The sequence below is a fragment of the Vigna unguiculata genome, chromosome 10 (assembly GCF_037176805.1).
Source record: "Vigna unguiculata cultivar grain cowpea cultivar isolate G323 ecotype 2 chromosome 10, ASM3717680v1, whole genome shotgun sequence".
Taxonomy (NCBI): Eukaryota; Viridiplantae; Streptophyta; class Magnoliopsida; order Fabales; family Fabaceae; genus Vigna; species Vigna unguiculata.
In genome coordinates, this window is record NC_140801.1 from 40,353,674 (window position 1) to 40,425,762 (window position 72,089).

Consider the following 72,089-nt stretch of genomic DNA (forward strand, 5'->3'; position numbering starts at 1 on the left):
AAGAGTAGGATTGATTTTACTTTGTTCTGGGTGCTTAAATAAAACCAGTACTACGCAAGTACTTGTGTAGCGCCTAGCGGTGGTGTTTGACCGCCAGGTGATAACTATAAAACCAATAGAGAATTGAAGCGTGTGGCGCTTGGCGATAAGGGTTGTCCCACAAGACGATACTTGCTGAAACAGTAGCATCAGAGGCGCTTGGCGCTTGGCGCTTGGCGGCACGTGTCCCCCACTGGGCAGTGTGGAAGCATGGTGCGCTTGGCGACTCGTGAGTAGCGCCAGGCGATGTTGCTAAGGCAAAAATGTTTGGCTTCCTTTGGTGTGCATGATCTACAAGGCTTCTAGGATATCTTAAAGGTCGGCTTGTTGGTGTTCCTTGAGTTGTGGCTCGAAACGTATCCCTTGAGTTGTGGCTCGGGATAGGGGTTAAGCACGTGGTACTCCTTGAGTTCTGGCTCGGAATAACATCTCTTGAGTTATGGCTCGGGATGGCGAATGAACGCGAGGAACTCTTGAGTGTTGGCTCGGATTGGCGAGTGTTACCGGTGTGAGTGTGCTGATTGTGGCCTGCACGGATGGGTCCAGATAGATTGCCCTCCTCAGTATTTAGCTGACGAGTTTGGTAGTCTTGGGACATTACGAACTATATTCCTATTGGAAACTTCACCTGACGTTACGGTGTGTGATACGTAACATGGTTTTCGGCACGTGCTCTATCGGTTGTTGCCGATAGATATGGCAGTAAGACATCTTGAGGCATTCACTAGAAGTTGTAGAACACGATTAACATGGTTGTGGCCATGTGGTATGAAATCAAAGGATAAAATTCCTTTGTTGTGATTGTGTCATATATATATATATATATATATATATATATATATATATATATATATATATATATATATATATATATATATAAATGTGTTGTATATATGTTTTATTCTATTGGTGTGATTGTGTCATATATATATATATATATATATATATATATATATATATATATATATATATATATATATATATATGTATATATATATATATATGTATATATGTATATATATATATATACACATATATATGTATATATACATATATATGTATATGATATACATATATAAGCATATACATATATAAGCATATGCATATATATATGTATATGCATATATATGTATATATACATATATGCATATACATATATAAGCATATGCATATATATGTATATGCATATATATGTATATATACATATATGCATATACATATATATGCATATGCTTATATATGTATATACATATATATACATATATATACATATATATATACATATATATGTAAATTCCTTTTTACATCGTTCTTGGTTTTTACACAAAAAATAATCACAAGCAATACGGTAAAATAAATAGAACTTACCACCACACACCTTTCGAAGAAGCGGCCCTGATTAGATTTTACCATAAAGACGAAACCCACAAATTTACACCACTACAATGATGACAACACTACAAACAACAATAAAAATCCCTCCTTTCCATCCCAATGGATACGAACGTCAAACCATCGAAGCTTTCGTCCAATGGGTAAACCCACAATATTGCGACGAAGAAGAAGATGGGTTTTTAGAAAAATAAGGGTTGAAGATGAAGAATGGCAGTTGAAGACGAACATCAATGGTTGAAGATGGCTAAAAAGATGCTTTTTAGTTCAACCATTTTCACTTCCACTTTCTATATTTTTCTCCTCCAATTTCCACTCTGGTTTTTTACTTTTTCTCCTCTTGCTTTCTTCTAAAAAAACCAACGTGAAAATTGAAAAAAAATTGAAAAACATATGACATGTCACGTTGTGAGAGAAGTTGTCAAAAAATGGATATTACTATATCATTTTCCTATATTTATATATTTACTAAAGCTATATAAGAAAGTACACATAGTTAAACCCTTAACCCTAAAGGGAATATGGTTTGATAGCATTCAAATAAAAAATTTATGGATATGATTTGCTAGAAAAATTGCTTGTTTAATTTACATTGTTTATTAATCACTCGATTAATTATTCTAATTTAATTCTAAAGTTTTAGAATTAATAAGATAACATAACTTATTAATTGGGTTTTAAAGTTTTAAAATAAGTCATCCAACATACAAAAATTATGGATATAATTTGCTAGTAAATTCGCTTGTTTAATTTACATTATTTATTAGTCACTCGATTAATTGTTCTAATTTAATTCTAAAATTTTAGAATTAATAAGATAGCATAACTTATTAAGAGTGGGTTGAACATATTTAGAAATTTGTTGAGTATAATATAGTCTCTGTGTTTGAAATTTTGACTCAATTGAGTCCCAATCTTTTTTATTTTTAAATGTAGAATCTTTGTCTCTTTCCAAAGTGAGACCAAATCAATAATTAAGCTTAATAGCAACTTATATATACATGTGAAAATATTTTTTCAAAATTTATACATCAAATCACTCCATCTAAATATTCAAATTAATTATATTTTTTACATTTTAAATTTCAATAAAAAATCCCTATTAAAATCACTCCAATAAAATATTAAAAATGTAAATTTAAAGTGACACTTCACATATTAAAAATATTAAAATTTAAAACCTACAAATGTTATTTTACATTTTCATTTTTTAAAATATGTATTTTTTAATTTAAATTGAAAAATAAAATTGGAACTCAATTAAGTCAAAATTTTAAACTATAAGGATTCAATTGAGTCAACATTTTATATGCAATGACTAAATTGAATACAAGATATTCTCATGTGACAATGACGCTAACACATGGTACTCACACTAATATGTGACACTCACACTAATATTAACACGTGAAATTACTATGAACTGACACATAACTTGTACGAACATGTTGTTAACGTCAATCTAAGCGAAAAAGACTTAATTGGATCATTTTTACAACTACAAGGACTTAATTGAACCCAAAAAAAAAATAGAGGACCGAATTGGATCACATAGAGAAATATGAGGACCAAAAGACCAATTAAGCCTAATAAATCATAAGTTAAACATGTATCACTAAGTTCTGTACATAGAGTCATACCCAACAATTATTTTTACTATGGTTGTCTTCATTTACACTACAACATTTTTTATTTTAGGCCATGCCAAACTTGCCCACATGTATAACACTGTAGCCTTAACACAAACAAGATGGATTGGATTGGAGTACTGGTTTCGATCTATGGATTGTATGAGATTCAACAATTTGTTTATCATGAGGGGTTCAACCTTGGTTGTCTTGTTCAGACAATGAGTAGTCTTCTTTTGGTTGAATACTACCAATTGTTATAGGAAAGTCCGCAACTTGTTTTGATATTAACTTAATTCGTTCCAATATTGAATCAATTTGACTCTATATTTATTCTCTTAAAGCTCCAAATCTTTATCAATTTTATTATACATTTTGGTGATTTTCTTCATTTTTTCTAAAGAATGACATCAATATGAGTTGTCAAGGTTCCATTGTGTGATGAATTCATCTCAAGAACTGTCGATAACGACATGACAATTCTACTTTTGGTAAGGATCATGAGAGAAAAAAATTTGCCTCTCCCACATTGAATACCAAATGCGTTTATTGAAAAAGAGTATAAATCTCCCAAGGTGAAAAAGAGATTCTAACGAAGTCGAACTACACCTAATTATAAGAGTTTATCGTCGTGTTACTGGTGAAGATCGACGAAAACGCTTAAGTCAGTATAATCATATAAAAAAACTCTATAATGTAAGAGTGAGTATGAGAATTGAATGAATACTCCATAAAAATGTTTTTTTGTAAACCTTTTTAATTCTAGACTAAGTGTATAAGAGGTGTTCAAAATAAATAAATAATTAATATTATTTTGCTGATTATTTATTATTTAATCAATTAAAATTATATATATATATATATATATATATATATATATATATATATATAAAGAAAATATCCAAATTATATTGATATAATTCATGTAGTTTGGATTCTATTATATTTAATTAGATATTATATTATAACTGCATATTCTTATATAGTTCGGATATGAGTTGGTAAAAGATTGAATTTATTCATTTCAAATTTGGTTTGTTAATGAACTCATGGTAGGCTTAAAATAAATTTAATTTACGAGAGAGTACAGTAGTACAAGTTATCCAAAATATAAATTTAATTTTTTTCATTTTTTCTCATATGTGTCCTGAGGTTGGACTACCAGGGAATGTCCTTGGTGTTTGCCTCAGAAAATTAGTTAACTGTATTAAAATATAAAGAAGAGTTTTAAGTAAATAATATTTAATAAATTAAAAAAATATAAAATGAAAACAATTAATGACAAAAATGTCAAAAATGGGATTTGAACCCACACCCTCTTTCGAGGACTAAAACTTAAGTTTGGCACCTTAGACCACTCGGCCATCCTGACACTAGACATAAATTTGCTAACCCTAAAATGAACATGATTTGATGGTATTCAAATACAAAAAATTATGGATATGATATGCTATTTTAAAATCGCCTACTTAATTTAATTTAATTATAGTTTTAGAATTTATAACATAGCATAAATTCTTAATCGATTTTAAAGTTTTAAAATAATTCATATAAAATAAATTAGATGACTTGAAAATTTAGGAAATTAGATTTATGTTTACCATTTATTATTTTAGTCATTAAAATAAAGTTAAAGAAATATAAATATTCATCACTATAAATTATAAATATATAAATACGTTATTAGTAATATCATATGACAATAATTAAATTGTTGCCATAGTTTTGTCAACCATTTGTGACAATAATTTTATGTTATTATGTTGGATGTTAGAATTGTATTTGGTTTAATATATTATAATTTTTATGTATATGATTAATTATTTATGGACGACGCAACTTGATTAACCAATTTTTGATGAGGTTGATTATAACTAAAGGGATATAACTTTTAACAATCTTAGTTAGAGATGTAAAAAAAATTCGTACCCGCAGGTATTTGTGAATAAAATTCGCAACGGGTAGGAAATGAATATTGTAAATGGATATCCACAGGTGATGGGTACGAGTATCTTTTATACCCGCATGTTAACAGGACAGGTACGAGTATCATAGTATCTCTACCCACAGATACTAGTACCTGCTATATTCTAATTTAAATTAAAAAAATTTTAAAAAATGATTAAAACATTAATACATTGATTTTGAATGAGTTATTTTTTATCAATTAGTTTTAAAAAAGTTTCATTTCTTTGTATTTAAATGACTTGTTTGCACTATGTTTGAAATTTATAAATGTTATGCATTGTATTTTTATTTGAATTTATGGTTAAAATATGTTATTAAATATTAATTTTTTTTGTAAATATCCGCAGGTACTCGTCGATATTCGCGGATATTAAAAAAATATGTGGGTACTCGCATAATGGATATCCACACGGATATGAGTACGGGTACGAGACAAATATTTTTTCAGCGGGTAGGGTACATGGGAACTACTACCCGTACCCTATCCGCCCCGTTGACATCCCTAATCTTAGTATCTCGAGTTTTAACAAGAACATTATTTATAGAAAGACCTTAATAGTAAATTAGTATCTATTTTTGATGAATTTGTTCAATTTAGTACTATTTTTTTCTTATTTAATCAAGTTTCAATTTTTGTCAAGTTTTGTCAATTTAGTTCTATTTTGCCGTTTAAATAGTTAACATCAAAGGAGGGTGGAACACTTCGTTTGAGGTGGCCTCTGACATATTCTGTTTTATCACTGACATGTGTCTTCCTTCTCATTTTCATAAAACACACTTCATGTTCTCCAGTGATCCAACTTCACACTCAATTTTCTTCCTTCAAACAAAAATAACCATCTTTACATATTCATCTTTTCTCAACACTAAACCATCCATCATCAACACAAAACACACATAAACTTTCTCTACATTATCTTCCTTTCCATAAAATCAACACACTACTCTCAACCGCAATCAACTTCATCTTCTTCCTTAATCAATTTCCAATTCAGAATCGACCAACACATAATCACACACAAACAACTTCCTTTTCTCCTTTAACAAAACCCCCTTTACTCCTATCTCAAAACAAGTAGATTAAACTCCCTTTTTCTATCTCTCCTCATCCCCATAGCCTAACTACAGAGCATGTAACTACACATTCCCTCATCTCATTCACCTTATATCCAATCAAACACAGCATCATCAGAAATCAAAGGGCAAAGCTAGAACAAGAACAACATTCCAATGAAGCACCGGCTGTGGCAAATGACAACCTCGGCATGGTCGAAGCATCAACTCTGAATGGTGAGTTTTGTCTGACCGCTAGAGGTGCTGTGGAGACGAGCTCGATTCTCAAAAAGTGCAAAGGAGCTCTTGTGCAGGAATAAGAATGAGAGGAGAAGATGCACACAATTGGTTGTCGCCGATGGCTACTCTAGTAATAATAGGAGGTGATGGAGGTTGTGGGTTCAGGAAGCAATTGTGTCTACTTGTGAAGGGGGAGAATATGGTGGCATTGACATTCGTTGGCAACGTCTCTAACGGTGATGGCGGGGCAAACAAAAGATTTGAGCGATAAGGTGAGGAGGAGGCTAGGTGGAAGTTGCATGAGATCATTGGTTGGTGATTGGGGTTTCTTGAATTTCAAATGGAGGTATGTGATTGGGGTTTCTTGAATTTAGAAGGGAGGAGATGATTTGTGATAGTGTTATGTTTGGAATGAAGGTATGTAGGGATGGGTGATTAATGATGAATGTTGGAGGCCATGGAGAACGATGAGAAAGATAGACTAGACATGTTAAGCCACGTCTGGTGTCACATCAAACGAACTGTTCCACCCTGTCACTATGTTGTTAACTATTTAATTGACATTACAAAAAAATTGAATTGACAAAAATTGATAAAAATTAGTACTTAATTAAATAAGAAAGAAAAATTAGTATTAAATTAAACAAACTTAACAAAAATAAATAACAAATTAGTATTGAAGTCTATATAAAAATAATTGAAATTATGGAAAGCATAAAATCATTTAACAAACACTTATCTAACCTAAAAAGTTACGTGCCTTCTAAAAAAATACATGTAACTTCCAAACATTTTACATAATTATTCCTAGAAGCAAAAGAACTTTACTCGATACTTTTGAAATTTAAACAGTGAAACTATACACTTTATCCACCCCTCTAGCTATAGAAAGAAGTTTTATATGTATAAATGAAGTCATTTTCTATCTAGGAGTGCTTTGTAACACTAAAATCTCCATATCTTATTTTCGAGAAACGTAATTGTAATTCAATATTAATTTAAAAAAATTATTTCAACTAATTAATTTAAAAATGACAATAACTTATTTAAATTAATGTGTTGAAAATTAATATTATTTTTTAAATGGAAAATGGTATTTGAAGTTCTATTAAATTAGACTTTCAACTTTTTTTTAAAGTGATTTTTAAATTTTACATAAAGTGATTTTTAAAATTTTTTTAGGCTAAATATTTGAAATTACTTCTCATATCTTAAATCAAAAACTTGAACTCCAAGTTCTATTATATTAAACTTCCATCTTTTGAATTATAAAATAGATAGTTCATTCAAATTTAAGTAAAGTGATTTTTAGTTTTTTTTTTTATGTTAAATATTTGTTGTCTATTATTATAGTCGGTCATTCTGAAGAAAAACAACCTATCATCTAATACTTTAACTAAAATATGTAAAATTAATTAAGGATCTTTAAGAGTTATGATTCTCACTCGATAAAACATAATAGAGCACTAACCTTGATCCATGGGAGATCCTATGAATATGCGTTCTTCAAATTTGTAATCTTGTGTGCTCTTCAATCACCGTTTTCCAATCTATCTCTATGCCTTTCTTTCTCTTCTCACACATTCTTGATGGGTTACTGTGAAAAGAACCTTATGGCCATAGACAGAACCCCAATTCCTTTTATAAACCAACGCCATCAAGTTGGTTTTTATTTTATCTTTATCTTTATCTTTATTTTATTATTACTTCCCATAATAATAACCAATAAATCTTTATATTTTATTAAATCATAATTGGGTCCATCATAATATTTCAAATGAGTCACTAATAGAATTAATTCATCAATTAATTCTAACATTCTCCCACTTGACTCATATGATGTTATAACATTATGTGATTTAATACATAAACATAATGCGCAATAAAAGACCTTGCATAAATTGGTTCCATCATTATTCATAATTAAAGATACAGAAATAATAAGATTCATGGCGGTCACACATCATTTGATCGACATGATTCCTTCCATGTACTACTATATCATCCCTTTCTCCTTAATATGACCTTAAAAACGAGAAGTCCATAATGGGTTCAAACATAATGTCATTTTACAAACATATATGCATTCTGAGACAAACCTAACAGTCCTTGTGATCTGTCACGGAATATTTCTACTCCTATCACATAGTATGCCTCACCCATATCTTTCATCTCAAAGTTATTAGAGAGAAACCTCTTAGTCTCAATTAATAGACCAAGATCATTAGTCGCAAGCAAGATATCATCAACATATAAAATAAAAAATATAAACTTACTCCCACTGACCTTCAGATATATACACCGATCAACAGTGTTTTCCTTAAATCCAAAGGACACAATAGTATCATTGAACTTAAGATACCATTGTCGAGAATCTTGTTTAAGTCCATATATCGATCTCTTAAGTTTACACACCATGTGCTCCTTTCCTTCTTCAGTGAACCCCACCGGTTGGTCCATATAGACATCCTCTTCTAAATCCCCATTCAGAAAAGCAGTTTTAACATCCATTTGATGCAACTCAAGATCATAATGAGCTACTAATGCCATGATAATTCTAAAAGAATCTTTCTTAGAAACAGGCGAAAATGTTTCCTTATAGTCAATGTCATCCTTCTGAGTAAAACTTTTGGCAACAAGACGGGCCTTGTAACGTTCAATATTGCCTTGAGAGTCACGCTTAGTCTTAAAGACCCATTTACACCCAACTTTCTTGCATCCTTCTGGCAATTCCACAATGTCCTATACGTCATTATATGCCATTGATTTAAGCTCATCTTTCATGGCATCTAACCACTTATCGGAATTATCACCATTAATGGCTTCTGAAAAAGAAATTGGATCATTATCAATACTTAAGTCATTTTCTGACTCTTGTAGATAAACCACATAGTCATTCGAAATATCAGACTTTCTATCTCTGTGAAATCTTCTTAATACTATTTCTTGTGGTTGTTCTACTATTGGTTCATTGTCAACCTCGGGATCATTAATTTGTTGTTGTTCTTGATTGTTGTGAGTTTCTACAACATGTGGAACAACTCTTGATGGAGAAGTACTAGTTATAGGAACTTGTACTCTAACTTCCTTAATCTCCACATTTCGTGAAGTTTCACTCCCACTGGTTTCACCATTTTCAATGAACCGAGCATTTCCAGTTTCAACGATTCTTGTACTATGGGTAGGACAGTAAAACATATACCCTTTTGATTTTTCTGGATAACCAATGAAAAATCCATTGATTGTTCTTTCATCCAGTTTCTTTTCTTGCGGATTGTATATTCTTACTTCTGCCTGACAACCCCAAACATGCAGGTATCTCAAACTGGGTTTCCTATTCGTCCATAACTCAAAAGGAGTCTTTTGAACAGCTTTACTAGGAACCCTGTTCAACAAATACATGGCAGTCTTTAAAGCATACATCCACAATGATACAGGTAAACATGAATTACTTAACATACTCCTAACCATATCCATTAAGGTTCGATTACGCCTTTTTGATAGACCATTTTGTTGTGGTGTGCCTAACATTGAGTATTGAGCACAAATACCACGTTTCTCAAGGAACTTAGCGAACGGACCAGGGTGTTGTCCACTTTCATCATATCTTTCATAATACTCACCACCTCTATCAGACCTTACGATTTTCACCTTTCTGTCTAATTGCCTTTCCACTTCATTTATATAAACTTCAAAGGCATTTACTGACTGAGATTTCTCATGCAGTAGATAGACATGTCCGTAACGCGAAAAATCATCAATAAAGGTGATGAAGTACTTCTCTTTATTGAAAGAATTTACATCAAACGGACCACATATATTGGTGTGTATGATTTCAAGAAGCTGAGTGCTTCTCGTGGCTCCTTTCTTTGTGTGTTTAGTTTGTTTGCCTTTAATACAATCCACACACACATTCAGATCAGTAAAATCTAAATCAGGAAGGATTTCATTCTTTACTAATCTTTGCATTATTTCTTTGGAAATATGTCCCAAACGTTTATGCCACAAGTAAGCAGATTGTTCATCCACTAAACTACGTTTAGTGCCAACATTGTGATGCAAAGTCATAAGAGTTTCAGTATATAAATTATCCAAATTCAATTTATATAAACCATCATAAAGTGTACCAGATCCAATCATAAAAGTACGCTTAAACAAACTGAAACAACCATTCCCAAACTTGAAAGAGTATCCAGCAACATCAAGCTTAGACAAAGAAATTAAATTCCTAGTGATACTAGGTACATAAAAAGTATCCATAAGGTCTAAGTGATATCTAGTGTCGAGGATTAGACGATAAGTCCCGACCGCTTCCACTGGAACTTTATCTTTATTGCCCATGAAGACAAACTTCTCATTTGGGTTTATGGTTCGGGTTGTAAGAAATTCCTACATCACATTAGAAACATGAGTCGTACATCCAGAATCAATCCACCACGTATTATGGGGAACTTCAGTTAAGTTTGATTCAAAACATACGTAAGTATTATGCTCACCTTTCTTTTCGAACCAAGCCTTACGCTTTATGCAGTCCTTCTGGAAATGTCCAGACTTCCCACAGAAATGACATTTGTCATTTTTTTTCTGGATTTTGGTTGAGGACTCGTCAATCTTTAGTGGTCCTTTACCCTTTCCATGTTTCTTAGCAACTTTCTTTCCAACAGCTCCTTAATTCTTCACATATTGAATAGAGTGACTTCCTAAGTTCTTCAGTCGGGTCTCCTTCTGAACTAGCATACTGTGCAATTCATGCACATTCCACTTGTCTTTCATGGTGTTGTAGTTCATTTGGAACAGACCATACTCATACGGTAATGAGTTCAGAATAAACTACACAAGAAAACCTTCATCCACTGCCATTCCTAAAGACTTAAGTCTTGCTGCGATATTTGTCATCTCGATCACATGCTCATGCATAGTACGTGAACCGTCAAACTTCATAGTGGTTAACGTACTCATCAGTGTCCCAGCGAGAGACTTATCAGCAGTTTGGGAGCGCTCTTCCACAAATTTCATAAATTCTTTTGCGTCATCAGTTTTGGGAAGAGCTGACTTTATATTGTTTGCTATGCTCATTCTCATAAACATTAAGCTAAGTCTGTTTGATCTTGCCCAAGCTTTGTAATGGGCTTTCTCTTCATTGCTACTAGCATCCGTGATAGCAGTCGGCTTTTCAACTTGAAAAGCTAGATCAAGATCCAACACACCTAAGTGAAATTGGACTTGCTCACTCCAGTCAGGAAAATTCAACCCATTAAAGACTAGAACAAACGAAGCATGCGAGTGTAAAGATACCGGAATAGAGACTGCAATTAACACATGCCTAACATCAATGCTTTGAGTCATAAAACTAAACGTAAAAACAGATTCAGATATAAACAATCATTCTATGCATACTAATGTTCTCCTTTGGGAGATCCAATAATATACAAACATAAACATAATGATGCTAATCATATTATAATATGCATCAACTAGAATCACCTACTACCTTTGGGTATATAAATAAAACTAGTGACACATACAAAATTATCTACAATCATATTCATTAATTATGAGAAAAATTAATCAACCTTTGGGCGAACCTTAAATGTCTTATAATTAATTAATTTCAATTAACCCATAAATTTAATTATTCATAATTTAGCATCCATACTATGGGTAATTAGAATAAAACATTAATAATTTGAAATCACAAAAACTTTAAAATTTTGGCCACTTTGGTGACTAACAAAATTTATCATACTTGATTTCAAATAAATAAATAAATATACATTTAATTGCTATAAACTTTATATAGCATCCTCATTAATTTTAATTTAACAATAACAAACATAAATATTATTGCAAATTAAAATAAAATTATTAATTATTTATATATAAATAATTAATAATAATTTATTGGTGGCGTAAACCCATAAACACTACCCATTTTCCTGATGCACATTCATACATTAACAGCACACGTTCACACTTCATTATGTCATTCATACAGTAACGGTTTTTTTTTTAAGCCATTCACACATTGTTGCATTAATTACTTTATACCAAATTAAAAAAAAAAATTCATACTACAAACGTGATAGCGGAAGACATGATTCTTTTAAAAGCACGCATACAATTCCAAGCAGCAGCGGATGCAATATTTTAATGACAGCATCATCGTTGTTAAAATTAAATTAGGGTTTATAACATTAGGGGAAAATATCATAAGGGAGAAACATCACATAATAGGAGAATCATAAATTCTACAATCTTGCTCTAATACCACATGTAAAACTAATTAAGAATCTTTAAGAGTTATGATTCTCACTCGATAAAACATAATAGAGCACTAACATTGATCCATGAGAGATCCTATGAATATGCGTTCTTCAAATTTGTAATCTTGTGTGCTCTTCAATAACCGTTTCTCAATCTATCTCTTTGCCTTTCTTTCTCTTCTCACACATTCTTGATGGGTTACTGTGAAAAGAACCTTATGGCCAGAGACAGAACCCCAATTCCTTTTATAAACCAACGTCCATCAAGTTGATTTTTATTTTATCTTTATCTTTATTTTATTTTATTATCACTTCCCATAATAATAACCAATAAGTCTTTATATTTTATTAAATCACAATTGGTCCATCATAATATTTCAAATGAGTGACTAATAGAATTAATTCTAACTAAAATAATATACTAATAATCGATTATTTGAAATAAATATAAACTTAAAAATACTGATTCAATCATACTAAATTTAAGAAGAAAATGTTGTTAAATCTATCAACCTTTATATTCCAAAATAATTTACATGATGTATAAAAGTAAACTTTTTGGTGATTAAATAAATTGTTACATTTGTTTTATATTAGTTTTAAATTTTTTGGATAAGATTTTTCTCAAAATTTTGTTTCCAGTTTTATATTCTCGCTGCAACTAACCTTTCTTCTGGTTGCTTTTTTTCAGCCTCGGAGAAGAAATTTTCTGGAAGGGGTCTTCTGCTTTTAATCCAATAAGCTTGCAACAAAGCATTCCCAATTCATCCAATGTATGAATGATGAAACTGACCACTCTCCACATCTTCGCTGAACCCAATTCAAATATTAAAAAGGTGAAGGTTCAATATCAAATCAATCACTATATATATTTCAGACCCTGGATGATGCGATCAAGTGCTGCTAATTGCTTCAATTCCCCCTACACCTTATGGGTTGCTTATTAGGGACATGACTTCGTTTGAAGTAGAAGAAAGCAGTCAATGACCACACCACACACAGTCTAATATTATGTTCCAGCACCTTAACGCCCCCGTTTGGGTTACAAGCCACCACGACCTGGCTCGGCAATACCTCTTGTGAGTCAAAGGCTTATAAGTCCTTTATCTTCGGTTAACTGTGCGATGTGGGACTTCAAAAGAAAAGAAGAGGTATGCTACTTGGCTACGTTTTCGATAACTTTGAGTCTTTTGGTACACTAAATCTAAATCAACACGAGTTCTCCTGCTGAAATTTTTAGGTTTAGAAGCAGTAGTGGTGGCATTTGATGAGGAAATTGACTCATTAGAATTAGATATTATTGGCTCAGGGTGTTTGTCTCCAAGTGAAAACTTCTTCGCTTTCTTCGCTTTCTTTTTGGACAGCACGACTGGAATACTACCAAACATGATACAATTCTCGATGTCATGATCAGCCACAACCTGCTATCAAATCATGAAAATTAAAAACAACAGATCTGTAATCGCAAAATGCAGCAGAGAAAGCCTAATACTACAATTTTTATTTAATCCTACAAGCCAACAAAGCCAAATTAAGGTACAGGTTTCGTTCATTATTTCTGTTTTGTGAAACAAAAATAATGGTTCATTCATCAAGTCACTGAACAATGACATAAGACTATTGAATCATACATGGTTTTTGCGGACAGCAGAGACTGCAACAGATGGTGAAGAGTTGGTGGTAGAATTCACAATTTTTCCCATCTTGTTGGAACCCATGAATGGAATTTGGAGAAAGATGCGGTTGCAGATTGGTGACTGAGGAGATTGAAAGTGAAATAGTAACTTAAGAGAAATGGGGAGTGAAACAAGCATGGATGCTATTAAAAACAACCAGTCATCAAACACCTTTGGTTTGATTCCTATGAGATGTTACTTGATACATCCAATGATATGTAACTGTGACTTAGTTAAGATTGTAAATATCAATAGTTTTTTGGGAAAATATTAGGTTTGTAACTGTAACATACACCAGACATAAATTTTATTGTAATCAATAGTGTTTCCTCACAGGATTTAAGGAAGTGGCCACTTATATTGAAATTGAAGCAAGCAACTTATGGACTTTGGTTTGATGGTGATGATTCGTATGCAATTTACAGCTCTATTACACTTCCACACAACCTTTCAATCTAAAAGAACTTTTAAAACTAAAAACAGTTTAAAATTTTGATTTGATTTAATTTATTTTTGTAATTCTTTTCAAATAATTTATTGGGTTTATATACCAAGAGAGAGTGAAATTTATAGGATAATTTCATTTATCAAAGTTATGTTTTTCGAAAAATATTTTATTAAAGTTAGATATTGTAATGAAAGAGTTTGAATATTAAGTGACACTATCTATATCCAAAAAAGTCTTACCTGGTATTTACTTAGAATTCTAGGAGTTTGGAAGAACAAATAATATATTTTTCCTAGAAGTACACTTATTATCAATTTATGTTCAACACATTTATTACCAATTTATGTTCATTAAAGTCTATTAAAGTTTAATCTTCAGTAGTTTTATGTTTCCCTGCCTTTCAGTCTTGGCATAGTTAAAACAAAACTATCAACATGTAAATTCAAAGTCAAAGATGGAATGTTGAAGGTTCCTTTTTAAGGATGAGTTAAATTTTACAACCCGTAAAATATTTACACAATTTCCAAATATTTTAAATTATTCTTCACATATCTGGGTATGATGTTAGTTTATATGTTATAATAAAATGATAGTTTTCCTTATTGTATTAGACTTAGGAATTAAAATATTAAAGAGGTATAAGTTAATAATAACTATATGTTGTTTTATCGGAATAATTAGCCAATGATTTAGATTGCCCCTAAAGTTAATATAATCATTTTTTTAAATATTAATTTTTATCTCTTATTTTTAAAATTTCAAATAACATTATTTTCAAATAAATTACTTAAGAAAATAAATAATGTGTTTAGTTTTAGTGAAAGAATCTTAAACAATTATTATTATCTATGGATAGAGGAAGTATGAGTAAACTATTCGACAGAAGTATTAGAATAGAGTTCTTGAAAAACATTTAAACTCAACCAAGTTGATATTGGACTGAATATTGAATTGTTTATAATAAGAGTCGTACTGAATTGTTCTACTAATTTAGTTTTAAAATATATAATTACTCTTAAATAGAATTAGTTAAATTAAATTAAACTATATGCTATGATATTAAAAAATGGAATGTTTACTTGTAATAAACTAAACATCCATATACTTCGTACAATTTAACAATGTAGAGTAGTTCAATTTAAGTTAGTTCACTCTGCCCTAATTAAATTCAATTTATTTAAATTATTATACAATTTAACTCAATTCTTTTATAACACTTATATGATTTGGTTCAATTTTATGATTGTTCAAATTGGTGCATTTTGTCCACTCCGATGAGCATCGGTTGAAAGAAAATTATTATTTATTATTTCATACTAATATATACATCTCATATTTAATATAATAATCAGTATTATTAAATTGTAATTAGCTTTCTTTCGAGAAGGAACCTGTAAGTTTAAGAACTCTGATATAACGTTATCCTATCTTAGGGGATCACGCCAAAATGACATTAAGTCATGGTTAAGTGAAAAAATATTTAATTAGTTCAGCTTAATGTTAGATAGATTGACCTAAATAATATGAAATTTATATATAAATTAAAATATAACATGGATCATATTGACACTAGTATGACAAAAATTTAATTTCTTGTCTTAATCCGATGATTCATAAACATTATTGGTAAGTTTGATCAATCAATTCTTAATCATCTTTTGTAGCTTGATTGGATGATACATGATCATCTTAATTGTAGTTTGATAGTTTGATCAAATGATACTTGATCATCATTACCTTTATTAGATGATATGTGTTCATCTTTAGTTTGATTAGATTATACTTGATCATCTCTAACATGATCGGACGATACTTGATCATCTTTAACCGGATCGAATGATGCATGATTATCTTAATTGTACCTTAATAGCTTGATTAAATGATATTTGATCATTTTTAGTTTTATCAAATTATACTTGAGCATCTTTAGCTTGATCGAATGATAGTTGGATCATCTTAATTGTAGCTTGATAGTCTGATGGATGATACTTGATCATCCTTAGATTGATCTATGATACTTGATCGTCCTTAGTTTGATCGATGATACTTGATCATCTTTAACTTGATGTGATAATATTTGATCATATTTAGCTTGATTGGATGATATTTTATCATATTTAATAGTCGTGATCTTGTGCTATAATCATCTCTTGGAAAATTTCAAAAGTACCCAAAATCTGCAATTTCTTATTTATTCTTGTGCTATCGGTTAACCCATTCGTTTCTTACATTTTCTGACCTATTTTATCATTTTTAAAGGTTTTATGTAGGGATGGCAAAATGGGCCGGGCCCGACGGACCGGCCTGCTAGCCCGTCAGTAAATATATGGGCCGGGTCCAGAAATTCAGCCCGTCAACCCGAGACAGCCCGGCCCGTCAAGCCCGCTGGCCCGTCGGGCCAACCCGCGGGCCAAAACGGACCGGCCCGCGGGCCGTATCACTTAATAAAAAAAACAGCACGTGCACATTTTTTTAGTATCCCTCCCTCACACACACTCTGCGCCGAGACACCTCACACACTCTGCAATTGCGTCTCTTCTTCTCGACTCTTCTCTGCGCTCACTTCTCCTCCACCCACGGTGTTCTGGTTCCATTTCAACTTCGTAACGTTCTGGTTCCATTGCAGGGCTGTTTGTGTTGTGATAATTTTCTTGTTTAATAGATCATTGTTGTTGTATTCTTAATTGCAGGAGAATTTCTTTTGGTAATATAAAATTGGGACATTATTCAGTCAACTAAATTTGAAATGAAAAAAATTAAAATCTGATTGAGCCAAAAATTATACAGATGAGAAAAAACTGGCGGACCGGCCCGCCAGCCCGTCAGCCCGCCAGCCCGTGGGCCGGGCTCAGAAACACAACCCGTTTTACCATGTCGGGCCAGCCCGGCCCGACCCATTTAATACGGGCCAAAAACGGGCCGGGCCAAAATGGGTCGGGCTGGCCCGTTTTGACACCCCTAGTTTTATGTTCAATTAAACAAAATAACATCTAAGCATTTATTTTCCAACTACTATACCTTTTCGTCTTTTATTGGTATCGATTCAATTCAATTTGTGAACAATGAGGTTGATACCTAATTGAGGTTTTAAAAGTCTATAGTGATATTTCTTGAATAAAAACCTTATATTAAAAAATAGTATTAGATGTGAATATTAAAAAATGTCAAACTTTAGATACGAAGATTTTTGTTATGTATAATAAAAAGAATAAAAATAGAAATATTATTCTTTTTGAGAGTCACGACTCTAGTTTGTTTTAAAAAACGTTAATTATAATATTTATAATTAAGTTTTTTAAGTACGAATCATTATTATTACACTATTTGATCTTTTAAAATGAATTTTTTCCTCAATTTAAAATAATCAATTCCTAACTATATTTTATTCTTAATTGATATACGGACCCATCAACTTTTACTTTAATTCTCCAATAACTATTAAAATTTGAAAACAACAATTCAAGATATAAAGTGCAAACAAGTACTACCAATCTGAAACACAAGCATAAATAATCATTTTGCATTCCAGAACATTAAATATTAATTTAAAGAGAATTAGATGAAATTTTATTAAGTGAATAGTAAACCAGAATGGATGGGATATTCATTTAGTTTGCCGAACTTTAAAGTAACACTTTATTGGTTCAAAGAAAAATATTATAAAATACATGTGTAAATATTAATTTTGAAAAACTACTAAAAGAGTTATAAAACTTATAAAATACATATTTTTCCTCTAAAATATGGCTATATTTATTTTGAATCGATTTTGCTTAAAAGGACAAAAGGCGGAAAAAAATTGTTTCACAAAAATCATAACAAGATAAAATATGAAATTATTTTTCATAAGAAACGAAAATCAAACAGATATTTCTTTTAAAGATAAAATAACTTCCATATTGAAAATACCATTTTTTTTTCATTTGGAAAGAATTCTCAAATGCAATGTTTGTGTCGCGGTACGAGAAGTTTATTATTGTGTCAGAACAATCCAAATTAAGAATCTTTAAAAGTAAAGAGTTGAATCATACGTCAACTTTGTGAAGAACATAGTTTATATATAACAAATTGTGAAGACTCAGTGATTGAATCAATCCACGATTTTACTTTTATTCCAAGATCTAATTTGGTAAACTCAATGATATCATAATGAATTAATTTAATTGAGATTGTAAATATGAATGTTTTTTAGAAAAGAAAAAGGTTTGTTTTGAGATAAATCTTATAATCAGTCACTACATTTCAATCTAAAAACCCTTTCAAATCTTGAAAGGATTGAGATTTTTATTTTATTTGACTTTTGAATTACTTATCAATTAAATGATAGAAATAAAATAATATAATATATTCATGCAAAAGTTTAAAGAGGATTGTGTACTCGAAATTAATGAAGGATCCATAAAAACACGTAGCATGAGATACTTCTTTCACTTTCTGATAGGTATTCTTAAACGAAGTGACAGATCTTGACGAGAATTGTTGGGGGAGCCAAAATAATACATCAAAAATTTATATATTTAATTATTGTCACTAATAAAATAAAATTAAATACATATTTTAGTATAACAACAACTAAAAAAGAAATCACACATATCTAAAAAATTGTCAAAAGAAAATTCAATAATAATCAAACCACACTTAAAATCCAGTTATAAAAAACACAAAGTACAATATTTTTTTTCTATTTTCATAAAATAAAAAAACTAATATACAAGAAGCTGATTAAACTAATATTTTACTATCAAGTGAGACAAAAGAGAACTACCTTCTTTATTTCTTCAAGAATGGAAGAAAACCGCTGAAAGATGAGAGCAAAAATAATAGATCTTTTTCTCTTCAGAAACAAAAGAAGATAGGTAAGAACAATTTGTGAGAAACTCAAGACATATAATGGAACTACAACTAAAATTCAGTTATAAAAAAAACACACAGTATAATATTTTTTCTTCCATGTTCATAAAATAAAAAATTAATATAAAACATACTCATTAATTAAATTATTAAACTAATATTTCACTATCAATTGAGACCAAAGAATTACCTTCTTTTTTTCCCCTTGAGTATGGAAGAGAACATAGGAGATATAATAGCAAAAATGATAGATCTTTTTCTCTTCAAAAACAAAAGAAAATAGTTGAAAATGAGATATGAGAACAATTTGTGAGAAACTCAAGACATATAATGGAACCACAATTAAGATTCGGTTATAAAAAAAACACACAGTACAATATTTTTTTTCTATATTCATGAAATAAACAATTAATATAAAAGAGGATCATTAAATAAATTATTAAACTAATATTTCACTATCATTTGAGACCAAAGAATTACCTTCTTCTTTACTTCCATGAGAATGGAAGGAAGAGGACAGAGGATAAATAAGAGCAAAAATAATAGATATTTTTCTCTTCAAAAACAAGAAAAAACATGTGAGAATGAAATATGAGAACAATTTGTGAGAAACTCAAACTATAATAAATAAAAAAAATAAAAAATATCTTGATAAATCTTTTTATTCTTTATTTTTTATTATGTTTAATTTTATATTTTATTATTTATTAACATTAATTATTATGTTTACAAAAGAAATAAAATATTTGATTTAATTATAATATATTTTTTAATACCTATAATATAAAAAAATTAAAATATATATAATATAAAAAAAAATTAAAACTTTGGGGGGGCCATGGCCCCTCCCTGCACCAACAGTGCTCCGCCACTGCTTAAACGTAAGAGTGTTTTAAGTTGTTACTCTTAAAACTGACTAATGGGGTATCAGTTTTATATCATATCAGCAAAGACCAGAAACCTCGCAAATAAGTATTTGATTATTCAAGCCCATCAGACATTAGAGACCGTTTACTAAACAATCCAACCCATCACGGATCGTTCATCAGAAACCCAAAATTATATATCACCCATACAATAATAAATTATGTGCAATATAATTAATATAAACAAATAATTTAATTTATTAATTAATGTTAATCCATAATAATAACAAAATAGAGAATAATAATTTTATATAATAAAATTATATAAAATATAACATTCTCCCACTTAACATTAATAAATAAGGGTTAAAATGTTTTTGGTCCCTTAACTTTCAATGAAAATTGAATTTAGTCCATCTTCGAAACTTTGGCCTAATTTAGTCCTTTTAACCAATTTTTTTAAAGTTTATTTAACGTTTTAAACACATTTCATGAGAGCATTTGAGTTGTTTACCCCGCTCGACACATTTCCGCTTCAATGTTAGCTAAGAAACTGTCTTGCAAAACGTTTAAATATCAAATAAACTTAACAAAATTTTGTTAAAAGGACTAAATCCAAACATTTGTAAAGTTGGAGGACTAAATTGGGTCAAGGTTTCCGAGAGGGACTAATTCCAATTTTCACTGAAAGTTAAGGGACCAAAAACATATTTAACCCATAAATTAATTATATCAATTGCAACATAAGTACAAATACCAATTAAGAAATATAAACATGAATCACAAAGATAATATTCGATAGAGATACTTACAATATGCTTAGATTTCTTAAATAATGGATAATATATAAAATAAAAATAAACATAATAAATATGTGATCCCAAAATGGTTCATAAATTCTATATGCAGAAAGAGAAAGAGACGTAACGAAATTGACAAATTTACATCTCATGAAAACCATAATAATAATATAAAGTGTAAATGTCAAACTCCCACTAACCCAATACATCAAAAGAATTAACCACACCCATATGAGTTACATGATTTTGAAAAACTCCAACAGATAAGCCCTTAGTTAGTGAGTCTGCTAACATATTTTCTGTAGCAGTATGCCCAATCCGAGTTTGATAATCCAAAACTTTCTCTCCAACAAACAAAAATTTTATATCAAAATGTTTTGAGCGAGTAGAACTTCTGTTGTTTTGAGATAAATGTACGATAGCAATGTTGTCACAACATATCACAAGTGGCCTAGAAATACTTTCAATAATTTGAAAGCCATAAATCAAATTTTTAAGGTACATAGCTTGACAAGTAGCTTCATAACAAGCAACATACTCTGCCTTCATAGTGGAAGTAGCTGTAAGAGTTTTTTTTAACACTCTTCCAAGAAATGGCTCATCCTGCCATCATAAAAATAAAGTCGGATGTAGATTTCCAGTCATCAGGACAACCAGCAAAATCAGAATCAGAATAACCAATGACTTGAAGTTGATCAGACTTCTCAAAGGTCAACATATGATCCTTAGTTCCCTGCAAATATCTAAAGACCTTTTTAACATCTTTCCAATGATCCAAACCTGGATCACTTAAGTATCTCCCTAAAGCATTAACAGCAAAAGCAATATCGGGATGAGTACAAACTTGAGCATACATTAAACTACCAACAATGGAAGCATATGGGATTTTTTTCATTTCAACTCTGTCATTATCATTTTGAGGACACTGAGATTTAGAGAGTTTGTCACCTTTTTGAACAGGTGTTGCACATGAGGAGCAAGAATGCATGTTAAACCTCTTGAGGACTTTATCAATGATTTCTCTTTGAGACTATCCAAGAATGCCACGTGACCTGTCATAAGAGATCTGAATGCCTAGAACAACAGAAGCATCACCAAGATCCTTCATATCAAAGTGGCTATTTAACATAAATTTTGTCTCAGTCAAAAGTTCAACAATGCTACTAGCAAGAAGAATATCATCAACATATAAGACAAGAATGATGAAAAGGCTCCCATTTTTCTTCAAGTAAATGCATTGATCTGAGGCATTTTCCTTGAAGCCAAAAGAAGTGACCACCTGATCAAATTTCAAATACCATTTCCTAGAAGCTTGTCTTAGTCCATACATAGACTTTTTCAACCTGCAAACCAAATGGTCATTACCTTTTTTAGCAAATCAGGTTGAATGATATACACTTCTTCAAATAAATCTCCGTTGAGAAAAGTTATTTTGACATCCATTTGATGAAGCTCCAAATCAAAATGAGCTACTAAAGCCATAACAACACGAAAAACATCCTTAGTAGAGACCGGTGAGAAAGTATCCTTATAATCAATGTCATCCCTCTGAGTATAGCATTTTGCTACAAGTCTGACTTTATATCTCTCAACTTTTCCATCTGGACTACGCTTAGTGTTGAAGACCCATTTACACTCAACTGGTTTACAACCTAGTGGCAAATCCACAAGATCCCAAACATCATTATGAGCCATAGAAGCTAACTCATCATGCATAGCATTTAACCAATCATCACCATGAGAACTAGAGATAACCTCTTCAAAAGAAGTAGGATCATCAACATTATTTAGATCATATTCATGCTCTTGAAGATACACAAGATAATCATCAAGGATAGAAGACCTGCGTACTCTTTGAGATCACCTCAAAGAAACTTCAAGTGATGTGGCATCCACAAGATCTGGAACAAATTCATTTTCATCACGGACAACTGGAATCACATTATCTACAAAAAGATAAATGGATGGCACAAGAATAACAACACGATCTTCTCTAAGAGTGATTGGTTGAGGTGTATTGCTCCCATTGTCCAAAACATCCTCAAAGAATACCGCACAATCAAACTCAATAACCTGCATTGAGTGAGAAGGACTGCAACATCTAAAAATTTATACCACAATGTTTTCAGTATGCTAACACCTAAAAAAAAATTTAATACATTTTTTTATGTATGTTGTATCTAATCGAATATACTATAGATATATAAATATAAGATTATAAAAATTTATAGGATAAAAAATGGTTAAATAATTATAATAATTTTATTAAATATAAAATATAAAAATTTCATATATATATATATATATATATATATATATATATATATATATAAATGACTATGCGTTATGATACATATATGGGGTTAGTTAATCATTAAATAAAATAATAATAATAATAATAATAATAATAATAATAATATAAAATAACTATAAAACATATATATATATATATATATATATAATAAATAATATTAATGGTGAAATCTTAACGGATAACTATATTAATTATAACAATATGGATGGTGTACTTAGATACATCTAAACCATCATTATTCAAAATAATAATAATAAAAAAAAATGATAAACATAACATATGATGTCAGAGATAAACTAGTGAGGTGATGAGAAGATCTTCTAAAAATAATCTATAAGTAACTTAACGAGGAACTATACCATTAATAATTAGTGTAATTGAAACTAATAGCCATCATGACTCCACCACTATAAATAGCCAAAATAAAAGACGTTGGAAGGCAGGAAGTGGAGAAGAGACAGGGGTCGAGGTGCAGTGAAAAAAAGAAAGAAAGAGAAGAGAAGAAGATAAAAGAGAGTGACAGCGTTGTAGCAAAGGAAAAAAAAATACATATCACCTTGGTGCATTCACCACGGTTCATTTTCCATAATAACTAAGGTAAGGGGATGAGACATTTATCATTCTATCTTTTGACTTTTATTTTTCCCATCTCTTCATAATTATTCTTATTTCTATATTTACCTTTAAGTGAGGTGTCCCTAACCTCATTCTAATTTATATTTAGTTTCCGTTCCTATTTATTTATATTCATCTCCAATTATGCAATAGTCCTATTTATTCAATTTATATTTACTCTCATTTACTTATTTATATTTATCTCTAGTTACGTACTGCTCCTTTTTATTTATTTATACTTATTTTAATTGTTGATTGATCCTATTTATTTATTTATTTATATAATTATATGGTTTAATATTGAAATAAATTTATGATAAATAAAGATTTAATTATTGTAGTTGGAGGTATGACCTTGGGGATTTAAACGAGTTAGTATTACTCAAGATGAGATGTTCTTGAGTTACTTTGTTGGCCATGAGCTCATTTATCCTGACTAGTCACTACAAAATTAATCAATATCTATATAAAGTATGAAAAAATTCAATTAAATGGATTTTGGAGAATTTTCATTTCATTTTATATTATTATGATATGTTGTATATTTTTTTATGTGATATTTGTCTCACTTCCCTACTTTATGATTGTGTGTGAAAAACAAAATTTTATAACCATATCATAGATGACTGCTCCCAACATGCTTGATCCCTTCTTCACCGATATTGTGGTTGTTTTTCAGGGGAATGCATGGCAAACCAATGCAGTGAATAATTATGTGACATTTCAGGGAACATGAAATTCTACTATTACTTTTCTCTCTGCTCCCAATGCTCCGATTGTCATAGAAGGACAAATCGGATTTACCTTCTATTTACCCCCAACAGTCCAAGTGAACCCTATCCATAACCTTTTCCCTCCACATGTTTGAAAGCCAATACATGAGGGGGAACTATAAATAAATAACACTCCTCCCTCTTCTAGTGTAGGAAATATAAGATGTACTCAATGGTGTGGATATAAGATGCATACAATATTGTAAATAGATGTATATGTGAATATTTTAGTTATGTGATATGTTATTGTAGAATTATGTTTCAAATCTTTTTAGTATAATATAGAAAATAATATAAATAAATAAATAATAGTTAAAAAGAAAAAAAAATTTGTCGTCTCAAGGACAGTAAAACCAGCTACCACGAGAAGCCACACAATAACCAATGAAGAACTTGCTGACAGTCTGAAGATCAAGTTTTTTTAAGTAAGGATTATAAGGCCTCACCTCCGCCTTACAACCCCACACATAGAAATGTCTCAAACTTGGCTTCTTCCCAGACATGAGTTCATAAGGAGTCTTTGAAACAGACTTGCTAGGTACTTTATTAAGAATATACATAGCAGTCCTTAAAGCGTCTCCCCAAAGGAAATCCGATAAAGAGGAATGACTCAACATGCATCTCACCATCTCTAAAAGAGTGTGATTCCTCTTTTCTGCAACTCCAGTTTGCTGAGGAGTACCATGTATAGTATACTGAGCTTTAATACTACATTGATCAAGAAATCTAGCGAAAGGTCCAGGATTTCTTCCAGTCTCATCATATCTGTCATAATACTCTCCACCTTTGTCAGACCTTACACATTTTATCTTCTTTCTTGTTTTCAACTCAATAGTAGCTTTGGAAGACTTAAAAGCATCCAAGGAACTTGATTTTTTCTTGTAGGAGATCTATCAACCAAATCGGGAATAATCGTCTACAAACGTGATAAAGTACCTATATCCCCACATGGAAGTGGGTGTGATAGCTCCCCATATATAAGTATGAATAAGCTCCAACACATTGTCACTCTTGTTTGTTCTTGTATTTCTTACTTTTGCGGTAAGCTTGCCCTTAATACAATCAACACAAGTATGAAAATCAGAAAAATCTAGATCATGCAGAAACCCTCTTTAATAAGCCTCTTAATCTGAGGTCTAGAAATATGTCCTAGATGTCTATGCCACAACATAGAGGAATTTTCATCAACTCTACTACGCTTATGTCCAATAACAGAATTAACAGACATGTCATTCAGATTCAGCATGTAAAGCCCATCATATAAAACTCCTAAGCTAACAGTAATTGAATTGAAATAAACAACAAGTTTACCATTACCAAATTCATTCTCATAGAAGGTACATAAAAAACGTATTTCAAGAAACTACTCTTATGTCTTCAACTGGTGCTCTAGCTCCATCTCCCATGATAATCTTAGACTCGACATCACTTGGTTTTCTCAGGCTTGAGAACCCTTGTAAAGAATTCACAACATGAATAGTGGCACCCACGTCTAACCACCAAGAATTGGGAGGAACATCAATAACATTAGATTCAAAACAAGCTAGAGCATATAGGAGTATACCTTCCTTATCAACATTCTTCTTTTCAAGAATATAACAGTCAACTAGCTTGTGCCCAAATTTCTTACAATGGGCATAATTTGCCTTGAAGTACTTCTTCTTAGGCTCCAAAACCACTGATGCTTTCACTACAAAAAAAATAGATATTACCGACGGTCTAGATCCGTCGGTACCAACATATATCCGTCGGTAAACTACTTTTTCCGACGGATATCCGACGAGCCAAAATCCGTCGGTAAAAGGGTCGTAGCTAACACTTACCGACGGATACTGCCCGTCGGTAATTACCGACCGCGGTATCCGTCGGTAATTACCGATCGCAGTATCCGTCGGTAATTACCGACCGCGGTATCCGTCGGTAATTACCGACCGCATAATCCGTCGGTAATTACCGTCTGCAGGATCCGTCTGAAATTACCGACGGCCATATCCGTCGGTATTTACATGCATTTGACGCAGCATTTTCCGACGGATTGTCGACGGAATAATCCGTCGGTAATTTGAAAACTGTTTTCCAGTGCAGTTTGTATTCGCACTGTCCACAAAATTTATCAAACCTGCAATCTCACAAATACAATCAGACCTGCCCATTTTATAGTTATCCATAGCCAATCCAGACAGGTATCTTATACATACATCACACGCATAAATATTTTCAGAGTCTGCATATAAAAGTCAAATAAACATACATCACACACATCTTTCAATCACAATCTCATAGGTTATATATGTTTAACTAATGTAAAAGCAGACATAAATAACAAACTCAGTATAGAAAAATGTCCTAATAATCTACATAATCATCTGAATGATTTTCTTCTGTAGGGTCTTCTTGTTGCTTAATCTGTGGCTGGACTGGAGTGGGCTGGACTGGAGTGGGTTGGACTGGTGTGGGTTGGACTGGTGTGGGTTGGACTGGAGTGGGTTGTTGCTGGGGCGGTGTTGGGTTGGACTGCTGTTGTTGAAGACGGGTCTGGGCATCAGGAGGTAGAAAGGCCATGACTAGATTTTGGAAGTTTTGAAACTGCCTTGTCAAATTTTCATAAGCTTGATCACGTTCTTCTAGTCGTTGCGTGAGTCGGTTCACGGCCTCCTCAGCATTGCTGGAAGAAGATGCTTGTTGTTTGTGGATACCTCTTCCAGCAGTGTAACCTTTGCCAAGTTCTCCAGTGCCATAAAGTCTTCCTTTATTTTTTCCGCCGACAACATCAACCCAACACTGTGTCCTAATGACGTCTTCCTCATCATTATGCTCTGACGCCTCAGCACAGGACCCTTGCTCAGATCTAACCTGTGACAGTCTAGTTGAAAATTCTTCCTGTTAAAGAAAACAATGACAAATTAGTTACATAAGGTACAACATTTAAGTTTAAAGGAAATAATAAATAGTAAAAGGATTTCCTTACATGTGTTCTTCGAGACCTTTCATCAACAAACTGGCCAGATCCCTTGCGAAGATGAGTTTGGTAAAATACCTCATCAATATATGCCTCTCGCCCCAACTCTTTTTCCTTTAACAAATTAAATGGTTATATGTATACATCGATTTTAAAAGAAGTAAATTATATCATAATATGAAAATAAAAAAGATTAAGGTTTATACCATACGAAGGGCATGCTCATGAGTGGTAATGGAACCACCTGTGTGTAGGGTGCCACCCTTTTCTGAAGCTCTATTCCTCTGGGCTGTAATTTGCTTGTTGCGATAAGAAAGAGAATTCCAATGTTCTAGCAATCGATTCCAGATATGGTCCCCAATCCAATAAGGGCGCTCTCCAGCAATCCGGGCATCTCTAAACATCTCAGATAGCCTATGAGATGCTTTAGAGTGGAAATTTTTTTTGATTTGACCTTCGTGCTCAGGTCTCCACTGAACCGATCTCTGTAACAATAAATCAAGTACATATGATGTTGACAACACACATGGTATTTAAAGTCTAATAGCAGTGACAATCTACTTTTCCTTTGAAATACATACATAAATATAGAATGAAAATAAGTTTCATGACGTTTTACCTTAAATCGTTGCCAAAAAGGTTCTTTCTCTTCTGGAGGTATGGCTCCCCATGATGGCCAAGGCGAAAGGAACTGTTGCTTAATAGATCTTGTGATTGCCTGAGAAGCAACTCTAGAAGGAACAAACCTAAATATAAATGCATAAAAGTCATCAAAAAGAAGGCAAGGCAAATAACAAGTCATGGCATACAAATTAGTATTTAAGATCTAAATAGATATTACCCCCGATTAAAAGGCTCAATCATCGGTCGCTCATGGAGAGGAGGGTCAACATCATCAGCAGCTGAATCAGGAGCATCTGCTGTAGGAGCAACATCAGGAGAGGGATTAGTGGATGAGGAAGGTCTAGAAGAAGTGTGAACCACAACAGGGGAGGGTCCTTGATGGGAAGGTTGTGGTGTGTAGGTAGGTGGTGCAGGAGCCACAGTAGGGTTTGGTGTGAAGGTAGCTGGTGCGGGAACCACAGTAGGGTGTGCTGTGAAGGTAGGTGGTGCGGAAACCACAGTAGGGTGTGGTGTGGAGGTAGGTGGTGTGAGTACCATGGTGGGATCTAGTGTGGGTACCACAATAGGGTGTGGTGACGGAATGGATGTAGATGGTGTGGAAACCCCGGCAAGGTGTGGTGTGGGTACCCTAGCAAGTGATGGTGCCTGAATGGGCGCACTCTGTGGTATTTGGCCAGGAACCCTTATGATATACCGTGCTGGCTGTCTTCTTGGCTTTGTCTTCTTCCCTTTATCGGAAGTAGATGGACGTCTAGGTGACATTGCAGCAGTCAAACTATATAAAACAACAAAATTGAACATCAAATATTAACAAGATAGTTATTTTACTGTTTAAAATGACAAGTGTAGTTCACATTACCAACCACAAAATAATACTTTTATAAGTGAAATATTTAAAGTTTGCCAAAACATAGTTAATGAATCTTTTACATAAATTTAACAATTACAACAACCACAACAACATATAACAACAACTAAATAATTCAATCATCATCGTCATCCTCCTCATCATCATTTTTTTCATGATCGTCATACTCGTCGTCGTCGTCATCATCATCATCATCATCATATTCTTCTTCTTCTTCTTCTTCTTGGTCGTCTTCATCTTCTTCATCTTCTTCTTCTTCTTCTTCTCCATCTTCTTCTTGTATTTCTCCTTCCAATTCTTCAGGAGCACCATCAAAGTCATGCAATGTAGATACACTTTCAACATCGATTATCTCATGGGCATGTGACATTTCATCAACTTGATATGGAATATCCTCTTCCACCTCATTTGACTCAATGCGACCCCTAGGCTTAGTTTGTATCGCAACACACCAACCACTTTTGTCGATGCTCCGAAATGCTGGATATGGGACATAGTAAACTTGTCTAACATTATTAGCTAGAATGAATGGATCAAAAGGTCGGTATCTTTTACTCATTTCAAGTTCAACAATATTATACCTAGGATTCACCCTTGTACCATCTCTAGAAGGATCAAACCATTCACAATAAAAAACAACTACTTTCTTTGGAGAAGTACAACTGTTGTACTCTAGCTCAAATATTTTATGAATTATTCCATAAAAATCATCATAACCTCCCTCTGTAATGCCCTTCACGTACACACCACAGTTAATTGTCTTCTTTCCTTTGGACCATTCATTAGTGTGAAACTTATACCCATTAACAAAGTATGTGTGCCATTCTTTTACGCATCTCATGGGCCAATTTGCCAAATCTCTTAAATCTTGATTTTTGAGACTTAATGGCGCATTACAAACCTACAAATATGCAACAATAAATTGTTACATGAATTTGGATAACAACAATTTGTTTAAGAAATAGGAGCATACATACTTGATGTTTGAACCAGTAAGGAAACTCTGAGTATATTCGAGCAGAAGCAGTTCCCTCATGTACTTGATTAGCCACAACGAATGAGCTATTACATAAGAATACAATTAATAATAAGTATATAAACTTCCTGATTAAGGTGCTGAGATTGAGATTAGAACATACTCAAGGTACGATTTTACTTCAGCGCAATTGATTAACACATGGACATGAGCAGAGTTGAATTCAGCATCAGTTAACCAATAAGTCAGCTCCTTGCCTGCGTGACGACCAACTTGTCGAAACACTGATAATGTTGAGTCACATGTTTCATTTTGCCAGTGTGTTTCATTCCTAACATTGCTAGGCGACAAGATGAAGTTCTTGAAATAATGAGAACAAAAATATGTTGTTTCACGATGCAAGTAGGCTGCACAAATTGATCCTTCCACTTTGGCTTTGTTTTTTACAGAACGTTTTGATTCCCCCATAAATCTATAAAAAGAAATGAATAGATTGTGATTTGAAACGAGAATAAAAGTCTAAAACATACAAAGATATAGTAATCATGGTTTATCACCTTTCAAATGGATACATCCACCTATATTGCACTGGCCCACCAAGCCATGCTTCATATGGCAAATGAACAGGGAGATGCTCCATTGAATCAAAGAACCCGGGAGGGAATATTCTTTCCAATTTGCAAAGAATAATTGGAATATTTTCCTCTAACATTTTCAGTGAATGCTCCTTTAGTGTCGTTGAGCATAAGTCTTTGAAAAAATGACTAATTTCTATTAGAGGATTTAACACGTGCATTGGCAATGAGCTGAACGCAACAGGGAGTAATGTCTCCATGAAGACATGACAATCATGACTTTTCATACCGTGAATACTACCCTTTTCGATATTAGCACATCTTGCCAAGTTTGAAGAATAGCCATCTGGCATTCTTAGTTCCTTGATCCAACGACAAACTATTTTAGATTCATCTTTTGTGAAGGTGTAATTTGCTTTTGGTTTGAGCAACCGCCCGTTAGATTGTGGCTTCAACTGCAAGTCTTTTCGGCCACAATATAAAGATAAATCTTTTCTTGCCTTGTCATTATCTTTAGTCTTGCCACTAACATTCATCACGGTGTTGAAGATGTTGTCAAAGAAATTTTTTTCTATATGCATGATATCGAGATTATGTCTTAGCAAGTTATCTTTCCAATATGGAAGATCCCAAAATATGCTTCTTTTGGTCCAATTATGCCACTCTCCATACCCATCTATCCTTGTCACACCAGTTTCAGTCACTTTTGGATAATCTTTGACCCTTCTCCAAACTTGTGATGGGGTTAACCTAGGAGGTGGCCTATCCGTTTCAACTTCCCCTTTGCGAAATGCCTTTTTGTTTCTCCTAAATGGATGGTCAATGGCCAAGAACCTCCGATGGCAGTCAAACCAACAACTTTTCCGACCATAATTCAATGTGAATGTCTTAGTGTGCTCCATGCAATGTGGACAAGCTAATTTACCATGTGTGCTCCAACCAGATAACATTCCATATGCAGGGAAGTCATTAATTGTCCACATCAAAGCCGCCCTCATAAGGAAATTTTGCTTCCTTGAAACATCATACGTCCAAATACCATTCCACAACTTATTCAAATCATCAATCAAAGGCTCCAAATAAACATCTATGGATGCCTTTGGATTACATGGACCTGGTATTAGACATGTTAAAAACATGAAAGGCTTTGTCATACACATCTCAGGTGGAAGATTGTATGGAGTAACAATCACAGGCCAACAAGAATATGGTGAAGACGATGCCTGGATGTATGGATTAAATCCATCCGAACATAGACCAAGTCGAACGTTACGAGGATCACTGGCGAAGGATTCATGTTTTCAATCGAAGTGCTTCCAGGCTTCACCGTCAGATGGATGACGTAGCACTCCTTGAGTTTTGTTCTCATAATGCCATGTCATGTGTTGTGCTGTTTCCATTGAAGCAAACATTCTTTGTAATCTTGGAATTATAGACAAGTAGAACATAGACTTCAATGGAATTGGTTTTTTTTGCCTTCTTCCTGCATGGATTGTGTGATATCGAGCTTGTCCACAAAATTTGCATTCAAGTAATGATGCATCATTTTTGCCATTATCGTTGTCATAAAAAAGCATACACCCATTAACACAACAATCAATCTTCTTAGACTCTAATCCCAACTTTGAAACTAATCTCTTGGCTTCATAATAATTCTTTGGTAAAGAATTATTTGGTGGTGTTAGATCTAAATAGATTTTTGCCATATTGTCTAATGCTTGGTTAGGAATGTTCCAATTAGATTTGCAAGCCAAAAGTCTAACGCATACTGATAGTTTCGACTCTGTTACCCCTTCAAATACAGGTTGATTTGCCTCTGCCAATAAATTGTAAAACCTCTGAGTGGCTTCGTTTGGAGACTCTTCTAAACGGCTATTGTCTTGTTCTTCAAATGAAGGATGTCGATTAAGAGCATCATTCACCATTTCTTGCATATACATAAATTGATCCATCTCAGAGGTGTGTGCAACAGTACTTGAACTATGAAGGCAATTTTCTTGTGCAGTCAAATCAACAGAGGGCATTTCTTCACCATGAAATGTCCAAATCTTGTAATTTGGCATGAATCCTTTTTGGTATAAATGAACTTTAACCACCTCGTCTTTCAAAATTTTAGTGCATTGGCACTTTAAGCATGGACATCTAATCCCTCCATCAAGAGCATAATATTTATATTGTCGAGCCGTCCAAATAAAGTCCTCAACTCCTATGATAAAATCTTCCTTTAAACCTCTTCTTCCAGGATAACAACGGTCATACATCCAACCACGGTGGATGGGAACTTCGGCCATGTCCTGGGACAAGCCAAAGGAGAAAAATGTTATGTTACACTATGCTAGTGCAACAAAGTACAATTATCAAACATGAGACTTAAGTAATAAACCTATTACTACTTAAGCCCATGCATGTAGAAGGCAAAGATAGAGGGTGCACGAATAATTTCTTCATTCTAGCACACCTCTAGTTAACTTGATTTCAATTTTTGCACCAATTTTATAGTATTATTTTAGTCCAATAGCAATTCACATATACAATTGGATGAGAAATTCGGCCATGTCCTAGGACAAACCAAAGGACGAAAATGTTATGTTACACTGGATAAGTGCAACAAAGGAAAATTATCAAACATTAGACTTAAGTAATAAACCTATTACTACTTAAGCCCATGAATGTAGAAGGCATATGAAAGGTAGTATACTTGATTTCAAGGTAGCAATTGAATAAAGCAATTAGTATTTGCTATAATCATACTTCAATCATATATATTCAAACAACAACAAAAAATTTACAATGAAACCTACATACCAAAAACACCAGACAAGGGTTGAGGAACTACAAAAGAAGATAGTCAATGTACCTGCAAAAGAAGAATCCATTTAGAAAGTTGACTAAACTTTGACTTTTTTATTTGAACCTTAAACGCAAGTGTAAACTGATGGAGAATGTTTAGGATGCTTCAATACATGTATTATAATTAACAAAAGAAAGGTGGAGAAAAGATCACAACTCAGAATTAACAAGGTAATTCGAGTTTGCCTAGTCAAAACTCAAAAAATGAACTACAAAATGGCCAAAATGAGCTAAGGCTACCAAATTAGCAAAGGAATTGTTAAGCAATGATGCAAACACAATCTAATTTGTATAAGAATGATGAAAACTTAGGCCAAAGTGAGGAATAAGATGGCACACGAAAATTCATACGTGGAGGCTAACTTTATGCATAACTACTCTACCAATCAAAACTTAGTTAATGTTTTTCTCATTGAATTAGAGTGACTAACTTTGTCGCTTAGTTTGATGCAGAAACAGTGATCCCATGGCAGAAAATGCAGCTGAAACAGTGGCCTAAATAAACACTAAATTGGATTAAAAGTTGCTAAGTTGACCAAGAGTTGACTTTTTGCATTTTTGCTCTAATATGCTAACTATGAAAACTGGTAAAAACAGCACCAAGAACCTACTCAACAAGCTTCAAATGACAAAAGGAACCTAAGAAATAACTCAAAACTTAAATCCTACCTAAAACTCAAAGTTTCACTACCTAAAACCTCCTAAAAGACACTAAAACTAGGCTAAAAACTATGGTTATGCTAAATCACGGGTAGAAGTGGATAGAAACTACCTAGACAAGTTTAAAATGACTTAGGAAAACTTAATCCTAACACACAAGCTGCCTCCGAACAGATTTACACAAAATCACTACCTAAAACCAAGACTAGTCTACAAAATTAAGTATTTTCTATGTGCATGTACTACCCTAACCTATGAAACTTTAATCTAACTATCCACACAAGTTTCTAATGCCAAGACATGACTAGAAAGGAACTCACACGACAAAAATCAACAACAACTCCAAATCTTGGTCCTTAACACCTAAAAGTACCACTAAACTAGGCTAAAAGTGCAAAAATTTAGAAATTAAGTACACTAGTGCATATAACTATTATAAAACTAATTGGACAAGTTCTAATTAACACAAGAGAGGTGGAGAAAACATCACAACTCAGAATTAACAAGGTAATTCGAGTTTGCCTAGTCAAAACTCAAAAAATGAACTAGAAAATGGCCAAAATGAGCTAAGGCTACCAAATTGCCAAAGGAATTGTTAAGCAATGATGCAAACACAATCTAATTTGTATAAGAATGATGAAAACTTAGGCCAAAGTGAGGAATAAGATGGCACACGAAAATTCATATGTGGAGGCTAACTTTATGCATAACTAGTCTACCACTCAAAACTTAGTTAATGTTTTTGTCATTGAATTAGAGTGACTAACTTTGTCGCTTAGTTTGATGCAGAAACAGTGATCCCATGGCAGAAAATGCAGCTGAAACAGTGGCCTAAATAAACACTAAATTGGATGAAAAGTTGCTAAGTTGACCAAGAGTTGACTTTTTGCATTTTTGCTCTAATATGCTAACTATGAAAACTGGTAAAAACAGCACCAAGAACCTACTCAACAAGCTTCAAATGACAAAAGGAACCTAAGAAATAACCCAAAACTAAAATCCTACCTAAAACTCAAAGTTTCACTACCTAAAACTTCCTAAAAGACACTAAAACTAGGCTAAAAGCTATGGTTATGCTAAATCACGGGTAGAAGTGGATAGAAACTACCTAGACAAGTTTAAAATGACTTAGGAAAACTTAATCCTAACACACAAGCTGCCTCCGAACAGATTTACACAAAATGACAACCTAAAACCAAGACTACTCTACATAATTAAGTATTTTCTATGTGCATGTACTACCCTAACCTATGAAACTTTAATCTAACTATCCACACAAGTTTCTAATGCCAAGACATGACTAGAAAGGAACTCACACGACAAAAATCAACAACAACTCGAAATCTTGGTCCTTAACACCTAAAAGTACCACTAAACTAGGCTAAAAGTGCAAACATTTCGAAATTAAGTACACTAGTGCATATAACTATTAAAAAACTAATTGGACAAGTTCTAATTAACACAAGAGAGGTGGAGAAAACATCACAACTCAAAATTAACAAGATAATTTGAGTTTGTCTAGTCAAAACTCAAAAAATGAACAATGGAAAGGACCAAAAACAAAACCAGAAAAATATGATAAATAACGAATGAAGATGTTAGCTAGCTAAATCAGATCATTAATTCCAATCACAAACATATCAAAATTCACTACTTTTCACATTCAAGTTTTCCATTCACCAAAATAATGCAGTCCAAAATACATGCATATATATACATTGGTTAGTTAAAATGAAGTTTATCTAAACAATTATTAAAGATTGGTGATGATAATTATCATAAAATTAAGCTTCAAACCAGCAGCACATGCTCTATCATTCAATTCCATTCAATTCGGATGAACTGCAATAGGAAGAAAAATGAAAGGAAAATGGGTGTTACCTCCAACACAGCCCAGCAGCACCAAAACCAGTGGTTCCCCCCACGGTCAGAGCACCTCGACGGCCGGAATCCTCAACGGCCGGAGCAGCACCAAACAGACCACCTCACTCACGCGGAAGCCCAATTCGAATTCCTCTCGCCACAAAAATGGAAGCAACTATCAGAAACAAAATAATGGGTAAGGATGAATTAAAAGCTTGGTTTATTGCTCGAGCAACAAAACACTTACCCTGCTTCTCAAACTCAAGCCACCCAATCACAAACTCGAACTCAAGCCATCCGAAGCGTTACTGGAAGGAGGCCGTCACGGCGGCGACGATTGGGAGTGGAATTGCGACGGCAGTGGCAGCAGCAATGGGCGGCAACAGCAGCGGCGACTTCAACAACGCGTTTGGAGAAGAAGAATCGCGTTTTGCAGTGGGTGACGGAGCGGACACCGGAAGATGGCCGTTACGGCGAAGATTGGAACTGGCACGGCGACGGCGGCGGTTCAGAGTGGCGGTAATGGCGCAACGCGAGCGGAGGAGAGACGGCGCGTTCTGCGTTTTGGAGGAGACGACTTTCACGAAATGGGGGGAAAGGGTTTCTGATTTTTTTTAAGTTTAATCCGCGAACTTACCGACGGATTAAGCCGTCGGTAATCCGTCGGTAATTGCATAAAAAAATTTACCGACGGATAAATCCGTCGCCAGCTATCTCTTGTGTTATTACCGACGGACAAATCCGTCGGTATTGTTCCCGCTTAAGATCCGTCGCTAAATCCGTCGGAAAATTATCATTACAGACGGATAAATATCCGTCGGTATTTGTCCGTCGGTAATTAACAGATTTCTTGTAGTGTTTCCTTATGTTCCCCTTTTCATAATGAGATTTGCCTTTGAATCCCTTTTTCACATGTTTAGTGCTAGAAGTAGTAGCTGTTAACTGCATACTATAAGACTTAGTCTTTTTAATCGATGCTTCCTCTTGAGAAATAATAATTATCATCTCATCAATTGTCCATTCCTCCTTCTGAGTGTTGTAAGAAGTCTTCAACATATCAAACTGAGAAGGAAGAGATTCCATAACCTACCAAATCAAGTAACTATCACCAAGCTCTACCTTTAGAGATTTGAGTTTGTTATAATAGTGCACAAGCTTCATCATATGCTCACGAACACCACTGACACCATCATATTTGGTCTTTTCAAGAAGTGATAGATACTGACCCTTTTGAGCTTTGTCAAAAGTCTTAAACAGCTCACCAACCGATCTCATAAAATCCTTAACATTGTCATTATCTAGAATGCTCTGTTGAATAGACTTCTCCATGGTGTATCTCATCATCATCAGGCATGTAAGACCTGGGAAAAATAAATAAATTAATAAGTATTTATTTAATAAATGCGACAGCGAGAATCCCTAAGTTATTTAATGTGAAGAGAAAAGACAATGAACAATGGTAACTTAAGTGGTAAAGCATGTTGATGGTGTGAGGAGGACTTGGGTTCGAGTCTTGTGAATGCCATTTGTGGATTATTTTTATTATTTAATTATTTTGCATACAAGCATGGTTGTGAACACCTAGCGATAGATCATTGCCCGCCGACTCATCTCGTTTTTAAGCCATTTTGGGTTCCTACAAGGGAACCGCTTGGCGGCAGCACCCTGGCCGCCAAGCAACGCATATTGACCACCCAGATTTTTGGGTTTTTTTATGAATTGTCTGGCGGTGATGAACACTGTAAGACTCGTGGAATTTAATTAATTAACTAATTAATTAATTAATTAATAAAGGTGGGTGGTGCGAGCCTTTATGGCATTTAATACTGGCATGTATGACGTGGAAAAGTACTAGCTTAAGTGGTTGAGAGTACTTTATTATATGAGAGGACTTGGGTTCAAGTCCTATGTATGCTATTTATGTGTTCTTTAATTATTATTATTTTTAATAATATGCTTGATCATGTTGAGTGATAATATAATCATAGAATGATATTAATCATCACGAAAAATGAATTGGTTAAATGGTTGTGCATTAGTTTGACATGGGCATGGTTAGGGGTTTGAACCTTGGTTAACTCAAACTAAGCTTTCTTTTTTGCTAAACTTATTTCTGGCAAAGAGGAAAAGGGTTGGGAACCTAGCAACCACGTGAAGGCAGCCTAAAAGGCTGGAAAAACAACTAATGATGGACTTTGAATGACTATTATACCACTTCTAATGTCATTTTCGTTTTAGCACATTAATCCATCATTAAGGCACTATTATAAGGGAAAATTTAGGTGAAAGGAAAGCTTTTCTGCATTTGTTATTGCTGTATAGGGAGAGGAGTACGAAAATGGAGAGTTTGGTGATGATTGAGTGAGGAAAGGAGTTGCATTGAGATAGAGTCAGAGGAAGAGCATTGGTGATCAAGGGGGAATTGAAAAAAATTTCAAAATAAACTAAGGAAACCAGGTTAGGGGAGTTATTCACGTTAAATTTTATGCTATTGCATGAATTGTATGATATATGCATGTGTTTGATTTCCATGAACCTCTGTTGTCTGTTAAAATTTGAATTTCTGGAAAATTTCCAGAAACTACCTGGTGTGTTTCTGGGTTCCTTTGAGGAACCGCCTGGGGGTGAAGCCTGTACCGCCAGGTGATGCAAACCTGTAACCCATTTATGGGTTCTTTGATGAAGAGCCTGGCAGAGGTGTTTGAACCGCCAAGCGGCACGAACCAAATTTTGGTTCAATTTTGGTGTTTTGAGTGTTGTGGAATGACTTTAATCAGAGGGAAAGCCAATTTTAATGGTTAACGGGTGATTGGATGTCAAACATCATTGAAATTCATTTAATTGATGGCTAAATTGGATGAAACAATAGGAATATTATCTTAGGGTTGATGATTTGGGAATTTTAGTGTGAATGAATTCGTGAATGGGAAGTGTTAGGGATGAACCGTAATCCTAATAACTGGGATCGTATCCTATGGAGTCATAAATTGATGGAAATCAGAGTTGTAGTGAAGGGGGTAAGGTTCGCAGGTGCAAGAACCGCCTGACGGCACCCAATTGGCCGCCAGGCACCATACCAGAGTTGCACGGTGTTCTAATTCATCAAAAATTCTATTTTTTGTACTTTTCACGCAACAGGAATCGTCGGGCGGTAGTTTAGTCCCGCCAGGCGCCACCTTCCTCACTTTTGGGCGTTATGCGTCACCATTTTTCTGGTTTATGCAGTTTTAGTAAAACTGCATATCCCGATTCGTTAACTGTCCGATTAAGATGAAATTTTGACAGGTGGTCCATAACATGTGGTTATTCACTTTGCACGGTGGAGATTTGATTTGGAGGTCAGTAGCTAGAGATATACATTACTCAATATTGCTAATTTGGGAATCTTTAAAATGCACGAATAACCTCTTGATAATTCCTAGTAACTTTTAATGAAACATGATTGGGTTCTGTGGTAAGTCTCTATCAATTTGTTAGTCACATGTGCAGAATTAGTTTGGTGAAGGCATGGGTGTCAATATTAAAATGCATTGGTGCATCAGATCATGTGCTTAAAATTGTTAGTGTTGCTGCTTATATTTTATTTGAGCATACTTGGGATGGTCTATATGACTAGGGGATGAATGCACATGTGAGGTGCTATAAGGCCTGAAACATTATAGATGGCAATGCTTTTCATTAAGGGTACTCTAGAATGAGAGCAAATGAGAGCAACCAGTGTGAAGTGTGTTTGAACCTAAACTAAAACCAGTACTGCGCAAGTACTGGAGTAGCGCCTGGCGGTGGTGATCGATCCGCCAAGCGACAACGTAGAAATAGGGGGTTCTGGATCACGGTGGCGCCTAGTGTGACGAAAAAAAAAATTCTATTTATTTATTTATTACAGTATACTTATAAATATTTATAGGCAAAAGTAATGTTATAAAATTTTGTTTTTCGTACACAATCAAAAGAAATAGGGAAGTGAGACAAATATCACAAAAAACATAACATATCATCATAAAATAAAATGAAATGAAAATTCTTCCAATTCCATAAAACGGGATCTTTATTATACTTTTATAAAGATATTGATTAATTTTGTAGTGACTAGTCAGGATAAATGAGTTCATGGCCAACAAAGTAACTCAAGAACATCTCATCTTGAGTGATACTAACTCGTTTAAATCCCCAAGGTCATACCTCCAACTACATTAATCAAATCTTTAATTATCATAATTTTTATTTCAATATTAAACCATATAATTATATAAATAAATAAATAGATAGGATCAATGAATAATTAAAATAGATATAAATGAATAAAAAGGGTCAACACGTAACTAGAGATAAATATAAATAACTAAATGAGAATAAATATAAATTAAATAAATAGGACCAGTGCATAACTGGAAATAAATAAATAGGATTGGGAACTAAATATAAATTAGAATGAGGTTAGGGACACTTCACTTAGGGTAGATATCGAGATAAAAATTACGAATAGATAAAAACAAATAATCGAAGTAAAAAGATAAAGTGATGGATGTATCCTTCCCTTACCTTAATTACTATGGAAAACACACCAAGGTTGTACGGAGACTGTGATAAAAATTCTTTCTTCGTTGTCGTAACCTCTCTCTCTTTCACACAAAGCTTTTCTCTGATTTCTTTTGTCCAGCTTCTCTTTTGCTTTCTATTTCTCTTACCCCACCCCTATTTATACTATATTAAGTAATCATTACTTCTAGTTTGATTTTAATTAACTTGGTTCCTATACTATTCTAGTTCCATTAGTTCTTAACATTCCATCCTAGATATTTTTTTTTTTCACAATAAACGGATAAAGGATAGAAACATATCTGCTAACATTAAATGCTTCTGATTACTTCCATATATATATACTCTTTTCTTTTAATCTTTTATTAAATATGATATTAACGTTCTCATCCATTTGTTATTCAGTATACTGCCACTTTGCTTTCCAAGGTTTCGCATCTGATTGTAATCCGCTTTCCACTTATTCAAACTTTTGCATATAATTCATATATATACGTATATTCATAATTTATTTTATTATTAGTTTCAATAATATATATATATATATATATATATATATAATCTATAGAATATTGAACTATCGTATAATTTGTTGGTAATGAATTATTACCCATCAGTACAATTTATTTTGTAAATTTACAGCCAGGAGATATTATAAGTACTATCGTCATTTTTTTTTTATATATATCATATGTTCAAAATTTATTATACTAGTCACAATACCTAAAAAAATAATGTATCATAAAATTTTAGGTATTGATATACTGAAAACACCGGGGTACAAATTTTGAGATGTTACAATTCTCCCCTACTAAAAGAAATTTCGTTCTCGAAATTATTTATTTATTTATTTTTGAAATAAATAAGGGTAAAGGTTTGTTATTTTTTCTTCTAATTCCCATGTAATATCTCCATTAGTTTCATTCCACATGACCTTCACTAGAGGGATCTGTCTGCCCCTCAATTCTTTGACCTTCTTGTCCATAATCTGTACAAGTATTGTGTCAAATGTAAGGTTATTCTTTAATTGTACTGTATCAGGTCTTATCACATGAGTTGGATCAGAAATATATTTTCTTAATTGAGACACATGAAAGACATTATGGAGATTGGAAAGGAACGGAGGTAAGCAAATTTGATATGCAACATAACCTATTTTTCTAAGAATTTGGTAAGGACCAATGAACCGGGGGGTGAGTTTCTTTGATTTCATCGCTCTACCAATTCCAGTGATTGGTGTTACTTTCAAGAATACATGATCACCTTCTTGAAATTCAAGAGGTCGTCTTTTCTTGTCAGCATAACTTTTCTGTCTACTTTGAGTTGCTCTCAATTTGTTCCGGATCATTATGATTTTCTCTGTTGTCTGTTGAATCATGTCAGGACCTAATACTAAATTCTCACCAGTCTCAAACCAACACAAAGGTGTTCTACATTTCCTCCCATATAATGCTTCATAAGGTGCCATACCTATGCTGGAATGGAAACTGTTGTTATAGGTGAACTCAATCAAAGGCAGGTATCGATCCCAACTATCAGAATTTTCTAACACACAAGCTCTCAGCAAATCTTCCAAAGATTGAATGGTTCGTTCAGATTGTCCATCAGTTTGGGGATGATAAGCTGAGCTAAGGTGAAGCTTAGTACCTAAGGCTTGATGTAAACTTCCCCAAAATTTTGAAGTGAATCTAGGGTCCCTATCAGATATAATACTTATTGGAACTCCATGTAACCTGACAATTTCTTTTATGTACAATTCAGTCAATTTTTCCAATGAATACCTAATGTTAATGGGTAAGAAATGAGCAGACTTTGTTAATCTATCCACGATAACCCATATGGAATCAAATTTTTGAATGGTTCGTGGGAGACCAACTACAAAATCCATTGCTATACTATCCCATTTCCATTCATGTATATCTAAGGATTGTAGCATTCCTGCTGGCTTTTGGTGTTCTATTTTAGCTTTTTGACAAACTAGACATTTTGCTACATATTGTGCCACTTCCTTTTTCATTTTGGGCCTCCAAAACATTTTCTTGAGATCTTGATACATTTTTGTTGTGCCCGGGTGTATGCTTAATTTGCTTTTATGTGCTTCTTCTAGAATCATTTCCTTAATTTCCTCATTATTGGGTACACACATCCTGTCCTTAAATCTCAAAGTTCCGGTTTTATCTATGCCAAAATTCTCCCCATCCTTTTGTCCCATCAATTTCTTTTTCTTTTGAATGAATTCATCACTTTCCTGTGCCTCCTGGATTTGTTTTTGTAAATTGTTAGTGATCTGAATGGAGTTTAATTGAATCTTATCATGGCTTAGGGTGACTGACAGATTCATGTCTCTAAATTTTTCTAACAAATTTATTTCATGAATCTTAGTGAGGAGATATGTAAAGATTTTCTACTTAACGCATCTGCCACTACATTTGCCTTACCTGGGTGGTACTGTAATTCAAAATCATAATCTTTCAGAAATTCCATCCATCTTCTTTGTCTCATATTTAATTCCTTTTGATCAAACAAGTATTTGAGACTCTTATGATCACTAAAAACTTCAAACTTTCCACCATAAACATAATGTCTCCATATCTTAAGTGCAAAAACAATGGCAGCTAGTTCTAGATCATGGGTTGGGTAATTTTTCTCGTGTGTTCTTAATTGTCTAGAAGCATATGCCACTACCCTTCTATCTTGCATAAGAACACAACCTAATCCCATTTTGGAAGCATCACAAAATATAACAAAGTGTCCATTAGGATTGGGTAATGCTAAAACAGGAGAAGTGGTTAATCTTTTCTTAAGTTCTTGAAAACTATTTTCACATTTTTCTGTCCACACAAAAGCTTGGCCCTTTTTGGTGAGTTGGGTTAAAGGTAAAGCTATTTTAGAAAATCCCTCAATGAATCTCCTATAATATCCTGCCAAACCGAGAAAACTGCGAATCTCAGTCACTGTTTTTGGTGGTTCCCATTGTAAAACTGCTTCTACTTTGGTCGGATCCACTGACACTCCGTTATTGGAAATCACATGTCCTAAGAATTTTACTTTCTCTAACTAAAATTCACACTTAGACAATTTAGCATACAATTTCTTTTCTTTCAAGATTTGCAAGACAATCCGAAGGTGTTCCTCATGTTCCTCAAGAGTCTTAGAGTAAATAAGAATGTCATCTATAAAAACAACCACAAATTGATCTAAAAATGGATGAAAGATCCTATTCATGTAATCCATGAATATTGCAGGAGCATTGGTCACACCAAAAGGCATCACTTGATATTCATAATGACCATACCTAGTTCTGAAAGCAGTTTTTTGTATGTCTTCTGCTTTTACTCTAATATGATGATATCCGGACCTTAAATCTATCTTAGAAAATACAGAGGCTCCTCTCAATTGGTCCATCAAGTCATCTATTCTAGGAAGAGGGTATTTATTCTTTATGGTGAATTTATTTAATTGATGGTAATCTATGCACAACCTAAAACTTCCATCTTTCTTTTTAACTAACAAAACAGGGGCTCCCCAAGGTGACACACTAGGACGAATGAACTGTTTTTCAAGTAAATCTTCTAATTGTTTCTTCAATTCTGCTAATTCAGAGGGTGACATCCTATATGGTGCCATAGAGATTGGTCCAACTCCAGGCATCAGATCTATGGAAAATTCAATTTCTCTGTTAGGTGGTAAACCAGGAATATCATTGGGAAAGACTTCAGGAAAATTTTGAACAACTGCTATATTTTTCAACTCAACTTCCTCTTTTATTTCCATAGAAGATAATAACAAGTACCCTTGAATTTCATTCCTTAAAGGCTCACTTTTTGAATTGGTAGGTGATTTTAGAAGATTCTCAAAGTTTGGAAATATCACTAATTTCTTAGCACAATTCAAAAGGACTTGATTGGAAGATAACCAGTCCATACCTAAGATTACATCTAATTGAGATAAATGTAGACATATTAAATTTACAAGGAATTTTGTATTCTCAATGAACAGTGGACAGTCTAAACAAACTCTATCGGTTATTACTGAGTCATTTGTGGGAGTTGAAACAACCAAACTAGTTTTTAGAAAAGAGGTCGGCATATTAAGATGTTGAACACAATGATTAGAAATGAATGAGTGAGTTGCACCTGAGTCATACAGTACATTTAAAGTTCTTCCTTTAATAAAACACATACCTTGAATTAGATCATGGTTTTTAGCAATTTCAGCTCCAGTCATGGTGTACACTCTTCCTGTTGTGGTAGGTCTTGTCTTAGTTGCAGTTGGATTGAAATGTGGCTTCTGTTGTCCACACTCAGAGAATATGTGACCAGGTTTTCCACACTTGAAACAGACTGGTCCTTTAAGGTGACAATCTTTAGCATGATGACCTTGTCCGCATTTAAAGCATCTGATATGATCATATACAGGTCTACTAGAATTTCCTGATGAAGATTGATTGGATTGGGTCCTCCATTGTGGGCGATTGTAAGGTTTTCCCTCATTGCGTTTATTTTTATTTGTCTGGGGTCCAAAATACTTTGGTTTGATATTTTGGTTGTTCTCAAAATCTTCCAAAAATCTACACTTGTGAATAAGCATAGGAAAATCAGCAATTTCTAGTATCCCTACTGCTTTTCTCAATTCATCTCTAAGTCCATTTTCAAATTTTATACATTTCATCCTTTCCTCTGGGTGATAAAAGAAAGTATAGTATTTTCCTAATTCTTCAAACTTGGAAGCATATTCCCCTACAGTCATACTTCCTTGCTTCAACTGCATGAACTCTATTTCTTTTGCTCTCCTCACATCATTAGGGAAATATTTTTCTAAAAACCTTGTTCTAAATACATCCCAGGTAATAATTATTCTTCCTCCTTCAAGTAATCTCCTGGTACCATCCCACCAATATTCGGCTTCTCCTAATAACATAAATACAGCATAATTCACCTTTTGGTTGTCAGCACAGTTCATAACTCGAAATATTTTCTCCATTTCTTTAATCCATAATTCAGCCTTTTCTGGATCATATCCTCCAGAGAATTGTGGGGGTTTGTTTCTCCTAAATTCAGCTAATCCTTGTGATTTAGGGTTTCCTTCAGGTCTTTGATTCCTCATTAGAGCAGCAGCCATGTCTCGGATAGCTTGCATTGCTTCAGTTAATTCATTGTTTCTTCTAATGTTTGCCATCTGGAATTGTATGAGTTAGAAAGAAAATATATATATATATATATATATATATATATATATATATATATATATATATATATATATATATATATATATATATATATATATATATATATATATAATGAGCACATTTCACAGATCTCGCATGAAACGTCGCTCTGATACCATCTAATGTGACGAAAAAAAAAATTCTATTTATTTATTTATTACAGTATACTTATAAATATTTAGAGGCAAAAATTTATACACTAATATATAATTATATTTAAAATATTCACATTTATATATATATTTACAATACTATATACTTCCGATATCCACATTGTTTAGTGCATTTTATATTTTCTATACTGGAAGAGGAAGAAGGGTTATTTATTTACAGTTTCCCCCTCATATGCGGTTTATCAAACAGGTGGAGGGAAAAGGTTATGGATAGGATTTACTTGGACTGTTGGGGGTAAATAAAAGGTAACTTCGATTTGTCCTTCGATGACAATCGGTGCATTCGGAGCAGAGAGAAAAGTAACGGTAGAGTTTCCCGTTCCCTGAAATGTTACAGAATTATTCACTACATTGGTTTGCCATGCATTTCCCGGAAAAACAGCCACAATGTCGGCGAAGAAGGGATCAGGCGTGTTCGGAGCAGCCATCTATGATAATGTTATAAAATTTTGTTTTTCGTACACAATCAAAAGAAATAGGGAAGTGAGACAAATATCACAAAAAACATAACATATCATCATAAAATAAAATGAAATGAAAATTCTTCCAATTCCATAAAACGGGATCTTTATTATACTTTTATAAAGATATTGATTAATTTTGTAGTGACTAGTCAGGATAAATGAGTTCATGGCCAACAAAGTAACTCAAGAACATCTCATCTTGAGTGATACTAACTCGTTTAAATCCCCAAGGTCATACCTCCAACTACATTAATCAAATCTTTAATTATCATAATTTTTATTTCAATATTAAACCATATAATTATATAAATAAATAAATAGATAGGATCAATGAATAATTAAAATAGATATAAATGAATAAAAAGGGTCAACACGTAACTAGAGATAAATATAAATAAGTAAATGAGAATAAATATAAATTAAATAAATAGGACCAGTGCATAACTGGAAATAAATAAATAGGATTGGGAACTAAATATAAATTAGAATGAGGTTAGGGACACCTCACTTAGGGTAGATATCGAGATAAAAATTACGAATAGATAAAAACAAATAATCGAAGTAAAAAGATAAAGTGATGGATGTCTCCTTCCCTTACCTTAATTACTATGGAAAACACACCAAGGTTGTACGGAGACTGTGATAAAAATTCTTTCTTCGTTGTCGTAACCTTTCTCTCTTTCACACAAAGCTTTTCTCTGATTTCTTTTGTCCAGCTTCTCTTTTGCTTTCTATTTCTCTTACCCCACCCCTATTTATACTATATTAAGTAATCATTACTTCTAGTTTGATTTTAATTAACTTGGTTCCTATACTATTCTAGTTCCATTAGTTCTTAACATTCCATCCTAGATATTTTTTTTTTCACAATGAACGGATAAAGGATAGAAACATATCTGCTAACATTAAATGCTTCTGATTACTTCCATATATATATACTCTTTTCTTTTAATCTTTTATTAAATATGATATTAACGTTCTCATCCATTTGTTATTCAGTATACTGCCACTTTGCTTTCCAAGGTTTCGCATCTGATTGTAATCCGCTTTCCACTTATTCAAACTTTTGCATATAATTCATATATATATACGTATATTCATAATTTATTTTATTATTAGTTTCAATAATATATATATATATATATATATATATATATATATATATATATAATCTATAGAATATTGAACTATCGTAAAATTTGTTGGTAATGAATTATTACCCATAAGTACAATTTATTTTGTAAATTTACAGCTAGCAGATATTATAAGTACTATCGACATTTATATATATATATATATATATATATATATATATATATATTATATGTTCAAAATTTATTATACTAGTCACAATACCTAAAAAAATAATGTATCATAAAATTTTAGGTATTGATATACTGAAAACACCAGGGTACAAATTTTGAGATGTTACACCTAGCGGTAAGGAGGGGTGTGCCAGGCGGAGTCTGCAGTTCAGTAAATACTAAGGCATGTGGCGCTTGGTGGTAGAGGAAGTCCCGCCAGGCGATAGTTGTAGTGGCAGTGAAGATTAAGGCGCTTAGCGCCTGGCGATACGTGTCCCCCGCCAAGCGATCTGGAAGCGGCAGCGCTTGGCGGTATGTGTCCCCCGCTAGGCGATTTTGTTGCAACACATTGGTGTTATGCTTGCTATGATGTGCATGATCTACAAGGCTTCTAGGATATCTTAAAGGTCGGGTTGCTGGTGTTCCTTGAGTTGAGCTCGGAACGTATCCCTTGAGTTGAGCTCGGGATATGGGTTAAGCAAGTGGCATTCCTCGAGTTGAACTCAGAATGGCATCCCTCGAGTTGAGCTTGGGATGGCGGATGAACACGAGTAACCCTTGAGTTGAGCTTGGGTTGGCGAGTGTTGACGGTGTAAGTGTGCTGGTTGTGGCCAATACGGATGGGTCAAAATAGATTGCCTTCCTCAGTAGTTGAGTGACGAGTTTGGTAGTCTTGGGACGTTACGAATTATGTTCGTATATGGGGACTTCACCTGCCGTTACGGTGTATGATCCGTAACATGGTTTCTCGCACGTGCTCTATTGGTTGTGGCCGATAGGTATGGCAGCAAGACACCTTGAGGTACTCACTGGAAGATGTAGTACACGAATAATATGGTGGTGGCCATGTGATTGGTATATTTGTGTCGTATATATATATATATATATATATATATATGTTTATTTTGTTAGCTCACCCTATCTGCTTGTGTTTGGTGATGATCGTGTACGCGGTACACGGGAGCAGATGATGTTGCAGGTGGATCTGGTGAGGCTTAGCAGCGGAGCAGGGAAAACTCATGGGAACAGTTTTATAGAGTTTTATGATTTATGGTTTTGGAATGAAGATGTAATCTTTTATGAGACTGTTTTGGTACTTTATTGAATTTTGAGAAGATTTGAACTTAGAGTTATCTTTATTATGAAATAAATTATTTGAATTTTTTTGCGTTTTTGGGAAATGGATTTATAATAAATGTCATTTTATTTTCTTATTATATATTATATTTTAAACCCGTAATATCCGATCGGGATGTTACAAACACTCGCTAGGCGACGCGAACCAATTTTGGTTCGATTTGGATGTTTTGAGTGTTTTGGGTTGAGTTGATTGAGGAAAACAGCTTCTTTTAATGTTAATCGATGATAGATGTTTGTGGAATTTGAATTACATGAGATTGGAGGCGAAAATCGATACAATTGCTATGAACGTTAGTTTAGGGTTGATAGCCTTGGGTTTGCATGTTACGAGAATAATTAGTGTTTAAATTGTTTTGGGAGATTGTTAATGGATGCGCTGAGGATACGAATTATTATAATTGGAAGCAAGATTGCGTGAGAATTGATTTAGGTTACATTTTGATAGGTGGTCCATAACACGTAGTTCTTCACTTTGAACGGTGGAGATTTGATTTGAAGTTCAGTAGCTAGAGATATATGTTACTCATTATTTCTGGTTTTGGAGTCTTTAAAAGACATGAATAAGCTCTTGATAATTTCGAGTAACTTCTAATGAAGCATGACTGGGTTATGTTGTAAGTCTCTATCAATTTGAATGTTCCTTTGGGTCAGCCACATGTGGAGAATTGGTTATTGGTGAATGCATGTGTGTGTCAATATTAATTTGCATTGGTGCAAAGATCATGTGCTTAATTTGTTAGAGTGTTGCTACTTTATATTTTTTTGAGCATGCATTATTCATAAGTTAGAATTGAATGCTAGCATAGATTTCAAGGATGGAATATATATATATATATATATATATATATATATATATTATATATATGAATATGTAGGAATTGATGCATATGATATATGGTGATACTTGTGTATGCGTATGATGAAGCCATCTAAATTGAGATTGTGCATGTGAGTCATGTTGATTTCTGGAAGCCTATATTATTGATTGTGGATATCATAATTATAAGAGTAGGATTGATTTTACTTTGTTCTGGGTGCTTAAATAAAACCAGTACTGCGCAAGTACTTGTGTAACGCCTGGCGGTGGTGTTTGACCGCCAGGTGATAACTACAAAACCAGTAGAGAATTGAAGTGTGTGGCGCTTGGCGATAAGGGTTGTCCCACAAGACGATACTTGCTGAAACAGTAGCATCAAAGGCGCTTGGCGCTTGGCGTTTGGCGGCACGTGTCCCCCATTGGGCAGTGTGGAAGCATGGTGCGCTTGGCGACGCGTGAGTAGCGCCAGGCGATGTTGTTGAGGCAAAAATGTTTGGCTTCCTTTGGTGTGCGTGATCTACAAGGCTTCTAGGATATCTTAAAGGTCGGCTTGTTGGTGTTCCTTGAGTTGTGACTCAGAACGTATCCCTTGAGTTGTGGCTCGGGATAGGGGTTAAGCACGTGGTACTCCTTGAGTTGTGGCTCGGAATAACATCTCTTGAGTTATGGCTCGGGATGGCGGATGAACGCGAGGAACTCTTGAGTGTTGGCTCGGGTTGGAGAGTGTTACCGGTGTGAGTGTGCTGATTGTAGCCCGCACGGATGGGTCCAGATAGATTGCCCTCCTCAGTATTTAGCTGACGAGTTTGGTAGTCTTGGGACATTACGAACTATATTCGTATTGGAAACTTCACCTGGCGTTACGGTGTGTGATCCGTAGCATGATTTCCAGCACGTGCTCTATCGGTTGTGGCCGATAGATATGATAGTAAAACATCTTGAGGCATTCACTAGAAGTTGTAGAACACGATTAACATGGTTGTGGCCATGTGGTATGAAATCAAAGGATGAAATTCCTTTGCTGTGGCTGTGGCATACTCCCCAAAATCTTCCCCAAAGTCGCGCATCCCCCTCCTCCGTTCCCTGGCTGTGGCATACTCCCTCTCCCCCATTGTCTCCTCCGTGCTTGTCCTTTGGGGAAATCCCTCCACGCCCATCTCGCTCTCCCCTTCCTCCACGCCCATCTCGCTTCTCCCCCAACCCTCCGCCAGCCTCAACAACCGCTTTCTCCCCCGTCGTAGCCACATCTCCACCGACGCCGTTTTGATCTGCGATGACGACGTCGAGGTGGACTCAAAGTCGTTGGAATTCGCATTTCGCGTGTGGGAGAAAAACCCTAACAGGCTAGTGGGTGGGGCTGGCATGGCGCGCTTGCGGGGGATCGTGGACGCGGTGCGGAACTGTGAGGATCGAAGGGGATTTCCAACCAGGTGGGTTTGCAGAGTACCAGGTGGCCAATGGACAGAGGAAGCTTGATGTTGTAGAATGCTTAAGGTTTTTGCTTCTTTGGTTATCTGCAGCCATGAGCGAGCAAAAGGGTGAAGTTCAGTCTGGCATGGTGGCCTGCGAAAAAAAAAAAATATTTATTACCTATGGCCTCGGTCCTAACTGACCCGAGGCAGAAAGCTGTGTATATGGCACCGGTTTCAAAACAACCGAGGCATAAAACTGGGTCTATGGCTTCGGGTGATAACCGAGGCCAAAAGGTTTACCTTTTGGCCTCGCCCCAATATGCCTCGGTTCCAGACCCGAGACAAAATGCGGAAAATAACCGGGGCAAAAAGCCCTTACTGCACTGGTGCCATATACTTCGTACAATTTAACAATGTAGAGTAGTTCAATTTAAGTTAGTTCACTCTGCCCTAATTAAATTCAATTTATTTAAATTATTATACAATTTAACTCAATTCTTTTATAACACTTATATGATTTGGTTCAATTTTATGATTGTTCAAATTGGTGCATTTTGTCCACTCCGATGAGCATCGGTTGAAAGAAAATTATTATTTATTATTTCATACTAATATATACATCTCATATTTAATATAATAATCAGTATTATTAAATTGTAATTAGCTTTCTTTCGAGAAGGAACCTGTAAGTTTAAGAACTCTGATGTAACGTTATCCTATCTTAGGGGATCACGCCAAAATGACATTAAGTCATGGTTAAGTGAAAAAATATTTAATTAGTTCAGCTTAATGTTAGATAGATTGACCTAAATAATATGAAATTTATATATAAATTAAAATATAACATGGATCATATAGACACTAGTATGACAAAAATTTAATTTCTTGTCTTAATCCAATGATTCATAAACATTATTGGTAAGTTTGATCAATCAATTCTTAGTCATCTTTTGTAGCTTGATTGGATGATACATGATCATCTTAATTGTAGTTTGATAGTTTGATCAAATGATACTTGATCATCATTACCTTTATTAGATGATACGTGTTCATCTTTAGTTTGATTAGATTATACTTGATCATCTCTAACATGATCGGACGATACTTGATCATCTTTAACCGGATCGAATGATGCATGATTATCTTAATTGTACCTTAATAGCTTGATTAAATGATACTTGATCATTTTTAGTTTTATCAAATTATACTTGATCATCTTTAACTTGATCGAATGATAGTTGGATCATCTTAATTGTAGCTTGATAGTCTGATGGATGATACTTGATCATCCTTAGATTGATCTATGATACTTGATCGTCCTTAGTTTGATCGATGATACTTGATCATCTTTAACTTGATGTGATAATATTTGATCATATTTAGCTTGATTGGATGATATTTTATCATATTTAATAGTCATGATCTTGTGCTATAATCATCTCTTGGAAAATTTCAAAAGTACCCAAAATCTGCAATTTCTTATTTATTCATGTCTGATTAAGAACCTTTCATACTAAATTTGCAAAGTATATATATATATATATATATATATATATATATATATGTATATATATATATATATATATATATATGAAAACAAAATATAATCAACTGTAATCAAAATTGATAATATCTTATGTTAGAAGTTCTTTAGACAACTCTAATTTAGAAGTATACTTCCCAAAACTTTACGTACTCAATAGGAACATTTCATTCTTAGCAATAACTTGTTGAATAATCATGTTAGGAACATTTCATTCTTAGCAATAACTTGTTGAATAATCATGTTTCACCTCCTCCATCTTGTGATGTGGTCTTTCTAATGTCCCTTGTTTCTTAAAAAAATGAATTTCTATATAGAAATAAACAAATAAAAATTTGGCACTAGACAAATTACCTAGACATGAAAAATGTTCTAACAAAAAATACTCCAAAATTAGAGTATTTAATGTATTTTTTTCTTTTACTTATATATATATATATATATATACACACACGGAGCATCACAGGAGCAGGAAGGCCTAGGCCCCCAAATATTTTTTATTTTTTTCAAAATTATATATATATTTTTGGAATTTTTAAAAAAATTTAAAATTTTAAAATTATAAAATAGTATATTTTAGAAATTAATGATAATTAAATTATGTCTCTTATTTCTTTTATAAAATACAATATTTAATGTTAATAAATAATAAAACATAAAATCCAACATAATAAAAAATCAAAAAAATATTTAGGTTTAATTAGTCTTCTAGTATCTGTTTTCGTCTAAAATTAACAAATTGCGACTAAATTTAACCTAAAAAAACTGGAAGACCAACTTACATCTTTTGAAATAATAACTAAAAGAGTAATTAAACCAAACATTTATTAAAATATTTGTTATTTTCTTCTGTCATTGCCTTTTTAATTTTTGACAAAATTATACTCATATCGCACTATCATACCTTTTTTTTTTTGAAGAAAAATGAAGTTAGGCACATACTCATTATGTTTGCTCTCATTTCTCATCTCTTTCCTTTATTTTTCGAAGAAAAAAATATATAACTCTCTCTTGTCTTACTTGATGATGAAATATAGTTTTATAGTTATTAAAATTATTTTTTATCTCATGAGCCTTTTGTATACTTAATTTTTATGATTATAGAAGTAAAAAATAATGTATTATGTATTTTTTTTATAACTGATTTTTAATTGTAACTTGATTATAATATATTTTTCTTCTAATACTTATGTCTGTCAAATATTTTATTAGATTATGATAAATTATTTTTTAATATATTTAAAAAAAAAAACATATCAATGAAGAATAAAATAATGGATTCATTTTGTAGAAGTAGTAAAAGGAAAGCTACACGTGCAGATTAAAACAATTTAAATTATACTTCTTCACATCTTTTAAAATATTTAAAGCATTATACTAATAATCCAATCTAATTATTTTATAGAAGACTCATTTTTTAAAGTATTATACTAATGGTTCAATCAAATGATCAAGGAATTATATTATTTTGACCACTCCAAAACTCTTGATCAAGATCGGCCAATATAATATATATATATATATATATATATATATATATATATATATATATATATATATATATATATATATATATTCTATCGGTTAACCCTTTCGTTTCTTACATTTTCTGACCTATTTTATCATTTTTAAAGGTTTTGTGTTCAATTAAACAAAATAACATCTAAACATTTATTTTCCAACTACTATACCTTTTCGTCTTTTATTGGTATCGATTTAATTCAATTTGTGAACAATGAGGTTGATACCTAATTGAGGTTTTAAAAGTCTATAGTGATATTTCTTGAATAAAAACCTTATATTAAAAAATAGTATTAGATATGAATATTAAAAAATGTCAAAATTTAGATACCAAGATTTTTGTTATGTTTAATAAAAATAATAAAAATAGAAATATTATTCTTTTTGAGAGTCACGACTCTAATTTGTTTTAGAAAACGTTAATTATAATATTTATAATTAAGTTTTTTAAGTGCGAATCATTATTATTACACTATTTGATCTTTTAAAATGAATTTTTTCCTCAATTTAAAATAATCAATTCCTAACTATATTTTATTCTCAATTGATATTGTAAGGCCCCTTTTTATTCCTGCTTCCTTTTAAGGGTTGCCCCAATCTTATGGGCCTAAAGGCTGGCCCAAAGAGGAAGGGTCAGACCTAACCTACCAACCCTAACCTTGTGCTCATTTTGGTAACACAGAACTTTCACAATCCTTAGAGCGGCTGTTGTTTTTCCTCTGCTAGGGTTTACTCCTAACCTTGAACCAGTGAGCTCAGTTGCGTTTCCTAGCCTCATGTAAGTGCTCTACACCTCAGGTCTTGCTTTCCTTCCGCCTTTATGTTTGTACTTCCAGTAGGGGTTCGTCGTAGGCTTACGTATGCTCTTCTGCATCTGTTCCACAGCTCAGTAATCTGCCGCTAGAGCTTCGCGTTCCGTTGTTGGAGACGCACCCCGCTCTTAGCCCTTTTCTAGGTACGGGAAGTTAGGGTTTCAGGTTTAAGTTGAGTTTTGGTCTATTCTTGAGTTTGTTTGATGTTGTACGGTGAAATCATTGTTTTTGGTGCGTGGAATACCCTGTATGGTTGTTTGGATCGGAATGTACATCTGTTGCAGGAGAAACCAGGGCAAGAACTGGTAATCTCGCCCAGGCGAGTCGGATTCGCCTAGGCGAGTCTGACGAAGGCTCGCCCAAACCCCATTTCGTGAAAGGTCGCCCAGGCGACCCGTTCGAACTTTTGAGCGAGTGAAAACCTCACCCAGGCGAGAGAGGTCTCGCCTAAGCGAGATCCCGTGATGTTCCCTGGGTGCTCCATCGAACCCTCGCCTAGGCGAAGGGGGGGCTCACCTGAGCGAGGGGTTGGGCAAGGCAGTACGCTATTTGGGTGCTTGTTTATTCTTGGTTGATTGATATTGGTTTAGGTGTGAATTGTATGATGAGAAACATGTATATAATGGAATATTATGTGTACTTGGCATGGATTATGAATTGCGTATGACGGATTGGGTATGATCTCGGCATGTGAAATGAATGAGTGGTTTGGAACTAAAGGGACATGTTATTGATATGAGATGAGGCCCTAGATTCATGGGGTGGTGATGACCAGAGGTATGGATTCGAAATATGATGCGTATGAGGAATTAATCTCAGGGGTTGGTATGGAAATGTAAATATGATTTAATGTTCTCTTATTGCTGAGTTATGAATGTTGCTCCATGTCAGCGTGTAAATTCCTTGGGGTCTCTAGGTGAGACCTCCGAGGTCGCGCTTCAGTGGTCGGGACGTAATTCCATGGCCCCTGTTAGTGGGTGCCCATGGTGGTGCCCCATCTGTATAACTAGGTAAGGATTCAAGTTAAGGTTGCATCCTGACACTCTAAGGAGCCAGTTAGTCTCAGTTAGAGCGGACTGACTCCTGTGGTGAGAGTAGCAGGAGGCCTGAAATTCATTAAGGGCTAACCTTGTGGTGAGGGAGATTTGATTCATCGTAACACTTGTAACACATAGCTCAGAGATGAGCAGCTCAGGGTCGAGCAGGGGTATCCACCACAAGTGCAAGCATCCGCTGAATCCGACTAAGTTATACGTATCCGGATGAGTCGAGTCGAGTCGTAGTGTATTGAATGAAGAGTCATAACATGCTTGGTTGTTATATGGATATGGGATGATGATAGTGTACTTGACTGTGTGATGAATATGTGTTGGCTCTAGCTTACCCGTTTGTTTGTATGGTTGTATTGTATGTGGTTGTTCTTCTTGCGATGATCATCAATTTAATTGATGGGAGGAGATGGGCGAGGTTCCAGAGGTCAGCAAGGAAGTGGAGATTCTGCTGCATAGTCCGCGTGGACTAGTTGTTAATTCTGCATGAGTTCATTTAGGGTTGCGATCCATGTATCTGTTCGTCCTTGGTTTTTATGCACTCTAGTTAACTTTTCCTCTAGTTTCTTTTTGGCATCGTGGTGTGCCATGGGTTGTAAGGAGTTGATCCCAGACCGCGTTTTTATGTTATCTTTATGGTGACATTCCTTTAATTTCACGTACTTAATTAAATGGGGTGTTACATTTATGGTATCAGAGCGATCATTCCTTAGGTCTGTGGTTATGCCTTTTGGCGTGACCGACGCCCCAGCAGTGTTCATGGACTACATGAATAGGAACTTCCGACCTTTCCTAGATAAGTGTGTAGTAGTCTTCATAGACGACATCCTTATCTATTCCCGGACTCAGGAAGAACATGCGGAACACCTGAGGTTGGTACTTGGTGTCTTGAGGGAGAAATAACTGTATGCCAAGTTATCCAAGTGCGAGTTCTGGATGGATGAAGTTCAGTTCTTGGGGAATGTGATATCGGCCCAGGGGATTGTAGTGGATCCGGCAAAGGTCGAGGCGGTGGTAGAGTGGGAAAGTCCCAAGTCGGCCACAGAGATCAGGAGCTTTGTGGGGTTAGCGGGCTACTATAGGAAATTCATAGAGGGATTCTCCAAGATAGTGGCGCCTCTGACTTTGCTTACTCGGAAGGACCAACCTTTCACTTGGACGGACAAGTGTGAGGAGAGCTTTCAAGAGCTAAAGAGGAGATTGAGGAGCGCTCCTATATTGGTAATTTCGGATGTGGGGAAACCGTTTGAAGTCTACTACGACGCGTCTCATCTCGGACTTGGCTATGTCTTGATGCAAGAAAAGAAGGCGGTAGCGTATGCTTCACGACAGCTTAAGGTGCATGAGCGTAATTACCCCACTCATGACCTTGAGTTGGCAGCGATAGTATTTGCCTTGAAGATCTGGAGGCACTATCTTTATGGTGCTCAGTTTCGAGTGTTCAGCGACCACAAGAGTTTAAAGTACTTATTTGATCAGAAGGAGCTGAACATGAGACAGAGGAGGTGGATGGAATTCCTAAAGGATTATGACTTCGAGCTCCTATACCACCCGGGGAAGGCAAATGTGGTGACAGATGCTCTGAGTAGGAAGATGGTACATACGGCACATCTCATGATAAAAGAGGTGGAACTACTAGAGAAGTTCAGAGACATGAGGATACAGGTGGAGTTGGGGTCCGAGTCCATTAGGTGTAGTAACCTTACTATATCTAGTGACTTCTTGGACTCGATCAGAGAGAGGCAGTTGTTGGATGCTGGTCTGAGCAGAGTTAGATAACAACTTGGGTCGGATGAGGCTAGAGATTTTGCTTTGGGTGATGATGGTATACTACGGTTCCAGGGTAGGGTATGCGTACCTGATGATGCTGAGGTGAGAAAGTTGATCCTTGAGGAAGGACACAAGAGTCGTCTTAGCTTGCATCCTGGCATGACTAAGATGTACCAGGACCTCAAGGAAACTTTCTGGTGGCAGGGGATGAAAAAGGATGTGGCTCAGTTTGTATCCGCATGTCTGACTTGTCAGAAGGCGAAGGTGGAACATCAGAGACCCGGGGGCATTCTACAGTCGTTAGAGGTACCAGTGTGGAAATGGGACAGTATCTCGATGGACTTTGTAACCCATTTGCCATGAACTTTCAGAGGACATGACACCATCTGGGTGATAGTAGATCGACTAACTAAGAGTGCACACTTCTTGGCGATGAACTTGAGAATGTTTATGGCCAAGCTGGCCCAGTTGTACATTAAGGAGATAGTCAGGCTTCATGGGGTGCCCTCGAGCATAGTTTCCGACAGAGACCCGCGGTTCACATCCCGGTTCTAGCAAACGTTACAGAGTGCTATGGGTAGCAAGCTCACCATGAGCTCGGCTTATCACCCTCAGACTGATGGCCAGTCTGAGAGGACGATCCAGTCATTAGAGGATTTGTTGAGGACATGCGTACTGGACCACCTGGGAGCTTGGGATGAGGTATTGCCTTTGATTGAGTTCACCTACAACAACAGTTTTCATGTGAGCATTGGCATGGCGCCATACGAGGCACTTTGTGGCAGGAGGTGTAGGACTCCTCTCTGTTGGTATCAAGATGGAGAGGCAGTGTTGGTTGGACCAGAGTTGTTAGAGCAGACCACCGACTAGGTGAGGATGGTGAGGGATAGGATGCTGGCTTCTCAGAGTAGACAGAAGGCCTATGCAGACCGTAGGAGGAGACCCTTGGAGTTGACAGCTGGCGATCATGTATTCTTGAGGGTGACCCGAACCACGGGCGTGGGAAGGGCTCTCCGCTCAAGGAAGCTTTCGCCCAAATTCCTTGGCCCGTATCAGATCACGAGGAGGATTGGACCGGTGGCCTACGAGATAGCTTTACCCCCGCAGTTGGCAAACCTTCACCCAGTGTTCCACGTCTCGCTGTTGAGGAAGTATGTGTTTGACCCCGCTCATGTGCTAGAGACCGAAGATATACAGATCAGGGAAGACCTCACTGTGGAAGTACCACCCATCGCTCTTGAGGATAGTAAGGTTGAGGAACGTCGAGGAAAGACCGTCAGTCTTGTCAAAGTCATCTGGGATCAGAGGACGGGTGACTCGACTTGGGAGTTGGAGGAGGACATGAGAAAATCACATCCACACCTATTTTAACTGGTGAGTCTTTATTTTCGAGGTCGAAAATTTTCTTGTTGGGGAGAATGTAAGGCCCCTTTTTATTCCTGCTTCCTTTTAAGGGTTACCCCAATCTTATGGGCCTAAAGGCTGGCCCAAAGAGGAAGGGTCAGACCTAACCTACCAACCCTAACCTTGTGCTCATTTTGGTAACACAGAACTTTCACAATCCGTAGAGCGGCTGCTATTTTTCCTCTGCTAGGGTTTACTCTTAACCCTGAACCAGTGAGCTCAGTTGCGTTTCCTAGCCTCATGTAAGTGCTCTACACCTCAGGTCTTGCTTTCCTTCCGCCTTTATGTTTGTACTTCCAGTAGGGGTTCGTCGTAGGCTTACGTATGCTCTTCCGCATCTGTTCCACAGCTCAGTAATCTGCCGCTGGAGCTTCGCGTTCCGCTGTTGGAGACGCACCCCGCTCTTAGCCCTTTTCCAGGTACGGGAAGTTAGGGTTTCAGGTTTAAGTTGATTTTTAGTCTATTCTTGAGTTTGCTTGATGTTGTACGGTGAAATCATTGTTTTTGGTGCATGGAATACCCTGTATGGTTGTTTGGATCGGAATGTACATCTGTTGCAGGAGAAACCAGGGCGAGAACTGGTAATCTCGCCCAAGCGAGTCGGATTCTCCTAGACGAGTCTGACGAAGGCTCGCCCAAATCCCATTGCGTGAAAGGTCGCCCAGGCGACCCGTTCGAACTTTTGAGCGAGTGAACACGTCGCCCAGGCGAGAGAGGTCTCGCCTAAGCGAGATCCCATGATGTTCCCTGGGTGCTCCATCGAACCCTCACTTAGGAGAAGGGGGGCTCGCCTGAGCGAAACCCTTCAGCCTGAGCGAGGGGTTGGGCGAGGCAGTATGCTGTTTGGGTGTTTGTTTATTCTTGGATGATTGATATTGGTTTAGGTGTGAATTGTATAATGAGAAACATGTATATAATGGAATATTATGTGTACTTGGCATGAATTATGAATTGCGTATGACGGGTTGGGTATGATCTCGGCATGTGAAATGAATGAGTGGTTTGGAACTAAAGGGACACGTTATTGATATGAGATTAGGCCCTAGATTCATGGGGTGGTGATGACCAGAGGTATGGATTCGAAATATGATGCGTATGAGGAATTAATCTCAGGGGTTGGTATGGAAATGTAAATATGATTTAATGTTCTCTTATTGCTGAGTTATGAATGTTGGTCCGTGTTAGCGTGTAAATTCCTTGGGGTCTCTAGGTGAGACCTCCGAGGTCGCGCTTCAGTGGTCGGGACGTAATTCCATGACCCCTGTTAGTGGGTGCCCATGGTGGTGCCCCATCTGTATAACTAGGTAAGGATTCAAGTTAAGGTTGCATCCTGACACTCTAAGGAGCCAGTTAGTCTCACTTAGAGCGGACTGACTCCTGTGGTGAGAGTAGCAGGAGGCCTGAAATTCATTAAGGGCTAACCTTGTGGTAAAGGAGATTTGATTCATCGTAACACTTGTAACACATAGCTCAGAGATGAGCAGCTCAGGGTCGAGCAGGGGTATCCACCACAAGTGCAAGCATCCGCTGAATCCGACTAAGTTATACGTATCCGGATGAGTCGAGTCGAGTCGTAGTGTATTGAATGAAGAGTCATAACATGCTTGGTTGTTATATGGATATGGGATGATGATAGTGTACTTGACTGTGTGATGAATATGTGTTGGCTCTAGCTTACCCGTTTGTTTGTATGGTTGTATTGTATGTGGTTGTTCTTCTTGCGATGATCATCAATTTAATTGATGGGAGGAGATGGGCGAGGTTCCAGAGGTCAGCAAGGAAGTGGAGATTCTGCTACATAGTCCGCGTGGACTAGTTGTTAATTCTGCATTAGTTCATTTAGGGTTGCGACCCATGTATCTGTTCGTCCTTGGTTTTTATGCACTCTGGTTAACTTTTCCTCTAGTTTCTTTTGGGCATCGTGGTGTGCCATGAGTTGTAAGGAGTTGATCCCAGACCGCGTTTTTATGTTATCTTTATGGTGGCATACCTTTAATTTCGCGTACTTAATTAAATGGGGGTGTTAGAGATATACGGGCCCATCAACTTTTACTTTAATTCTCCAATAACTATTAAAATTTGAAAACAACAATTCAAGATATAAAGTGCAAACAAGTACTACCAATCTGAAACACAAGCATAAATAATCATTTTGCATTCCAGAACATTAAATATTAATTTAAAGAGAATTAGATGAAATTTTATTAAGTGAATAGTAAACCAGAATGGATGGGATATTCATTTAGTTTGCCAAACTTTAAAGTAACACTTTATTGGTTCAAAGAAAAATATTATAAAATACATGTGTAAATATTAATTTTGAAAAACTACTAAAAGAGTTATAAAACTTATAAAATACATATTTTTCCACTAAAATATGGCTATATTTATTTTGAATCGATTTTGCTTAAAAGGACAAAAGGCGGAAAAAAATTGTTTCACAAAAATCATAACAAGATAAAATATGAAATTATTTTTCATAAGAAACGAAAATCGAACAGATATTTCTTTTAAAGATAAAATAACTTCCATATTGAAAATACCATTTTTTTTTCATTTGGAAAGAATTCTCAAATGCAATGTTTGTGTCACGATACGAGAAGTTTATTATTGTGTCAGAACAATCCAAATTAAGAATCTTTAAAAGTAAAGAGTTGAATCATACGTCAACTTTGTGAAGAACAGAGTTTATATATAACAAATTGTGAAGACTCGGTGATTGAATCAATCCACGATTTTACTTTTATTCCAAGATCTAATTTGGTAAACTCAATGATATCATAATGAATTAATTTAATTGAGATTGTAAATATGGATGTTTTTTAGAAAAGAAAAAGGTTTGTTTTCAGATAAATCTTATAATCAGTCACTACATTTCAATCTAAAAACCCTTTCAAATCTTGAAAGGATTGATATTTTTATTTTATTTGACTTTTGAATTACTTATCAATTAAATGATAGAAATAAAATAATATAATATATTCATGCAAAAGTTTAAAGAGGATTGTGTACTCGAAATTAATGAAGGATCTATAGAAGCACGTAGTATGAGATACTTCTTTCACTTTCTGATAGGTATTCTTAAACGAAGTGACGGATCTTGATGAGAATTGTTGGGGGAGCCAAAATAATACATCAAAAATTTATATATTTAATTATTGTCACTAATAAAATAAAATTAAATACATATTTTAGTATAACAATAACTAAAAAAGAAATCACACATATCTAAAAAATTGTCAAAAGAAAATTGAATAATAATCAAACCACACTTAAAATCCAGTTATAAAAAACACAAAGTACAATATTTTTTTTCTATTTTCATAAAATAAAAAACTAATATACAAGAAGCTGATTAAACTAATATTTTACTATCAAGTGAGACAAAAGAGAATTACCTTCTTCTTTATTTCTTCAAGAATGGAAGAAAACCGCTGAAAGATGAGAGCAAAAATAATAGATCTTTTTCTCTTCAGAAACAAAAGAAGATAGATAAGAACAATTTGTGAGAAACTCAAGACATATAATGGAACTACAACTAAAATTCAGTTATAAAAAAAACACAGGATAATATTTTTTCTTCCATGTTCATAAATAAAAAATTAATATAAAACATACTCATTAATTAAATTATTAAACTAATATTTCACTATCAATTGAGACCAAAGAATTACCTTCTTTTTTTCCCCTCGAGTATGGAAGAGAACATAGGAGATATAAGAGCAAAAATGATAGATCTTTTTCTCTTCAAAAACAAAAGAAAATAGTTGAGAATGAGATATGAGAACAATTTGTGAGAAACTCAAGACATATAATGGAACCACAATTAAGATTCAGTTATAAAAAAAACACACAGTACAATATTTTTTTTTTCTATATTCATGAAATAAACAATTAATATAAAAGAGGATCATTAAATAAATTATTAAACTAATATTTCACTATCAATTGAGACCAAATAATTACCTTCTTCTTTACTTCCATGAGAATGGAAGGAAGAGGACAGAGGATAAATAAGAGCAAAAATAATATATATTTTTCTCTTCAAAAACAAGAAAAAACATGTGAGAATGGAATATGAGAACAATTTGTGAGAAACTCAAACCATAATAAATAAAAAATATCTTGATAAATCTTTTTATTCTTTATTTTTTATTATGTTTAATTTTATATTTTATTATTTATTAACATTAATTATTATGTTTACAAAAGAAATAAAATATTTGATTTAATTATAATATATTTTTTAATATCTATAATATAAAAAAATTAAAATATATATAATATAAAAAAAAATTAAAACTTTGGGGGGACCATGGCCCCTCCCTGCACCAACAGTGCTCCGCCACTACTTAAACGTAAGAGTGTTTTAAGTTGTTACTTTTAAAACTGACTAATGGGGTATCAGTTTTATATCATATCAGCAAAGACCAGAGACCTCGCAAATAAGTATTTGATTATTCAAGCCCATCAGACATTAGAGACCGTTTACTAAACAATCCCACCCATCACGGATCGTTCATCAGAAACCCAAAATTATTTATTACCCATACAATAATAAATTATGTGCAATATAATTAATATAAACAAATAATTTAATTTATTGATTAATGTTAATCCATAATAATAACAAAATAGAGAATAATAATTTTATATAATAAAATTATATAAAATATAACATTCTCCCACTTAACATTAATAAATAAGGGTTAAAATGTTTTTGGTCCCTTAACTTTCAATGAAAATTGAATTTAGTCCATCTTCGAAACTTTGGCCTAATTTAGTCCTTTTAACCAATTTTTTTAAAGTTTATTTAACGTTTTAAACACATTTCATGAGAGCATTTGAGTTGTTTACCCCGCTTGACACATTTCCGCTTCAATGTTAGCTAAGAAACTGTCTTGAAATACGTTTGAAATGTCAAATAAACTTAACAAAATTTTGTTAAACGGACTAAATCCAAACATTTGTAAAGTTGGAGGACTAAATTGGGTCAAGGTTTTCGAGAGGGACTAATTCCAATTTTCACTGAAAGTTAAGGGACCAAAAACATATTTAACCCATAAATTAATTATATCAATTGCAACATAAGTACAAATACCAATTAAGAAATATAAACATGAATCACAAACATAATATTCGATAGAGATACTTACAATATGCTTAGATTTCTTAATTAATGGATAATATATAAAATAAAAACAAACATAATAAATATGTGATCCCAAAATGGTTCATAAATTCTATATGTAGAAAGAGAAAGAGACGTAACGATATTGACAAATTTACATCTCATGAAAACCATAATAATAATATAAAGTGTAAATGTCAAACTCCCACTAACCCAATACATCAAAAGAATTAACCACACCCATATGAGTTACATGATTTTGAAAAACTCCAACAAATAAGCCTTTAGTTAGTGAGTCTGCTAACATATTTTCTGTAGTAGTATGCTCAATCCGAGTTTGATAATCCAAAACTTTCTCTCCATCAAACAGAAATTTTATATCAAAATGTTTTGAGCGAGTAGAACTTCTATTGTTTTGAGATAAATGTACGATAGCAATGTTGTCACAACATATCACAAGTGGCCTAGAAATACTTTCAATAATTTGAAAGCCATAAATCAAATTTTTAAGGTACATAGCTAGACAAGTAGCTTCATAACAAGCAACATACTCTGCCTTCATAGTGGAAGTAGCTGTAAGAGTTTTTTTAACACTCTTCCAAGAAATGGCTCATCCTGCCATCATAAAAATAAGGTCGGATGTAGATTTCCAGTCATCAGGACAATCAGCAAAATCAGAATCAGAATAACCAATGACTTGAAGTTGATCAGACTTCTCAAAGGTCAACATATGATCCTTAGTTCCCTGCAAATATCTAAAGACCTTTTTAACATCTTTCCAATGATCCAAACCTGGATCACTTAAGTATCTCCCTAAAGCATTAACAGCAAAAGTAATATCGGGATGAGTACAAACTTGAGCATACATTAAACTACCAACAACGGAAGCATATGGGATTTTTTTCATTTCAACTCTGTCATTATCATTTTGAGGACACTGAGATTTAGAGAGTTTGTCACCTTTTTGAACAGGTGTTGCACATGAGGAGCAAGAATGCATGTTAAACCTCTTAAGGACTTTATCAATGTTTTCTCTTTGAGACTATCCAAGAATGCCACGTGACCTGTCACAAGAGATTTGAATGCCTAGAACAACAGAAGCATCACCAAGATCCTTCATATCAAAGTGGCTATTTAACATAAATTTTGTCTCAGTCAAAACTTCAACAATGCTACTAGCAAGAAGAATATCATCAACATATAAGACAAGAATGATGAAAAGGCTCCCATTTTTCTTCAAGTAAATGCATTGATCTGAGGCATTTTCCTTGAAGCCAAAAGAAGTGACCACCTGATCAAATTTCAAATACCATTTCCTAGAAGCTTGTCTTAGTCCATACATAGACTTTTTCAACCTGCAAACCAAATGCTCATTACCTTTTTTAGCAAATCCATCAGGTTGAACGATATACACTTCTTCAAATAAATCTTCGTTGAATAAAGTTGTTTTGACATCCATTTGATGAAGCTCCAAATCAAAATGAGCTACTAAAGCCATAACAACAAGAAAAGCATCCTTAGTAGAGACCGGTGAGAAAGTATCCTTATAATCAATGTTATCCCTCTGAGTATAGCATTTTGCTACAAGTCTGACTTTATATGTCTCAACTTTTCCATCTGGACTACGCTTAGTCTTGAAGACCCATTTACACTCAACTGGTTTACAACCTAGTGGCAAATCCACAAGATCCCAAACATCATTATGAGCCATAGAAGCTAACTCATCATGCATAGCATTTAACCAATCATCACCATGAGAACTAGAGATAACCTCTTCAAAAGAAGTAGGATCATCAACATTATTTAGATCATATTCATGCTCTTGAAGATACACAAGATAATCATCAAGGATAGAAGACCTGCGTACTCTTTGAGATCACCTCAAAGAAACTTCAAGTGATGTGGCATCCACAAGATCTGGAACAAATTCATTTTCATCACGGACAACTGGAATCACATTATCTACAAAAAGATAAATGGATGGCACAAGAATAACAACACGATCTTCTCTAAGAGTGATTGGTTGAGGTGTATTGCTCCCATTGTCCAAAACATCCTCAAAGAATACCGCACAATCAAACTCAATAACCTGCATTGAGTGAGAAGGACTGCAACATCTAAAAATTTATACCACAATGTTTTCAGTATGCTAACACCTAAAAAAAAATTTTAATACATTTTTTTATGTATGTTGTATCTAATCGAATAAACTATAGATATATAAATATAAGATTATAAAAATTTATAGGATAAAAAAATGGTTAAATAATTATAATAATTTTATTAAATATAAAATATAAAAATTTCATATATATATATATATATATATATAAATGACTATGCGTTATGATACATATATGGGGTTAGTTAATCATTAAATAAAATAATAATAATAATAATAATAATAATAATAATAATAATAATAATAATATAAAATAACTATAAAACATATATATATATATATAATAATAATAATAAATAATATTAATGGTGAAATCTTAACGGATAATTATATTAATTATAACAATATGGATGGTGTACTTAGATACATCTAAACCATCATTATTCAAAATAATAATAATAATAATAAAAAAATGATAAACAGAACATATGATGTCAGAGATAAACTAGTGAGGTGATGAGAAGATCTTCTAAAAATAATCTATAAGTAACTTAACGAGCAACTATACCATTAATAATTAGTTTAATTGAAACTAATAGCCATCATGACTCCACCACTATAAATAGCCAAAAAAAAAAGACGTTGGAAGGCAGGAAGTGGAGAAGAGACAGGGGTCGAGGTGCAGTGAAAAAAAGAAAGAAAGAGAAAAGAAGAAGATAAAAGAGAGTGAGAGCGTTGTAGCAAAGGAAAAAAAAATTACATATCACCTTGGTGCATTCACCATGGTTCATTTTCCATAATAACTAAGGTAAGGGGATGAGACATTTATCATTCTATCTTTTGACTTTTATTTTTCCCATCTCTTCATAATTATTCTTATTTCTATATTTACCTTTAAGTGAGGTGTCCCTAACCTCATTCTAATTTATATTTAGTTCCCGTTCCTATTTATTTATATTCATCTCCAATTATGCACTGGTCTTATTTATTCAATTTATATTTACTCTCATTTACTTATTTATATTTATCTCTAGTTACGTACTGCTCCTTTTTATTTATTTATACTTATTTTAATTATTAATTGATCCTATCTATTTATTTATTTATACAATTATATGGTTTAATATTGAAATAAAATTTATGATAAATAAAGATTTAATTATTGTAGTTGGAGGTATGACCTTGGGGATTTAAACGAGTTAGTATTACTCAAGATGAGATGTTCTTGAGTTACTTTGTTGGCCATGAGCTCATTTATCCTGACTAGTCACTACAAAATTAATCAATATCTATATAAAGTATGAAAAAATTCAATTAAATGGATTTGGGAGAATTTTCATTTCATTTTATCTTATTATGATATGTTGTATATTTTTTTATGTGATATTTGTCTCACTTCCCTACTTTATGATTGTGTGTGAAAAACAAAATTTTATAACCATATCATAGATGACTGCTCCCAACATGCTTGATCCCTTCTTCACTGACGTTGTGGTTGTTTTTCAGGGGAATGCATGGCAAACCAATGCAGTGAATAATTATGTGACATTTCAGGGAACATGAAATTCTACTATTACTTTTCTCTCTGCTCCCAATGCGCCGATTGTCATAGAAGGACAAATCGGAGTTACCTATCCATAACCTTTTCCCTCCACATGTTTGAAAGCCAATATATGAGGGGGAACTGTAAATAAATAACATTCCTCCCTCTTCTAGTGTAGGAAATATAAGATGTACTCAATGGTGTGGATATAAGATGCATACAATATTGTAAATAGATGTATATGTGAATATTTTAGTTATGTGATATGTTATTGTAGAATTATGTTTCAAATCTTTTTAGTATAATATAGAAAATAATATAAATAAATAAATAATAGTTAAAAAGAAAACAAATTTTGTCGTCTCAAGGACAGTAAAACCTGCTACCACGAGAAGCCACACAATAACCAATGAAGAAGTTGCTGACAGTCTGAAGATCAAGTTTTTTTAAGTACGGATTATAAGGCCTCACCTCCGCCTTACAACCCCACACATGGAAATGTCTCAAACTTGGCTTCTTCCCAGACATGAGTTCATAAGGAGTCTTTGAAATAGATTTGCTAGGTACTTTATTAAGAATATACATAGCAGTCCTTAAAGCGTCTCCCCAAAGGGAATCCGATAAAGAGGAATGACTCAACATGCATCTCACCATCTCTAAAAGAGTGTGATTCCTCTTTTCTGCAACTCCAGTTTGTTGAGGAGTACCAAGTATAGTATACTGAGGTTTAATACTACATTGATCAAGAAATCTAGCGAAAGGTCCAGGATTTCTTCCAGTCTCATCATATCTGTCATAATACTCTCCACCTTTGTCAGACTTTACACATTTTATCTTCTTTCTTGTTTTCAACTCAATAGTAGCTTTGGAAGACTTAAAAGCATCCAAGGAACTTGATTTTTTCTTGTAGGAGATCTATCCATCCAAATCGGGAATAATCGTCTACAAACGTGATAAAGTACCTATATCCCCACATGGAAGTGGGTGTGATAGCTCCCCATATATAAGTATGAATAAGCTCCAACACATTGTCACTCTTGTTTGCTCTTGTATTTCTTACTTTTGCGGTAAGCTTGCCCTTAATGCAATCAACACAAGTATGAAAATCAGAAAAATCTAGATCATGCAGAAACCCTCTTTAATAAACCTCTTAATCTGAGGTCTAGAAATATGTCCTAGATGTCTATGCCATAACATAGAGGAATTTTCATCAATTCTACTACGCTTATGTCCAATAACAGAATTAACAGACATGTTATTCAAATTCAGCATGTAAAGCCCATCATATAAAACTCGTAAGCCAACAACAATTGAATTGAAATAAACAACAAGTTTACCATTACCAAATTCCTTCTCATAGAAGGTACATAAAAAACGTATTACAAGAAACTACTCTTATGTCTTCAACTAGTGCTCTAGCTTCATCTCCCATGATAATCTTAGACTCGACATCACTTGGTTTTCTCAGGCTTGAGAACCCTTGTAAAGAATTCACAACATGAATACTGGCACCCGCGTCTAACCACCAAGAATTGGGAGGAACATCAATAACATTAGATTCAAAACAAGCTAGAGCATATAGGAGTATACCTTCCTTATCAACATTCTTCTTTTCAAGAATATAACAGTCAACTAGCTTGTGCCCAAATTTCTTATAATAGGCATAATTTGCCTTGAAGTACTTCTTCTTAGGCTCCAAAACCACTGATGCTTTCCTTATGTTCCCCTTTTCATAATGAGATTTGCCTTTGAATCCCTTTTTCACATGTTTAGTGCTAGAAGTAGTAGCTGTTAACTGCATACTATAAGACTTAGTCTTTTTAATCGATGCTTCCTCTTGAGAAATAATAATTATCATCTCATCAATTGTCCATTCCTCCTTCTGAGTGTTGTAAGAAGTCTTCAACATATCAAACTGAGAAGGAAGAGATTCCATAACCTACCAAATCAAGTAACTATCACCAAGCTCTACCTTTAGAGATTTGAGTTTGTTATAATAGTGCACAAGCTTCATCATATGCTCACGAACACCACTGACACCATCATATTTGGTCTTTTCAACAAGTGATAGATACTGACCCTTTTGAGCTTTGTCAAAAGTCTTAAACATCTCACCAACCAATCTCATAAAATCCTTAACATTGTCATTATCTAGAATGCTCTGTTGAATAGACTTCTCCATTGTGTATCTCATCATCATCAGGCATGTAAGACCTGGGAAAAATAAATAAATTAATAAGTATTTATTTAATAAATGCGACAGCGAGAATCCCTAAGTTATTTAATGTGAAGAGAAAAGACAATGAACAATGGGAGCTTAAGTGGTAAAGCATGTTGATGGTGTGAGGAGGACTTGGGTTCGAGTCTTGTGAATGCCATTTGTGGATTATTTTTATTATTTAATTATTTTGCATACAAGCATGGTTGTGAACACCTGGCGATAGATCATTGCCCGCCAGGCGACTCATCTCGTTTTTAAGCCATTTTGGGTTCCTACAAAGGAACTGCCTGGCGATAGCACCCTGGCCGCCAAGCAACGCATATTGACCACCCAGATTTTTGAGTTTTTTTTATGAATTGTCTGGCGGTGATGAACACTGTAAGACTCGTGGAATTTAATTAATTAACTAATTAATTAATTAATAAAGGCGGGTGGTGCGAGCCTTTATGGCATTTAATACTGGCATGTATGACGTGGAAAAGTACTAGCTTAAGTGGTTGAGAGTACTTTATTATGTGAGAGGACTTGGGTTCAAGTCCTATGTATGCTATTTATGTGTTCTTTAATTATTATTATTTTTAATAATATGCTTGATCATGTTGAGTGATAATATAATCATAGAATTATATTAATCATCACGAAAAATGAATTGGTTAAATGGTTGTGCATTGGTTTGACATGGGCATGGTTAGGGGTTTGAACCTTGGTTAACTCAAACTAAGCTTTCTTTTTGCTAAACTTATTTCTGGCAAAGAGGAAAAGGGTTGGGAACCCTAGCAACCACGTGAAGGCAGCCTAAAAGGCTGGAAAAACAACTAATGATGGACTTTGAATGACAATTATACGACTTCTAATGTCATTTTCGTTTTAGCACATTAATTCATCATTAAGGCACTATTATAAGGGAAAATTTAGGTGAGAGGAAAGCTTTTCTGCATTTGTTATTGCTGTATAGGGAGAGGAGTACGAAAATGGAGAGTTTGGTGATGATTGAGTGAGGAAAGGAGTTGATTGAGATAGAGTCAGAAGAAGAGCATTGGTGATCAAGGGGGAACTGAAAACAATTTCAAAATAAACTAAGGAAACCAGGTTAGGGGAGTTATTCACGTTAAATTTTATGCTAATGCATGAATTGTATGATATATGCATGTGTTTGATTTCCTTGAACCTCTGTTGTCTGTTAAAATTCGAATTTCTGGAAAATTTCCAGAAATCGCCTGGTGTGTTTCTGGGTTCCTTTGAGGAACCGCCTGGGGGTGAAGCTTGTACCGCCAGGCGATGCAAACCTGTAACCCATTTATGGGTTCTTTGATGAAGAGCCTGGCGGAGGTGTTTGAACCGCCAAGCGGCACGAACCAAATTTTGGTTCAATTTTGGTGTTCTGAGTGTTGTGGGATGACTTTAATCAGAGGGAAAGCCAATTTTAATGGTTGAGGGGTGATTAGATGTCAAACATCATTGAAATTCATTTAATTGATGGCTAAATTGGATGAAACAATAGGAATATTATCTTGGGGTTGATGGGAAGTGTTAGGGATGAACCGTAATCCTAATAACTGGGATCGTATCCTATGGAGTCATAAATTGATGGAAATC

At 34.1% G+C, this 72,089-nt stretch overlaps 4 protein-coding genes, 1 non-coding gene and 2 pseudogenes across 5 annotated transcripts; all 7 read right to left on the reverse strand.

Annotated features, from left to right (window-relative positions):
* Positions 1-4,347: 4,347 nt before the first annotated feature.
* On the reverse strand, positions 4,348-4,431 carry TRNAL-UAA (transfer RNA leucine (anticodon UAA)). Its single transcript has one exon. It is a non-coding gene; the product is annotated as a tRNA-Leu (tRNA).
* Positions 4,432-21,822: 17,391 nt separating this feature from the next.
* On the reverse strand, positions 21,823-22,212 carry LOC146883192 (secreted RxLR effector protein 161 pseudogene; annotated as a pseudogene).
* Positions 22,213-27,272: 5,060 nt separating this feature from the next.
* LOC146883193 (uncharacterized) lies at positions 27,273-30,836 on the reverse strand. The gene is made up of 8 exons (XM_085667470.1): positions 30,517-30,836; positions 30,355-30,439; positions 29,494-30,278; positions 28,727-29,284; positions 28,505-28,631; positions 28,092-28,370; positions 27,895-27,999; positions 27,273-27,806 (listed from the first exon to the last, which is right to left on the reverse strand). The coding sequence occupies exons 1-8, from the start codon at positions 30,819-30,821 to the stop codon at positions 27,273-27,275; spliced, it is 2,778 nt and encodes a 925-aa protein (XP_085523596.1). The 5' UTR covers positions 30,822-30,836.
* Positions 30,837-30,906: 70 nt separating this feature from the next.
* LOC114166975 (uncharacterized) lies at positions 30,907-33,219 on the reverse strand. Its single transcript, XM_028051858.2, has one exon. The coding sequence runs from the start codon at positions 32,086-32,088 to the stop codon at positions 30,907-30,909; it is 1,182 nt and encodes a 393-aa protein (XP_027907659.2). The 5' UTR covers positions 32,089-33,219.
* Positions 32,230-33,219, reverse strand: LOC146883194 (uncharacterized). The gene has a single exon (XM_085667471.1). The coding sequence runs from the start codon at positions 33,217-33,219 to the stop codon at positions 32,230-32,232; it is 990 nt and encodes a 329-aa protein (XP_085523597.1).
* An 8,541-nt stretch (positions 33,220-41,760) lies between these two features.
* On the reverse strand, positions 41,761-46,018 carry LOC146883195 (uncharacterized). Its single transcript, XM_085667904.1, has 2 exons — positions 45,025-46,018; positions 41,761-41,828 (listed from the first exon to the last, which is right to left on the reverse strand). Exons 1-2 carry the CDS (start codon positions 46,016-46,018, stop codon positions 41,761-41,763), a joined length of 1,062 nt encoding a protein of 353 aa, XP_085524030.1.
* Positions 46,019-65,217: 19,199 nt separating this feature from the next.
* On the reverse strand, positions 65,218-65,607 carry LOC146883196 (secreted RxLR effector protein 161 pseudogene; annotated as a pseudogene).
* Between the last annotated feature and the right edge of the window lie 6,482 nt (positions 65,608-72,089).

Bases quoted from the DNA above. Each gene is read 5' to 3' on its own strand.
- LOC146883193 (XM_085667470.1), bottom strand. From the start codon at position 30,821: ATGGGGGAATCAAAACGTTCTGTAAAAAACAAAGCCAAAGTGGAAGGA. The intron at 28,632-28,726 runs GTAATATCTATT...ATTTATATTTAG, and splicing joins ATTGAGCCTTTTAATCGGGG to GTTTGTTCCTTCTAGAGTTG. The intron at 28,000-28,091 runs GTATAAACCTTA...AATTTGTTAAAG, and splicing joins ATGAGCATGCCCTTCGTATG to GAAAAAGAGTTGGGGCGAGA.
- LOC114166975 (XM_028051858.2), bottom strand. From the start codon at position 32,088: ATGTGTATGACAAAGCCTTTCATGTTTTTAACATGTCTAATACCAGGT.
- LOC146883194 (XM_085667471.1), bottom strand. From the start codon at position 33,219: ATGGCCGAAGTTCCCATCCACCGTGGTTGGATGTATGACCGTTGTTAT.
- LOC146883195 (XM_085667904.1), bottom strand. From the start codon at position 46,018: ATGGCAAACATTAGAAGAAACAATGAATTAACTGAAGCAATGCAAGCT. The intron at 41,829-45,024 runs GTATGTGTTTTA...ATACTTGTACAG, and splicing joins AAACCATGATCTAATTCAAG to ATTATGGACAAGAAGGTCAA.